This window comes from Pseudophryne corroboree, chromosome 1 (assembly GCF_028390025.1).
Source record: "Pseudophryne corroboree isolate aPseCor3 chromosome 1, aPseCor3.hap2, whole genome shotgun sequence".
Classification (NCBI taxonomy): Eukaryota; Metazoa; Chordata; class Amphibia; order Anura; family Myobatrachidae; genus Pseudophryne; species Pseudophryne corroboree.
The window spans coordinates 115,506,610-115,578,698 of record NC_086444.1 but is presented as its reverse complement, the minus strand read 5'-3'; the positions used below and the strand labels follow the sequence as shown (position 1 = coordinate 115,578,698).

General features: G+C 46.2%; 1 long non-coding RNA gene across 1 annotated transcript; it reads right to left on the bottom strand.

Moving 5' to 3' along the window:
- Positions 1 to 24,700: 24,700 nt before the first annotated feature.
- LOC134978961 (uncharacterized) lies at positions 24,701 to 53,787 on the bottom strand. The gene is made up of 3 exons (XR_010190288.1): positions 53,481 to 53,787; positions 41,438 to 41,574; positions 24,701 to 28,419 (listed from the first exon to the last, which is right to left on the bottom strand). It is a non-coding gene; the product is annotated as an uncharacterized LOC134978961 (long non-coding RNA).
- Positions 53,788 to 72,089: the final 18,302 nt, after the last annotated feature.

The window sequence follows — 72,089 nt, the reverse complement described above, 5'->3', positions numbered from 1 at the left end:
GGGGGGAATATCTGGCACTGGGGGGAATATCTGGCACTGGGGGGAATATCTGGCACTGGGGCATATATGGCACTGGGGGGGAATATCTGGCACTGGGGGGAATATCTGGCACTGGGGCATATGTGGCACTGGGGGGGAATATCTGGCACTGGGGGCATATATGGCACTGGGGGCATATATGGCACAGGGGGGGGAATATCTGGCACTGGGGGCATATATGGCACTGGGGGGGAATATATGGCACTGGGGGCATATCTGGCACTGGGGGCATATGTGGCACTGGGGGGGAATATCTGTCACTGGGGGCATATGTGGCACTGGGGGGGTATATGTGTACCTGGCACATGGGGGGGGGGGCTATATTTGGCACTGGGGCATGTGAGTACCTGGCACCGTGGGGGAATATCTGGCACTGGGGACATATGTGGCACTGGGAGCACAGCCCTAGCAACAAGGACTACCTCCTAGCAACGAGCATGACACCCAGTGCATGAAACACCTGGCAACGAGCATGACACCCAGTGCATGAAACACCTGGCAACGAGCATGACACCCAGTGCATGAAACCCCTGGCAACGAGCATGACACCCTGAGCATGAAAACCCCTGGCACCGTGCATGGAACCAAGAGCATGAAACCCCTGGCAACGAGCATGACACCCAGTGCATGAAACCCCTGACAACGAGCAGGTAATTGAAAAGTAATTAGAAGCCTTACTGTAGGACTTAATGTGTAATGGGTATTACGGTGTGTGGCATAACGTATCACGGACATTGCGGTGTGTGTCATAATGTGTCACAGGCATTACGGTGTATGGTATACTATATCGCGGGCATTGTGATATGTGGTATAATGTCTCAGGGTCATTGCAGTGTGTGGCATAATGTATCACGGACATTGCAGTGTGTGGCATAATGTGTCACAGGCATTGTATGTGCTATAATGTATCGGGCATTGCAGTGTGTGGCATAATGTATCACGGACATTGCGGTGTGTGTCATAATGTGTCACAGACATTGTATGTGCTATAATGTATCAGGGGCATTGCAGTGTGTAGCATAATGTATAACGGGCATTGCGATTCCTGTCATAATGTGTCACAGGCATTACGGTGTGTGGCATAATGTGTCACAGGCATTACGTTGTGTGGCATAATGTGTCGGGGGCATTACAGTGTGTGCATATTGTGTCATGTGCATTATTGTGTGCGGCATAATGTCTAAGGGCCATTGCAGTATGTGGCATAATGTATACTGGGCATTACTATAAGGAGGAAAAATGACAAATACAGGTTGAGTATCCCATATCCAAATATTCCGAAATACGGAATATTCCGAAATACAGACTTTTTTGAGTGAGAGTGAGATAGTGAAACCTCTGATTTTTGATGGCTCAATGTACACAAACTTTGTTTAATACACAAAGTTATTAAAAATATTGTATTAAATGACCTTAAGGCTGTGTGTATAAGGTGTATATGAAACATAAATGAATTGTGTGAATGTACACACACTTTGTTTAATGCACAAAGTTATAAAAAAATATTGGCTAAAATTACCTTCAGGCTGTGTGTATAAGGTGTATATGTAACATAAATGCATTCTGTGCTTAGCTTTAGGTCCCATCACCATGATATCTCATTGTGGTATGCAATTATTCCAAAATACGGAAAAATCCCATATCCAAAAAATACCTCTGGTCCCAAGCATTTTGGATAAGGGAGACTCAACCTGTAATGTAAGGGGCATGAATCAGGATTATTTTTCTTTCCTGTGGTGGCCAACGTATGGGCGTGCAGGTTGCAAAACTGGGGTATAAGGTAGTCTTTTCCTGAAATGCCACGCCCCTTTATGCGAAACCACGCCCATTCCAATGAAACCACGCCCCCTTTTTTTTGCCGCGCGCATATTTATCCCTTTCTAGCTCCCAATTATGGAGCATGAAGGGGGGGGGGGGGGGGCGAAGAATTTTTTGGCTTGGGGGAGAAAAATTTCTAGTTACACCACTGGGTTTAACACCTGGCTGAGTATCATTGAATATCGGATACAAAGGAGATCAGAGTACCCATTTCAAGTTGGAATTACAATCGAGTCCAATTAGAATAACGTTTGAAAATAATCTGACATTTACATCCATAAACTCATATGGACTCATTCATGGACAATTGTTTTTGACGTTTGAGCGCCCCCCCGACTATATATATATAATGTGAATGGGTATATACAGAGTTGCACATTTTTTAAAGAAAGTTAATAGTAACAGTTACAGTATTTGGACTTTAACAACTGTCATCTTAACTAGCCGTCTGCATGTAAATCTGCTAATGTCCCTCCCAAAATGGCCGCCGTCTTGGAGAAGACAAATGCTAGAGTTTTGACATCTGACTTCCCTGTTCCTGAATGGAAGTGCCGGGAGCGCTCAGCAACCTGGAAATGAACATATACCCCCAGAGCATTACACTCCTGGAAATTAGCATACACCCCCCAGAGCATTACACCCCTGGAAATAAGATTTTACTCACCGGTAAATCTATTTCTCGTAGTCCGTAGTGGAAGCTGGGAACTCCGTAAGGACCATGAGGAATAGCGGCTCCGCAGGAGACTGGGCACAACTAAAGAAAGCTTTAGGACTACCTGGTGTGCACTGGCTCCTCCCACTATGACCCTCCTCCAGACCTCAGTTAGGATACTGTGCCCGGAAGAGCTGACACAATAAGGAAGGATTTTGAATCCCGGGTAAGACTCATACCAGCCACACCAATCACACCGTATAACTCGTGATACTATACCCAGTTAACAGTATGAAACATAACTGTGCCTCTCAACAGATGGCTCATAACAATAATCCGTTAGTTAGGCAATAACTATATACAAGTATTGCAGACAATCCGCACTTGGGATGGGCGCCCAGCATCCACTACGGACTACGAGAAATAGATTTACCGGTGAGTAAAATCTTATTTTCTCTGACGTCCTAGTGGATGCTGGGAACTCCGTAAGGACCATGGGGATTATACCAAAGCTCCTTAAACGGGCGGGAGAGTGCGGATGACTCTGCAGCACCGAATGAGAGAACTCAAGGTCCTCCTCAGCCAGGGTATAAAATTTGTGGAATTTTGCAAACGTGTTTGCCCCTGACCAAGTAGCAGCTCGGCAAAGTTGTAAAGCCGAGACCCCTCGGGCAGCCGCCCAAGATGAGCCCACCTTCCTCGTGGAGTGGGCTTTTACTGATTTAGGATGCGGCAGTCCAGCCGCAGAATGCGCCAGCTGAATTGTGCTACAAATCCAGCGAGCAATAGTCTGCTTAGAAGCAGGAGCACCCAGTTTGTTGGGTGCATACAGGATAAATAGCGAGTCAGTTTTCCTGACTCCAGCCGTCCTGGAAACATATATTTTCAGGGCCCGGACTACGTCCAGTAACTTGGAATCCTCCAAGTCCCTAGTAGCCGCAGGCACTACAATAGGTTGGTTCAAGTGAAAAGCTGATACCACCTTAGGGAGAAACTGAGGACGAGTCCTCAATTCTGCCCTATCCATATGGAAAATCAGATAAGGGCTTTTACATGACAAAGCCGCCAATTCTGATACACGCCTGGCCGAAGCCAAGGCCAATAACATGACCACTTTCCACGTGAGATATTTCAGATCCACGGTTTTTAGTGGCTCAAACCAATGTGATTTTAGGAAACTCAACACCACGTTGAGATCCCAAGGTGCCACTGGAGGCACAAAAGGGGGCTGAATATGCAGCACTCCCTTTACAAATGTCTGAACTTCAGGTAGTGAAGCCAGTTCTTTCTGGAAGAAAATGGACAGAGCCGAAATCTGGACCTTAATGGAATCCAATTTTAGGCCCATAGTCACTCCTGACTGTAGGAAGTGCAGAAATCGACCCAGCTGAAATTCTTCTGTTGGGGCCTTCCTGGCCTCACACCCCGCAACATATTTTCGCCAAATACGGTGATAATGGTTTGCGGTTACTTCTTTCCTGGCTTTTATCAGCGTAGGAACGACTTCCTCCGGAATGCCCTTTTCCTTTAGGATCCGGTATTCAACCGCCATGCCGTCAAACGCAGCCGCGGTAAGTCTTGGAACAGACAGGGCCCCTGCTGTAGCAGATGCTGTCTGAGCGGTAGAGGCCATGGGTCCTCTGATATCATTTCTTGCAGTTCTGGGTACCAAGCTCTTCTTGGCCAATCCGGAACCACGAGTATCGTTCTTACTCCTCGTTTTCTTATTATTCTCAGTACCTTTGGTATGAGAGGCAGAGGAGGGAACACATAAACCGATTGGTACACCCACAGTGTCACTAGAGCGTCCACAGCTATCGCCTGAGGGTCCCTTGACCTGGCGCAATATCTCTCTAGTTTTTTGTTTAGGCGGGACGCCATCATGTCCACCTGTGGCCTTTCCCAACGGTTTACCATCAGTTGGAAGACTTCTGGATGAAGTCCCCACTCTCCCGGGTGTAGGTCGTGTCTGCTGAGGAAGTCTGCTTCCCAGTTGTCCACTCCCGGAATGAACACTGCTGACAGTGCTAAGACGTGATTTTCCGCCCATTGGAGAATCCTTGTGGCTTCTGCCATCGCCATCCTGCTTCTCGTGCCGCCCTGTCGGTTTACATGGGCGACTGGCGTGATGTTGTCTGATTGGATCAGTACCGGCTGGTTTTGAAGCAGGGGCCTTGCCTGACTTAGGGCATTGTAAATGGCCCTCAGTTCCAGAATATTTATGTGTAGGGATGACTCCTGACTTGACCAAAGTCCTTGGAAGTTTCTTCCCTGTGTGACTGCTCCCCAGCCTCGAAGACTGGCATCCGTTGTCACCAGGACCCAGTCCTGTATGCCGAATCTGCGGCCCTCTTGAAGATGAGCACTCTGCAGCCACCACAGTAGAGATACCCTGGTCCTTGGAGACAGGGTTATCAGCCGATGCATCTGAAGATGCGATCCTGACCACTTGTCCAAGAGGTCCCACTGAAAGGTTCTTGCATGGAACCTGCCGAATGGAATTGCTTCATAGGAAGCTACCATTTTCCCCAGGACTCGTGTGCAGTGATGCACTGATACCTGTTTTGGTTTCAGGAGGCCTCTGACTAGAGATGACAGCTCCTTGGCTTTCTCCAGTGGGAGAAACACTTTTTTCTGTACTGTGTCCAGAACCATCCCCAGGAACAGTAGGCGTGTGGTAGGAACCAGCTGTGACTTTGGAATGTTTAGAATCCATCCGTGCTGTTGTAGCACTTCCCGAGATAGTGCTACCCCGACCAACAACTGCTCCCTGGACCTCGCCTTTATAAGGAGATCGCCCAATTACAGGATAATTAAAACTCCCTTTTTTCGAAGGAGTATCATCATTTCTGCCATTACCTTGGTAAACACCCTCGGTGCTGTGGACAGCCCAAACGGCAGTGTCTGGAATTGGTAATGGCAATCCTGTACCACAAATCTGAGGTACTCCTGGTGAGGATGGTAAATGGGGACATGCAGGTAAGCATCCTTGATGTCCAGGGTTACCATGTAATCCCCCTCGTCCAGGCTCGCAATAACCGCCCTGAGCGATTCCATCTTGAACTTGAATCTTTTGATATATGTGTTCAAGGATTTAAAATTTAAGATGGGTCTCACCGAACCGTCCAGTTTCGGTACCACAAACATTGTGGAATAGTAACCCTTTCCTTGTTGAAGGAGGGGTACCTTGACAATCACTTGCTGTGAATACAGTTTTTGGATAGCCACCAACACTGCCTCCCTGGCAGAGGGAGTTGCTGGTAAGGCAGATTTTAGGAAACGGCGGGGGGGAGACGCCTCGAATTCCAGCCTGTACCCCTGAGATACTACTTGAAGGATCCAGGAATCCACCTGTGAGAGAGCCCACTGTGCGCTGAAATTTCTGAGACGGGCCCCCACCGTACCCGGGTCCGCCTGTGAAGCCCCAGCGTCATGCTGTGGACTTACCGGACGCTGTGCCTTTTTGAATCGGCATCACCTGACCACTGCCGAGTCCATAACCCTCTTCTGGCGGCAATGGACATTGCGCTTATTTTTTATGCCAGCCGGCAAATATCCCTCTGTGCATCACGCATGTATAAGACAGCGTCTTTTATATGCTCTATTGTCAGCAAAATATTGTCCCTATCCAGAGTATCAATATTATCCGACAGGGAATCTGACCACACAGCAGCAGCACTGCACATCCATGCCGATGCAATCGCTGGTCGCAATATAATGCCCGTATGTGTATATATAGCTTTTAGGGTAGCCTCCTGCTTTTTCTCAGCAGGTTCCTTTTGGGGCGGCCGTATCCGGAGACGGTAGTGCCACCTTTTTTGATAAACGTGTAAGCGCTTTATCTACCAGGGGGTGTTTCCCAACGTGACCTATCCTCTGGCGGGAAAGGGTACGCTGCCAATAACCGTTTAGAAATTATCAATTTCTTATCGGGGGAAGTCCACGCTTCCTCACACACCTCATTTAATTCCTCAGATGCAGGAAAAACTACTGGTAGTTTTTTCTCACCAAACATAATACCCTTTTTTGTGGTACCTGGGGTACTATCAGAAATGTGTAATACATTTTTCATTGCCTCAATCATGTAATGGGTGGCCCTATTGGAAGGTACACTAGTCTCATTGTCGTCGACACTGGAGTCGGTATCCGTGTCAACATCTGTGTCTGCCATCTGAGGTAGCGGGCGTTTTAAAGCCCCTGATGACATTTGAGACGCTTGGACAGGCACAAGCTGAGTAGCCGGCTGTCCTATGTCGTCAAACCTTTTATGTAAGGAGCTGACACTGTCACGTAATTCCTTCCATAAGTCCATCCACACAGGTGTCGACCCCGCAGGGGATGACATCACATTCACAGGCATTTGCTCTGCCTCCACATCATTATCCTCATCATACATGTCGACACAGCAGTACCGACACACAGCACACACACAGGGAATGCTCTGACAGAGGACAGGACCCCACAAAGCCCTTTGGGGAGACAGAGGGAGAGTATGCCAGCACACACCAGAGCGCTATATATCACAGGGATATCACTATACAGAGTGTTTTCCCCTATAGCTGCTTGTATTATATATATTGCGCCTAAATTTATTGCCCCCCCTCTCTTTTTTACCCTTTCTGTAGTGCAGGACTGCAGGGGAGAGCCAGGGAGCGATCCTTCCAGCGGAGCTGTGAGGGAAAATGGCGCCAGTGTGCTGAGGAAGATGTCTCCGCCCCTTTTTCGGCTGGCTTTCTCCCGCTGTTTGTGTAAATCTGGCAGGGGTAATTTACACCTATATAACCTCTAGGGCTATATATGGTGTCAGTTTTGCCAGCCAAGGTGTTAATATTGCTGCTCAGGGCGCCTCCCCCCCCCCAGCGCCCTGCACCCATCAGTGACCGGAGTGTGTGGTGTGCATGAGGAGCAATGGCGCACAGCTGCAGTGCTGTGCGCTACCTTGGAGAAGACAGAAGTCTTCAGCCGCCGATTTTCCGGACACTTCTTGCTTCTGGCTCTGTAAGGGGGACGGCGGCGCGGCTCCGGGACAGGACGACGAGGTCGGGTCCTGTGTGCGATCCCTCTGGAGCTAATGGTGTCCAGTAGCCTAAGAAGCCCAAGCTACCACCAGTTAGGTAGGTTCGCTTCTTCTCCCCTTAGTCCCTCGTTGCAGTGAGCCTGTTGCCAGCAGGTCTCACTGTAAAATAAAAAACCTAAAATATACTTTCTTTCTAGGAGCTCAGGAGAGCCTCCTAGTGTGCATCCAGCTCGGCCGGGCACAGAAATCTAACTGAGGTCTGGAGGAGGGTCATAGTGGGAGGAGCCAGTGCACACCAGGTAGTCCTAAAGCTTTCTTTAGTTGTGCCCAGTCTCCTGCGAAGCCGCTATTCCCCATGGTCCTTACGGAGTTCCCAGCATCCACTAGGACGTCAGAGAAAACAAGCATACACCCCCAGAGCATTACACCCCTGGAAACAAGCATACACCCACAGAGCACAACACCCCAGAAAAGAGCATTACACCCTTGGCAATGAACATTGCACTCTCATAACATTACGCCACTGAAAATGAGCATACACCCGCAGAGCATTACACGCATGGAAATGAGCATTACACCCCCAGAGTATTACACCCCTGGCAACAAGCATTACTCCCAGAGCATTACATCCCTGGCAACGAGCATGATACCCAGAGCATTACATCCCTGGCAATGAGCATTACACTCAGAGCATGAAATCCCTGGCAACGAGCATTGCACTCAGAGCTTGAAACCCCTGGCAACAAGCATGACACCCAGAACATAAAACCCCTGGCAACAAGCATTACACCCAGAGCATGAAAACCCTGGCAACGAGCATTACACCCAGAGCATGAAACCCCTGGCAACGAGCAATACACCCAGAGCATAAAACCCTGGCAATGAACAGGTAATTTAAAAGTAATTAGAAGCCTTACTGTGGGGCATAATGTGTCAGGGGCACTGTGGTGTGTGGTATAATGTATCAAAGGCATTGCAGTATGTGGTATAATGTGTCAGGGGCATTGTGGTGTGCGACATAATATGTCACAGGCATTATGGTGTGTGGCATAATGTGTAATGGGCATTATGGTGTGTGGCATAATGTGTAATGGGCATTATGGTGTGTGGCATAATGTGTAATGGGAATTACAGTATGTGGCATAATGTGTTAGGGGCATTATGGTGTGTGGCATAATGTGTCACAGGCATTATGGTGTGTGGCATAATGTGTAAGGGGTATTAATATAAGGAGCAAAAATGACAAATAATGTAATCAGGATTTTTTCCCCCTGTGGTAGCAAATGTCTGGGCGTGCAGGTTGCAAAACTGGGGTATAAGGTAGTCTTGTCCTACAATGCCATGCCCCTTGTGGTGAAGCCACACCCCATTGCAGTGAGACTACACCTTTTGTAGTGAGGCTACATCCCCAATGGCGCACGCAAATTCTTTCCTTTTCAAATGTCAATGGGGGGTGGGGGGGGGGGGGGTCACCAGAAACTTTTTCGGCTTGCGGGGGGCAAAATTTCACCCCCGCAGAAGTGCAAAGCATCACACAGCAGCAGTGTTTTTGCATTTGAGGAGTAACTCCTGGCCAGCGCAGTTCCTGTGGCTGGCCGGGAGAACTTCTTTGCTGCCCGTGTCGCAGCGGCTGCGTGTGACATCACGCAGCCGCCACGGCCTGCCCCCCTAATGGCTGGCCACGCCCCTAAATGGCGGCTTAATGCCGCCGTCCAGCCCCCTCCCATCCATTGACCGCCTCTGCCTGTAAATCAAGCAGAGGCGATCACTAGGCAATGACGCACTGTACTGACCCGATCGCATTGCTGCGATAAACTGCAGCGTGCCATCGGGTCAGAATGACCCCCTCTGTTCCTTCTTTCAGAGTATGGTGACAGTCTTTTATGTTGTTTTTCTTTTCTTCTCAGTTTCTTGAGACTTCTTTAATCTCTCGTTTTGAGATATGGGGCTAGATGTATCATCGCTTGGAAAGTGATAAAATGGAGAGTGAAAAAGTACCAGCCAATCAGGTCCTAACTACCATGTCACAGGCTGTGTTTGAAAAATGGCAGTTAGGAGCTGATTGGCTGGAACTTTTTCACTCTCCATTTTATCACTTTCCAAGCGATGATGCATCTGGCCCATGGAAAGAAATAAAAAGGAAAAAAAACATGGGTGGTCATTCCGAGTTGTTCGCTCGTTGCCGATTTTCGCTATGCTGCGATTTGCTGCTAAATGCGCATGCGCATGGTACGCAGCGCACATATGCTTAGTTATTTAACTAAAAACTTAGCAATTTTGCTGGCGTTCCTGCGGCGCTTTTCAGTCGCACTGCTAATCGGTAAATGATTGACAGGAAAGGGGCGTTTCTGGGTGGTAACTGAGCGTTTTCCGGGAGTGTGCTAAAAAATGCAGGCGTGTCAGGGAAAAACGCGGGAGTGGCTAGAGAAACGGGGGAGTGGCTGGCCGAATGCAGGGTGTGTTTGTGACGTCAAATCAGGAACTAAACGGACTGAGCTGATCGCAATCTAGGAGTAGGTCTGGAGCTACTCAGAAACTGCGAAGAATTATTTAGTAGCAGTTTTGCTAATCTTTCGTTCGCTATTCTGCTAAGGTAAGATACACTCCCAGAGGGCGGCGGCCTAGCGTGTGCACTGCTGCTAAAAGCAACTAGCAAGCGAACAACTCAGAATGACCACCCATGTGTAGAATAGTCTTTATAAACACAAGGCACAAAATTCAACCCCCATGATATGAAAATGTTACTGAGGTGATAGAAAGGAGACCGTACAACTCACTCTATATTGTGGTATAAGGCATATCAAGATTTCTTTTAAGGTCAAGCACCAAAGAATCAAGAACAATTCTCCCCTTATGTGTATAGACCAGAATGTTAAAAAAGCGTACCCCACTCACTGTTAGTGCAGAGTAAGGTCAAGCATATAAAGGTTTCTTTGAAATACAGGAAAATTTCCAAGTAGTGACAAGCATACCCCACTCACGATATTAAAGATGGTTGTACACATATAGCGGTTTCTTCCATGGTTTACCTCTGGAGAGTTATTGAATCAACCATCACCTCCACATGGTGGTAATAGGTTAGAAAGGTGACTTTATAAAAAAAAAAAAAAAAAAAAGTCCATACACAGGGAACATGAAAAAATGCACAATATCCCAAAACATAGAAAAATATAAAAACAATACATAAAAATAAAATTCAGTCCATAGTCCACATGTATGAAACTTGATATATCCACGGCAATACAAAATATGTCCAAATATGTAAATGAAAAAGGTATAGCTTGTAAGTGAAACAAATTCCAGTAGAGCAAACCGTTAGAATATAAATGGTATAGATGGCTGTTCACATTCCTCCTGGTCTAAGGATAGTCTATATCAGTGGTTCCCAAACTTGGTCCTCAGGACCCCACACAGTGCACGTTTTCCAGCTCATAGAACAGGTGCACAGGTGTATTCATTACTCACTGATGCATTTTAAAAGATCGACAGGTGGAGCTAATTATTTCACTTGCAATTCTGTGAGGAGACCTGGAAAACGTGAACTGTTTGGGATACTGAAGGCCGAGTTTGAGAAGCTGTGGTCTATATAATAAAATCAAGTGCTGATAACAGAAAATTGCATGAGGGGGTAAAAAAAAATAGAATAAGAGGGGGTGGAAGAGGAGTAAAAACCAGGGGATCGGTTCAATTTACCGGCTGTCGGATCCCGGTGGTCAGGATACTGACGCCGGAATCCGGACAGCCGACAATGCCGCCAGCTGGAATCCCGGGTGCTGAAGAAAAAGGAGAAAAGAAAGAAAGAAAGAAAGAAAGAAATATTCTCCCCTGATCAGACTCTCTGCCTCTCTACAAAACTTCAAACTGGCTCTCGAAATCTACTTCTTTATCAAACCTTGCCATCCTAACCCTCTGTTCGGTGCTCAATGTCTATCCCATCTGTGTAACCCAACTGTCTGCTCTTACCCTTTAGAATGTACGCTCTCGCGAGCAGGTTCTTCTTCCCTCGTGTGCTTTGCGTTTCCTTACTTATACTATCATCTTATCCATACTCCCTATAACAGCACCTTACATTGGTTTCTGCCACTCTGATGGATATTTGAGTGCTATGACCACTGAGGCAGCAATGTTTATATACCATGTGCTTGTCTTGTATTCTTTTGTACTGTAAGTCACTGTTTTCTTGTTTGCTCAATTGTTTATGTCCTTTGTTAGTCACTGTGGATCCTTATGACGCCATATTAATGAAGAATACAAATAATAATAATAATAATAATAATAATATAATAAAGAGACAGACATAGAGAGAGAGCTAAGACCAGGCAGTAGTGGGGACAACAGCCAGTATCCTATAGGCAGTGTTCTCACTACCCTTTTATTTCATATCTACATTTGATTTTTATACTTTGTATGTCCTTATTTTATATGAGCTGTATTTTCCCTGCTGTGGCGGAATGGATACTCTGGCGTCAGCTTTGTCTGAATCACAATGCGGCTTATTTTGTTCTGTTTTTGTTTTTTTAATCTTGGGACTCACACGCAAAGCAGTTTTGTATTATTATTATTATTCTGTTAGCATTATATAATATTACTTATCCTACAAGACTAAACCCTTATATCCTCCATCCACCTAGTAGCAAAACTGCTACAATAAGGAAACGAGTGACAGCAACTGATCTTATACAATGCAACGTGCTTTATTTTTCTGAATAATGCTCATGTTTGCACAATATATCTGACCTTAAACTTGCAGTTATCACAAGGAGGTCTCAGTGTTTGCCTAGCTCTGTAATTAGCTTGGTACTTACAGTGTGTTTCTCTGTCTTATCTGCAGGGCATGTCAGCGGGAGATTATTTTATTATTGTTTTATTTGACATAATTCAAGGTAATCACTGAAGGGTATTCACATGTTAATCATTGAAATGGGGTCTTGTAGTAATTATGTGACATATAACATCATCTGTGCCTGCGCTCTAAAGCAAAGGATCTTAGAACCATCAACTTCAGTTATTGACTTCTGTAAGGCATATTTGAGAAATGTGTGATCTACTAATAAGCTTTAGCATAAATTGAAGGGGATTCTGAAGGCGGGTACACACTAGAAGATGCAGGAATGCCGGTGATGAGCGACTATATCATTGAATGATATAGCGCATAGGTTCTCAAACTCGGTCCTCAGGACCCTGCACAGTGCATGTTTTGCAGGTCTCCTTACAGAATCACAAGTGAAATAATTAGCTCCACCTGTAGATATTTTACAATGTGTCAGTGAGTAATGAATACACCTGTGCACCTGCTGGGTTACCTACAAAACATGCACCGTGTGGGGTAGAGGACCGAGTTTGAGAACCTGTGATATAGCGCATGCACACTGAACGTTATCATTCAATGATAACGATCAGTGATGTTACCGCCAGTATTTCTGGACATGCAGCTCAGCCCGACATTGTTTATTTTCTTAGCCTGAAATCGCCTAGTGTGTATCCCACTTTATCCTGTGGGTTAAGCCATAAATCAAATATTTTCAGGGGTAAAGGGGTGAAAAATTATATTTTCCTTTTAATTAAATTATTTTTATAACCATGGGCATCATTCAAAGATGAGTTTGCGTAATCTCTGTTACTTAAAGGAAAGGGGTGAGTTTCTGTACATTGCCTTTGCTATGACCCTTGTGACCCCTTTCCTCCCTCTTATGATTATACTGTTGTGGGTAGAACCCTCTTTCAGCTGCTGAGCCCCTTAGTAGTTATAGGGCCTAATTCAGACCTGATCGCACGCTAGGTTTTTTTGCTAGGTTTTTTTACATGCATATGCACCGCAATGCGCAGGCGTGACGTACGGGTACAAAGCGGATCGTTGCTGAGCGATGGATTTAACAAAGAATCCATTCGCACAGCCGATCACAAGGAGAGTGATAGGAAGAAGGCGTTTGTGGTTGGCAACTGACCATTTTCTGGGAGTGTTTGGAAAAACGCAGGCGTGTCCAAGCGTTTGCAGGGCGGGTGTCTGACGTCAATTCCGGCCCCGGACAGGCTGAAGTGATCGCAGCGGCTGAGTAAGTTCTGGGCAACTCAGAAACTGCACAAAACTTTTTTGTAGCATTCGGCTGCACAAGCGTTCGCACACTTGCAAAGCGAAAATACACTCCTTTATAGGCGGCGACTATCTGATCGCAGCGCTGCAAAAAATAGCTAGCGAGCGATCAGGTCTGAATTAGGCCCATTGGTGGTCATTCCGAGTTGATCGCTCGTTATTTTTTTTTCGCAACGGAGCGATTAGTCGCTAATGCGCATGCGCAATGTCCGCAGTGCGACTGCGCCAAGTAAATTTGCTATGCAGTTAGGTATTTTACTCATGGCATTACAAGGTTTTTTCTTCGTTCTGGTGATCGTAATGTGATTGACAGGAAGTGGGTGTTTCTGGGCGGAAACTGGACGTTTTATGGGTGTGTGTGAAAAAACGCTGCCGTTTCTGGGAAAAACGCGGGAGTGTCTGAAGAAACGGGGGAGTGTCTGGGCGAACGCTGGGAGTGTTTGTGACGTCAAACCAGGAACGAAACTGACTGAACTGATCGCAGTTGCCGAGTAAGTCTGTAGCTACTCAGAAACTGCTAAGAAGTGTCTATTCGCAATTCTGCTAATCTTTCGATCGCAATTTTACTATGCTAAGATTCACTCCCAGTAGGCGGCGGCTTAGCGTGTGCAAAGCTGCTAAAAGCAGCTTGCGAGCGAACAACTCAGAATGAGGGCCATTGTCTGGTAGTTACCTAATAAGAACACTCTGTTACTACAGAAAGTTTTAAGAAATCAGAGATTGGAGGATCTAATGCCCCGATCACCCAACTCCTGGCTTCAATAACCTCAGTAGTGCCCTCATTTTATTTGGTAGTTGTCTAATTTTCAGCATGGTATTCTTTGAGCTACCATATCATTTTTACACATTTTGGGCAGATTCTGCGCTGAGTGCAAGACATAAAAACAAATTAACTTTACACCTGAGAAAAAAACCATGGGGGGGTAATTCCAAGTTGATCGCAGCAGGAAATTTTTTAGCAGTTGGCCAAAACCATGTGCACTGCAGGGGGGGGCAGATATAACATTTGCAGAGAAAGTTAGATTTGGGTGGGTTATTTTGTTTCTGTGCAGGGTAAATACTGGCTGCTTTATTTTTACACTGCAATTTAGATTGCAGATTGAACACACCACACCCAAATCTAAAAAGCTCTAAACATTTGACGATGCGCCGCCGAGGTGGCCGACGGCCGAAACGGCCGACGAGCGACCCGGCGGCGGGGGAACAGTGACGGGGGGAGTGAAGTTTCTTCACTCCCCCCGTCACGCGGCTGCATTGAAGTGCAGGCAAATATGGACGAGATCGTCCATATTGGCCTGCATGCACAGCCGACGGGAGACCAGCGATGAACGAGCGCGGGGCCGCGCATCGTTCATCGCTGGAGTCTCCACACTGAAAGATATGAACGAGTTCTCGTTCATTTATGAACGAGATCGTTCATATCTTTCAGAAAATCGGCCAGTGTGTAGGGCCTATAACTCTCTCTGCACATGTTATATCTGCCTCCCCTGCAGTGCACATGGTTTTGCCCAACTGCTAACAAAAATCCTGCTGCGATCAACTCAGAATTACCCCCCATGTTGCAACTTTTAATATTTTTGCATGCAGGATAAATACTAGCTGCTTTTGCATGTTACCCCCCCTTTATTTATCTTACACTGTAATTTGAGTTTGGACAGGCCTCTCTGATGTGTAAAGCTGGCTACATACGGGGACTAATTCAGATGTGGTTGGATGGCTCTGTATGTAAATGCTTTCAGTCACCAGATTGGAAATCGCTAGGCGGAGGTGTTGCCACCATGCCCTGCCCACACCCATCATGTACGTATTGGAACCCCTGTGTGTTTGACTCTGGGAAGTCCAGCAGAGAACAATATTAGACAATGCAAAACCACTTATCCAGACAAAGGAGCATGGCTACCATGGTATGTGGGCATCTACAGCCGGCCGTATACCCTCCAACATGAGGACTGTTTTTGTGTTTTAACATACCATCCAAAATTACACATTCTGCTAGGTGCAACATGCTCTGCTCCTGGACTTCCTTACCAGTGGTAGTTGCAGAGGTGAGGCTGCTGCACAGTCCAAAATTCAGATAGGGGAGCCACACCAACTGCCACCCCAAACACTGCCAAACATCACCAGCCAGGACTCACTGGCACTGGGGGAGGAATCACAGTTTGCTACCTTTGCAGAGTTGGCTGCAAATGTGAGATGTTTCCAACTATGAAATAAAAAATATGTGGCCAGCGGCTGTCATCAGGTGTCGATTACCGTCACTCCTCTTAACACTGTACTTCGGCCATATCTTTACGCTGCATCTTTCCACCCCTGTCACCGCAGCAGACAGCTTTATATGCACCTTATGTTTACATACAACTCTGCATGTATTTCAAAATATATCGCTAACACAACCTTTTCTAATGGATTAAGACCATAATTGAAACATTTATAAAAGTTTTTTCAAACAAAAAGTTGTGTTGCCCATAGTAACCAATCAGATTCTACCTGTCATTTTTTGTTAATACATTTTAGAAAATGAAAGCAAACTTCTGATTGGCTGCTATAGGCTACATGACTTTTCTACAGAGTTACCCGTGGCACAGTTTTCATCAAAGATCCATTGTGACAAAAGGACAAAACAGTCCTAATATAAGCTGTTTGTCATTCTTTTAACCAGTGACACCTGAGTAATAATGTACGGAAGCTGTGTAAAAAAAAAAAAGCTTTTCAGACAGCTAGAATAAACAGACTGAAATGAAAAATGATCTGTTCAATAATAAGTCACTTTTAGATGATGAAATTAGCAGCGTTATACAGTCATCAGTCATTCATGACACTATGCCAGAGCAATGTATCACTGCCTTCAGTCATTCCTTTCCAGTGCCACATTAATGGTTTGGAGCTGAAATTTATGAAGGGCCTATTGTGTGCCGCCACAGAGAAGTTCTCTTGGGTGGGCTGCAGGGTGTGCTGGCACACTACATCACTACGCTACCTCCCCACACGAAATCACTACACTATCTCCTCCCACTACATCACTATGCTACCTCCCCACACTACATCACTACACTACCTCCTCCCACTACATCACTATGCTACCTCCACACACTACATCACTACACTACCTCCTCCCACTACATCACTGTGCTACCTCCCTACACTACATCACTACACTACCTCCTCCCACTACATCACTATGCTACCTCCCCACACTACATCACTACATTACCTCCTCCCACTACATCACTGTGCTACCTCCCTACACTACCTCCTCCCACTACATCACTATGCTACCTCCACACACTACATCACTACACTACCTCCTCCCACTACATCACTTTGCTACCTCCCTACACTACATCAATACACTACCTCCTCCCACTACATCACTATGCTACCTCCCCACAATACATCACTACATTACCTCCCCACACTACATCACTACGCTACCTCCCCACAATACTTCACTATGCTACCTCCACACACTACATCACTACACTACCTCCTCCCACTACATCACTATGCTACCTCCCCATACTACATCACTATGCTACCTCCCCACACTACATCACTACGCTACCTCCCCACACTACATCACTATCTACCTCCCCACACTACATCACTACACTACCTCATCCCACTACATCACTATGCTACCTCCCCACACTACATCACTATGCTACCTCCCCACACTACATCACTATGCTACCTCCCCACACTACATCACTACATTAATTCCCCACACTACATCTCTACACTACCTCCTCCCACTACATCACTATGTACCTCACCACATTACACTACTTCCTCCCACTACATCAATATGCTACCTCCCTACACTACATCACTACGCTACCTCCACACACTACATCACTATGCTACCTCCCCACACTACATCACTAAACTACTTCCTCCCACTACATCACTATACTACCTCCCCACACTACATCACTACAGTACCTCCTCCCACTACATAACTATGCTACCTCCCCACACTACATCACTACACTACCTCCCCACACTACATCACTACACTACCTCCTACCACTACATCACTATGTTACCTCCTCACACTACACTACCTCCTCCCACTACATCGCTATACTACCTCCCCACACTATTTCACTATGCTACCTCCCCACGCTACATCACTACACTATCTCCTCCCACTACATCACTACGCTACCTCCCCACACAACATCACTATACTACCTCCTCCCACTACATCACTACACTACCTCCTCCAACTACATGACTATGCTACCTCCGCACACTACTTCACTATGCTACCTCCCCACACTACATCACTACACTACCTCCTCCCACTACATCACTATGCTACCTCCTCACACTACATCACTACACTACCACATCCCACTACATCACTATGCTGCCTCCCCACACTACATCATTTTGCTACCTCCCCACACTACTTCACTATTCTACCTCCCCACACTACATCACTATGCTGCCTCCCAACCCTTCATCACTATGCTACCTCCCCAGAGCCGGCCATAGGCATAGGCAAACTAGGCAATTGCCTAGGGCATTTGATATGCCTAGGGGCATCAGCAGCTTCTGCTGATTAAAATGATATGCGGCATGCCTATATTCTGTGTGTAGCATTTCATATGCAGATACAGCCACTGTCTCACACAGTATATAGGCATGCTGCATATCATTTTAATCAGTCGAAGGTGCTTGTGCATTCTAGCCACATAGCAATGCAAATAAGATGCATTTTCATTAAAAAAATGTGCCAGACTTTAGCATTGAGGCAAGATTTATGAGGACACAACAGTATCCAAGCAGAGGCAGAGGTCACAGTGTTAGTGGCAGTGTGAGTGCTGTGTGCATGTGAGTGGGTTGGTTGTGCAGTAGTGTTCGGAATATGTGTAAGGAGCATTATGTGTGTCATGCAAAAATGCATTAATAATGTGCAACATATGTGTATGGGGCACTATGTGTGTCATTATGTGTATAAGGGCATTAATAATGTGTGGCATATGTGTAACAGGGTACTACTGTACGTGTCATTATGTGTATAGGGGCACTAATAATGTACAGCAAATGTGTAGGGGGCACTATGTATGTCATTATGTGTATAAGGGCATTAATAATGTGCAACATATGTGTAAGGGACATTATGTGTAAAAGGGCATTAATAAAGGTTGTCATAATGTGTAAGACGCATTATGTTTATAAGGACATTATTAATGTGTCTTATATGTGTAAGCGGCATTACTGTGTGGAATTATGTGTATAAGGGGCTTTACTATGTGGCATTGCGTATAGAAAGGGCACTACTGTGTCGTCTAATGTGAATAAAGAGCAATAGGGTGTGGTGTAATGTGAATAAGGAGCAATTCAGTGTGATGTAATGTGACTAAGGGGTTCTACTGTGAGGAGTAACGTTTATAAGGTAAAGTGATACTACTGTGGGATGTAATATGAATTATGGACACTTTCGCATGATCAAATGTGAATAAAGTTGCAGTACTGTGTGGCGTAATTGGAATTGGGGTTACTATTGTGTAGCCATGCCCCTTGCCAGCAAAAACACACCCCTTTTTGGGCTGTGCGCCAAATGTGCGAACTGTTCCTATTTAAAATATAGGGGGTACAAACACCAAAATAAGGACTGCTATGGATGAGGGGCGATGGTGCTGGGAAAGAGGTGCAAGGTCAGAGGCGGAACCAGCGGTGGTGCTAGGGGGCACCTGTCAAAATCTTGCCTAGGGCATCATATTGGCTAGGGCCGGCTCTGTACCTCCCCACACTACATCACTACACTACCTCCCCACACTACATCACTACGCTACCTCCCCACAATATATCACTACACTACCTCCGCACACTACTTCTCTATGCTACCTCCCCACACTACATCACTACACGACCTCCCCACACTACTTCACTATGCTACCTCCCCACACTACATCACTATGCTGCCTCCCCACACTACATCACTACTCTACTTCCCCATACTTCATCACTATGCTACCTCCCAACTCTTCTTCACTATGATACCTCCCCACACTACATCACTACACTACCTCCTCCCACTACATCACTACACTACCTCCTCCAACTACATGACTATGCTACCTCCGCACACTACTTCACTATGCTACCTCCCCACACTACATCACTACACTACCTCCTCCCACTACATCACTATGCTACCTCCTCACACTACATCACTACACTACCACATCCCACTACATCACTATGCTGCCTCCCCACACTACATCATTTTGCTACCTCCCCACACTACTTCACTATTCTACCTCCCCACACTACATCACTATGCTGCCTCCCAACCCTTCATCACTATGCTACCTCCCCACACTACATCACTACACTACCTCCCCACACTACATCACTACGCTACCTCCCCACAATATATCACTACACTACCTCCGCACACTACTTCTCTATGCTACCTCCCCACACTACATCACTACACGACCTCCCCACACTACTTCACTATGCTACCTCCCCACACTACATCACTATGCTGCCTCCCCACACTACATCACTACTCTACTTCCCCACACTTCATCACTATGCTACCTCCCAACTCTTCTTCACTATGATACCTCCCCACACTACATCACTACACTGCCTCCTCACACTACATCACTATGCTACCTCCCCACACTACATCACTACGCTACCTGCTCACATTACATCAATTTGCTACCTCCCCACACTACATCGCTATGCTACCTTCCAACCCTTCATCACTATGTTAGCTCCCCACACTACGTCACTACACTACCTCCCCACACTATGGGGTATATGTACTATAGCGGCACATATTGTGCCACTACAGCACTTCCTGCTTCGCCTCATTACTGAAGCATTTCATTTGCCGGAGCAGGGGAGGGAAAACTCCCCACTCCGTGGATCCCCGTGAGAGCGCATGCACATTGCGATCTCAGAACACATGCATTTCTCCGATAATCGCTCCATTGCGTGATAATTGCCCATTGTGTACAAACATGAAACAGGCCCTATACTGTTAGAAGTGGAGTGCGCTACTGCGCAGTCTCCAACAATATGGCTCCTCAAAGAATGCTTCAATTCAATTCCATTACTACAAATAAACCAAGGGAGGAAAAGGTTGTCATTTCGTGATGCACATTTTTTAAAATATTTACTTTTTTTAGTAAGTTTATTCTAAAATATTATTAATAGTGAACAAAAAATAAATCAGCAAAATATAAAAAAAATTGATGTAAGAAAGTTTTAAAAGACTTGAAATAGTGTTTAATTAAAAAAGAAAGAAAGCAACAAGCAGGCTGCACATGGCTTATATACCGACAATAGATGTATTTGTTGTTATTCTGTATTTATGTGCTAGTTCCAGCCAGTGTCTTTGTTATGTATGCTTTAATAAATACATGTTCATAAAAACACAAACGGGTATATTTACTAAAAGTCAATTTTAATCGATGTTTAGTCGATTTTTTATCGATTTTGTGTTTCAGGGTATAAATCACACATTTTTTTTAAAAGGATGTCAAAAAACATATTAGTAGTGTGATTTAGACCTTGAAATACAAATTTGATTATAAAAAAAAATCAACATCGTCCAAAAATCGATCAACATCGACCCAAATCGACTTTTAGTAAATATACTCCAGTGTGTGAATCAATGGGGCTAATTCAGTAAGAATCGCTGATGCGATTCTTACTGCATTTCTCCGATGCTTGTGTCCTGCGCATGTGCAGGACTCGTTCAACACATGTGCAGAACTGGTCCTGTGGTCATGGTGCAGATATGCGAGTGACTCTGGCTGACTGACAAGCAGAGGCGTTCGTGAGGAGGGACGTGTGTGGCCGGCGTTCGGGAATACGGGGGGGGGGGGGGGGGGGGGCGCGTCGCTGGAGAGTCTGTGGAAAGTAACAGTAGATCCTGGTGATAGCCCAAGACCAGATGAAGTAGAAAGAGACATAGGTACCATAGGCTTGAGAGTGGAGCGACATGTTAATACATAATTCATGGGAAAATGCCAGCTAGAGACATGTGGACAACATTGCAAGAGGTATATCAGGATAGAGGTCTCATAAGGAGAATAAATTGAAGATGCACATTACATAATATGAAGTTACATATACCACTGCCCACAGTAGTAATGCCACACATAATGCCCAGAGTAGTAGTACCCCTTACACATAATGCCCACACTAGTAGTGCCCCTTACACATAATGCCCACAGTAGTAGTGCCATACATTATGCCAACAGTAGTAGTGCCACACATAATGGCCACAGTAGTAGTGCCCCTTACACATATGTCCACAATCGGGGAGGGGACAGAGGGACAAGTGCAGTACTTAAACAGGACAATAGTGGGTGGATTGGAGACTGAAGATCTGCCACTTCAAGCTGCCGGTGCCGCTACCTGTCATACAATTGACAGGTGCAGCAGCAGCCAGCAGCAACAGCAGCAGGGTAACAGAGTGGGGAAAGTGTCTCTCCAGTGCCTCGCTGCTTTGAATGATCTGCTGCTCATGTTGCACCGGCCCTGATCACAACTGCTAATTTATGCACACCCAGAAAACACTGTCTGAATAGCCATGACACACCTGCATTTGGCGGACCACTCCCTGTTACCACCACCAAACGCTGACTACCTGTCCCTCACTTTGGAACTAATCCCACGTTATGACTACCATTGCAGTTCAATCGCTGCATGTATGCAGTGCGGCTCAGATGCATGTGCAAAAACATTGACAGATTTGAGATACTTCTGCCACTTTCAGACCACATCTGAATGAGACTCGGATAGAGCAAAGCAAAAAAAGCACAAAAAGTGAGAAATTCTGAAAATTTAAATTCAAGTTTTATACTTGTCAGAAGATGGATCATACAGCAATCAATTGTAAGCAGAGGAAGTGAATCCTGTGCAGAGCCAGACATGTGATGACAGTCAGCCCTGACTGTCACAGATAACCACATAAAAGACTCTTGGTATATTGATTTAGATGCAACAAGACAATTCAGCTGCTATGAGGAGTGGTTTGTCAAAATAAGTAGGTGAAACCCTACCACAAACAAATGAAATGGCAATCAAACATTGACAGCAACAAAAGTTGGGACAATCAAAGCTCCCTTGAGCATCTGATCAAGAATAAAAGTCACAGAAATCTGAGATGTATTTTATGGTCATCTTGGATATAATATTGTTCAAAAGCTGCAGACTGTGATAGTCACAGGAATGTCAATGACTGACATAGATAAACCCATGTGTGAAAGCTGTATATTTTGGAAAACAGTCAAATGTTTCATAGTCAACCAGTAGATCTTAAGCACCACTTGAAATAGTAATTTCAGACGTGTGGCCCAATGGAAGTAAAGTGGATTGAATTGCTATACTAAGAGATGTATAAACTTTCTTTTACATTCCAATTTCCATAAATTTCATTCTCATCAGGTGGTGGATATTTCACAAAATGAATGAACTGAACATTTTTACATTGTCCTAATGTACTGTAGCTTACCAATTGGACGCAGTTATCATTAGCAACTTTCCAGTCATCACAATCAGCTTACACAAGTTCCAGAGCTGGCTAAAGTAAGACCCCTTCAGAAGGCTGCATTTGAGAACGTTCTGCTTCTGCGGAGATGTTTGTCTCAATTTGCAATGCATGCTCACACCACACCCTTACTGTAGAGGGGCCAGCCCATGGAAACAAGCCACTCACCACTGTCAAACCTTCCTGGACCGCTGCGGCTCTGCTGCATGTCTTCTGTCTAGGTCCCGGGAGCTGGTGACTGGAGGAGCTCTGTCTTGTGAGACAGCCTATACTCACCGTTTCAGAATCTCCTCCAAGCGGCGGGCCTCTGACCGCCAGCGTCAGGCTGTCAGTGCCTGTCAGAAAGAATGGTGAGTGACATGTGTACTGGGGGTGTGGCTATATGCGACATTTACCCACACAGCCCGTCGGCCTCCTGGGAAACTTCCCAGTGACTTCAACGGACAATCCGCTCTTAGCTGCCTAAAGTTCCGTATATGGACATATATAAGCATTTGTTCCATGTAGGCAGGCCAGGAGCAACATATAGGCCAATTTATGTTTTATTTTGCATTAGGCTTTAATGTTTTTCAGAAGCATAATTATACAGTTCTTCAATTGTCTCCATTATCCCATTATTTTTCAGATGATAAGTAATTTTACCACAGACGGTGGAGTCTCAAAGGCAAAAGCCCTTTGAGTATAAGTACTGCAAAGACATGACCTCACATGCGCAAACAGGAACCAACCATGGTTTCACCATTAAAGGTTACCCTTGTTGCTTAAAAAATATTGACCATCGATGGTGAACCTGTCGATGGCCATACTTAAGTCATCGCTGTTTGCCAACTAAAACACATATAGATTTTGGCTTATGTCTGTTTGCTATTTACATCCAAAGCAAATAAAACCAAACTCTGCAAGAAAGTGTAGGTAAATATTACATTTTTCTAAATCTTTGATTTTTGACATCAATTTTGCAACTGACACTTTCCAGGTGTGCGAGTCAATTTCCTTCAAGTTTCAGTGTACCCTTTTAATTATCATTATTAAAATGTATATAGCGCCACTGGGGCTGGACATTAGCGGTTTACCACCAATGGCAGATGGTTTTGACACCAATGGTGAGAATCCGATGGTTCTCCGACATCGATGGCAGAGAGACCGGCGATATAGTCGTTTCTCTTCCCTGGGGCTGGGGGCATGGAGCTTAGCTCCATCACCGATATATACCCATGCAGCCCTGTCCCCTTGCCTGATTGGCCAGCCCTCTGCCTCCAGCTGTCTGCACTGATTCCCGTTGATTGTGTAAATCATCAATGGACTCAAACCCTTGACCAAGTGCTGTGCCAGTGTGCAAATGTCTTCAAGGCATTCATTTGTTGTTAACAGCCTGTAATACTACTTTAAATAGCATGAGATATTTCTAGCTACTTAAATGTGCCACTAGCATATATTTTCATTATTCTGAGATAAACAAAATGATAAAATAAAAATAAATATTTCTATAAAAATAACTTTTCTCTAGAACTAAAAGCATTTCTATTTTTAACAAAGTTTTTTATTAAGGTATTTAGTAATAGGGTCAATAATAAGATGGGAATATATAGTACTGTAATCAGAGAACATTATAAACAGACACTATAATAGCAGGGTACTAAGAAGGCAAATAAAACAACAGTTTACAAACATACGTATAATCATAGCCAGTTGTGCAAGTAGAAATATTTTCTTAGTGGTACTGAGTGCCAAAAAATGGGCGTGGTCATGTGTTGTGAGGGAGCGTGGCCACATGCTGCTAGTGGGAGTGGCTACATGACACTAGTGGCGTGGCCACACGACAGCCCCCTTTTTGGGAGGAATCTGGAGGCAAGGCTAAAAATATATAGTAATGCCTCCAGTATAACAGAAATCTATAGTGATACCTTCAGTATAATAGAAATATACAGTAATGCCCCCAATTTAATAACAATATATAGTAATGCCTCCATTATAACAGGAATATACAGCCACTGCTGTCGCACTCTTAGTAACCCTGACAAAGTGGGAGGAGCCGTCATGCTGCCAAGCACCATGGTCTTGTTGCTTTGTGGCATATTATAATTGTGGTAAAGGCAAAGTGTGTGGCAGGTGGTACTGCGTACCCGCTGCCAAATTCTTAAGGGTACTCCGTACCCGAGCGTACCCGCATGCTTGCACCGCTGCCCAAACAGTATATGCGTAATACCAGAAAGCCCTGCTCTTAAAAGCAGTTTTTAACCTACAAAAACTAAAGATTTATCTGCAATGATCAAAGTTATTGCTGTTTTCAATAAAGATGTGAATTACAGTCAGAGTATCAATGACTAATGGATTTCTAACTCAGCTCAGATAAAGTAATGTTGTGACTGTTGTGCACACATGATTGACAAGTAAGAAACATACAGGTGTGATACAGGAGCTATAATTCCCCAGTGTGAAAATATTGTTACTGTCATCGAAAAACGTGCTTTTCCTTTAGTTCATGCGTTAATGTATTGTCTCTGCTAATATTTTTCTAAGATTAAATGAGGGTGAAAACCTACACTTCAAACGAGATAACTTTTCCTAGCATATGACCTCCTTTGACTTGGCAGGCTGCCATAAGATAACACACACAGCAAATACTCTATAGTTTTCTACATAAAAATCCAAACACGGGGCCTCATTCAGGGATGTATGCTATGCCGATATTTACGCAGTTGATCGATTATCGGCCAACTGCTCATGCGTCACCATTGCACTGCGTGTGCGGCTAGGCACCTTAGTGATACCGCTCACAGTGGCAGTAGGGGTCCATTTTGGGGGAGGTAACGGGGAGTGGCAGCAAAAGTACCGGTGTGTTGCGACCAGGGGCGTCTTAAGCGAGATGGGGCCCATGTGCAGACTCCGGGTGGGCCCACTCCTCTCCACGGCGCTGTAGGCTCCGACACTGTGCCGGAGCCTACTGCGCTTGCGCGGGTCTCCGGAAACACGGTGCCCGCCATGTTCCGGAGACAAAATTCAAAGTACGAATGCACTGCGGCCATTTTGGAGTGGACTTTTTGTGCGATGGAGGCGGCTGCAGCGTCCGATGCTGGACTCCGGAGAGGTGAGTACTAAAATATGGGTGCAATGTGTGCGGTGTTGGGCCACCCTGGACTCAGGGGCCCGTGTGCCCCGCACACATTGCACCCATGATAGAAACGCCAATGGTCGCGACCATTTTCCGGGTCCTGTCTCAGCATACATCTGCGATCTTGTAAGCAGAAAACATGGCACCAGCGTCTCAGTTCCAGCATCTATTCTGCGTGACAATAGAGTGCGTGTTTGTACGCAGATGCTGGTATTTGCGAGGCCGCCAGTGGGCATCTCAATCCATTTTCAAACGGCTACAGTATTAGTATATTTCGCACATCCACTGCATACGGGATCGCGCCAGCAAATGCATTAGCAATATCTCTGAAATACAGTAGGCCCACATTGAGGGAGAATGAATATAGGGCTTTATGAACATAACTCTTTGAATGTGTTTCTACGAGGTTAGATCTATTTAGATTACAGCCTGATATCCCAATATTTTTCGTATTTTTCTTTATTCTTCAATGTTCTTAATGGACTTTGTGTGTTTTATATATTGGTGGTTCTTCTTCTGTTTCTTTGTGGACTATGTGTCTTTTGTATATTTTTGTGTGTAGAATGTTATATTATGGAGATGTTCCTGCACTGCCTGCGGCATACAGGATGGCTAATAAGTTGATCTGCGCTTTATAATAATGTATATTTGATAAGTACTTGTCTACATATATGTTATGTGATATGGCTATATGTAAATATATTGTTTTGTGGACCCTAAGGTCCTTATTATACATCTTGTTGTGATTATATAACTTGAGGCCGTAATTAGACGTGATAGTCACGCACTTCCGGCCGGCGGAGCGCATACTTCCTGGTATATGGAACGCAAGTACTTCCGGTGACGTCTGGAAGTGTGCTTACAGCGCAGTCTGCGGTCTGGCTATTTAGGGATGCCAAGGGCAGTGAGAGATATGCTGCTACTCCTGGACATTGTGCGTCTTGACAAAGGTCCTAATAGGACTGAAACGTCGACCTGTCTAATATGATGATGTGAATAAAGAAGATAGTACCTATGTTGTACTGGTGAGCGCCCCTTTATTCTGCTCTTATATTCTCCGGAACTGGATGGTGACCTGGCTGGGCTGCACCCCTGAAGTTGTCCCGCGGACGATGTGAGTGCTGATTAACTGTTTTATATATATATATATATATATATATATATATATAAATTCAAAAAGCCCTCACTGACTGACTGACTGACTGATTCACTCATCACTAATTCTCTTACTTTCCGATATGTCAGGAAGATAACATAGGTATTCTGCAAGTGGAAAACTATGTAATTAGAATATTAATAAACCTCCCCTAAGGGGATGAAAAGGGGTTGACATAATGACGCCATTACAGATGCGTGGCTTGTGTTGTGTGAACGATAACGCCCAAACAATCGGATCAAAATTTGGATTGCACCTCCAGTGTGTAGAATTTAATAAACCTCAAAACTGGTCCTGTCCCTTTTTACCGTATCTGCTACGGGTGCTCCTCGGGTAACACCAAGAACCATGGATTAATATTTACTTACAGTAAGACGTCTCAAATTTACAGCTCTATAGATTTACCAAATTTTTAACACTAATTTATATTTACAGACGTAGAAATCAGAAACTCCCGTGCGAAGAATGGGTAGAACACCTAGGGGTACATTTACTAAGATGGGAGTTCTATTTAAGATGGGATGTTGCCCATAGCAAACAGTCAGATTCTACTTCTCATTTATTTAGCACCTCCTAGAAGATAAAACCTGGAATCTGATTGGTTGCTATGGGCAACATCCCATGTTAAACAGAACTCCCATCTTAGTAAATTTACCCCCTAGTATGTGTGCGTGTGTGTGTGTGTGTATATACATATATATATATATAGATAGATAGATATAGATATATATTAAATTATTTAACTGTGTGTGTGTGCCATTTTTCTGCACTCAATTTGCTATATTCTTGTGCATACTTGAGTCGCTTGATCTGGTTTCCATGTCAAAGGTAAGGCTTCCATGAAGACCACTTCTGGCAAGACTTCTCCGTACAGCATATGGGTGTACCTGGCACTGCTGGACATCTTCTGATTTTAAAGGGAAGTAAGCATGATGTGTCTTTCATCCAGAGCTGGATTAAGGCTTCGGGGGGCCTAGGGTACTTAAGACAGGGGGGCCCTAAGAACTAAAATAAAAATAAAACAGATTGCAATGGCGGCGGGCACTCACGGTTATGCAAGAAATGTAATACTACATGCTACTTTTTTTATTAACGAAAATTAGAACCATTTAACATTGCGTTTGATAATGTTGATATTATCTTAGACCGCAATGCTATACCTCTAAATACACTTTTACCGTGGAGCCGTTATGGCCGCTAAACTAAAAGCACGTGCTACGCACTTTGTACGCTATTTGCGTACAGAGTCCTGCACGTGGTACGCACTTGGCGTACACACGCCGCGCTGAGTGTACGGAGTACACACAGCGAGCGCACACACAATTGATAACCTTTAAACCTTGTTAATGATACAATGTAATGATATGCTTATACTTTAAACCCTTAACAGCAAAGTACTGTAATGACGTAATACCTTTAAACCTAAAGTAGCGCTGGCGATACAAAGTACTCACAGTGCGTACACCTTATCAATGCTTATACACCTTATACAGATTAATCTACTTTAAAGCCCAGGCAGGAAAGTGAAAACACAACACTGATTTGTAGTTGCAACCACAGGGTTCTAAGGCCTCAGTGGATTAATTCCAAAAGGTAAAAACAATACAAATCACACACTACAGGCTAACAAGTAAATCTAAACAGAATAATGACTACAGAGAATGTACATACGTGAGAATGTTCGCAAGCGCAACCCGAGTCGGTCCTCCGCTGGTGATACAGATAGCGTTCAGAGTCTTCTGACCGGCCAGGCAACAACGGTCTTTTTATACACAACATGCATACACAATACAATGGTCACTGCAATCTCATTGTCCATTGGACACAGGGATATGTCTCCACATTACAGAAAAGGTCATAGATGGATTTGAATAGGTGGGCGATGTCTTTCCCCAACTGCTCTTGTGGGTGGTATCCTCTGGATTCCTGCCGCATACATAAAATACAGTAAATACAGTTAATGTTCATATTCTACTTTTGTACATAACTGTACGCAGGAACAAGCGATCTTTCTATAACTAACACCGGAATGTTACCCTCAAAATACCCTACAGCTGGATACTAGACATCACCTTCCAACCTTTATCAGACCCTTCCTATCATGTAAAGGCGAATCTCTCTGTCCAGGAACTGTTTAAACTATTAATACTCGCTGACATGGTCTAGGGGAACTATATCTACAATGTACACTATTTGGGTTAAATATGTAATGTTCTAATAACCCTCTATGCGCTCACAAACTCTACCGTAAATGCGCATACCACGCGCTAAGGCGCATGGCCGTGTAAAGCTCCGTTACGCAAATTGCAGATATGCGCACACACGGCAGAGCGAGTGCACGCGCAGTGGGCATGTGCATGGGGTTAGTACGTTAGGCATGCATTACAATATTTTTCGACTTTGACAGTCCACCCTTTGGCAGTCAACAATAACTGCCACTATCTAAACATTAAACAGAAAAATATACAATACAATATCTATAAAATAATTGGATGGTAGGAGGAGAGGAGTAGGCGGGAAATGTATGGCCTAGTGGGATAGTAAAAGCATGTATGTATGAAATCCATGTCTGAGGGGCATGTATCATCGTGCCGTACATGTTCTAGATAAGCTTCGAGGTATTGCGAAGTATACATTAAATCCTTCTCATCCCGTATTAAGGGTCTGTAAGTGGGCCAACAAACACTACCGAGCTCTTTTCGGCTTCTTGTTCCAACAAAATGGGGTGCACATTTAGTTGATGATACATGGAGGGGGAAACACATGTGAATGCTAATATATGTATCTATATCACCTGTCGACTATGTGTGTCACTACCTGAAGGTTGTAGAGATGAAGATAAGACACGTATCACAAATACAATCACATAACATTTGTGCAATCGTCCTTGGGTGTTGGTTGAAGTCTTGTCCGGATGGGTGTATCTTTGCCGTGAGTGTTAATCAAAGTCTTTTGAGTGTCCATAAAAAGTCTTTAGAATGTCCATAAAAGAGTCTTATAGTTCATCAAAGTTTCTTCCGAATGGATGTATTTTTGCTTGAGGGAAAACAAAGGAGAAACAGGTGAAAGAAACGGACCGTGGAATCACGTCTTATCACAACATTGTCTCTATTGATGGGTCATAAATTAAATCAGTTGTTGTAACAATGCCCCTAGTCCTCAAACTCATCACTTTGGTACTGCGCTTGCGCCGCGTTTAAAATCGAACACATCTAAATATCAAACCAATCATTACGACGACTCCCAGGATACAAAGGAGAAACTTTCCTACACTCACGATAAAATTTTGAGCCCATTTTCCTAAACCTGAGAACCAATTGCGTGGGTTCAACCAGGAGACAAAGCCGGTCAGTTCATTACTCACAGCAGTAAGGGTAAGGTTGTGTCTCCTCCGGAACTCCCACTTCAATTGCAAGATATCGTCCATCTTTTGATCGATGACCTCGGTTGGGTCATCAGTGCTGTTTGTGATGTACGTGCAGCACTTCACACCATACTGAGTTGCTAGGGTGACACAGTACCCGCCTGTCACCGCTGTGATATAATTTAGAACCATCCTGTGCTGGATAAGTTCCGTTTTGTAAGCTTGCAACTCCCTCCCTGTATACCTGAAGGTGTCATCATACATCTCGGTGATATTATCTATCAGGTTCGCTAGCGCATGAATATACCTAAAATTTATAATTCCTCTGGCGGTACGGGTGATATCTAACGCGAGTAGGAATTGAATCCCGGTGGATTCGTGGATCAAATCAGAGGCTGCGTGCTCTGTCCTATCTATAAGGTGTCTCTTAACGATGTGTTCATAGTGAGTGTGAGTGTAAGGAGCTTGAGCATTGCGGTGAATGTCTTTTATCTTATTATGGGTAATGGTCATAACTTCTGGCAACACTCTTCCAATGTAACACAATCCCTCTGAGCTTGGGGCAAGCCACTTATACGCCTTCCTCCCGCATATGAAATATGCATCATCGGGGAGAACATATGGGACAGAATATGACATTACCATATTGCAAACCTTCCAAGTGAAAAATCCTATCCCTAACTCTCTCATCTGTTCAGTACACGTATCTGGCTGTATGATATGCGCACAGTACCCTGGAGATACTTCTCCAACCCGCATGGTCCTACTTCCTAGGGTATACCTATACCGAAAATACCTCCCACCGTCGGCTATTTGGCGTATAAGTTCTGAGTCTACGGGCATTCTGTTGGCTCTGTGTGAAGATACCATGGTTTGGTTATTCCATGTCACTTCCCAATTTCCCGTCTTTCGGGGATTGGAAATGTTGAAACATACTAAGGATCTATCCACATGATATTGGTGGAGCTTCAAACTAGGGGGCCTAGAAATATTAAATTTCTTGTCCACCGGTCTCCCACCCCTTAATTCAAGTACCTCATCTATTGTTAAAGGATACGGTACTAGTCCTGACTTGCTCTGACCTTGAGGTACTTGTGAGCACACCCAGCATTCTGTTTGGTTTAAAACCTTACCCACTAATGAGTGATAGTCACTCAATGGATGACGGTCCATGTTGATATTAAGGCTGGACTGACATCTCTGGATGCACCCGTCCTCAACTATGTTTTCACAGTTTCTACAAATACAATTTTCCTCAGCCAATAACCCTTCACAGTGCCTCCTAGTTTCTTGACTACCAGATCGTTTTCTGATACTCGCCTTTGCTCGGTGAATGTATTGCTCTTGGAATTCTACAAATCCGTCCTTGCCATCAGAACCCATTCCAGATCCTTTCTCGACCTCTCTGGTACTCTCACCGAAACAGACTGCTCTGGTCAACAACAGGGTCAACAGGAAAACCTGGAATGCAGTCTCTCGGGGTAAGTCCATCTTGCTAAGGGGGGAGAAAAAGGAGCAAGGAAGGGGGGAAAGGAGGGTAATGGAAGATGGAGAAAATAATAAAAAGGAAAAATAAATTTTGTGCGACAACCGCCTCTGGTCTTGTAGTTCTCTGTACTCAGGTGCCGTGACAACAGTCCTGCCTCTCAACCTTCCCGGAATAGGCACTCCAGTGATACGATTTCCTCTACACTCTGCTCTTTGTCACGGGCTTTCTCTGGGTCAGCGACCTTCTTACAGTGGGACGAGTGGACCCAAGTCTCTCTCTAGGCAACCTTCAATGCTGTCGTGCTGGTCAGTAAGACTTGGTACGGTCCTTCCCACCGGTCAATAAGGCAACCTGAGCGTAGAAAATTTTGAATCATTACATAATCCCCAGGTTCAATGTCATGACAATTACTGTTTGGTAGGTCAGGAATCACCAGCTTTAGATTTCTATTTTGATTCCTCAACTGCTTGCTCATCTTAACCAAATATTTCACAGTCACTTCATTATTGCATTTCAAATCATCCTGGGGGTCAATCATTACATGGGGTTGTCGACCAAAAAGAATCTCAAAGGGTGATAGGTTAAGGGGGGACCTGGGAGTGGTTCTGATGCTGTACAATACAAGTGGCAAAGCTTCTGGCCACAACAATCCAGTTTCAGCCATCACTTTGCTCAGCTTGTTCTTAATAGTGCTGTTTACTCTTTCCACCTTCGCACTCGCCTGTGGGCGGTACGGAGTATGCAGCTTACTATTAATTCCCATTAGTTTGCACATAACCTGAAAGACTTCACCTGTAAAATGGGTACCCCTATCACTTTCAATTATCCTAGGGATACCATATCTGCACACAAATTCCTGCACGATCTTCTTTGCAGTAAACGTAGCAGTATTTGTGGCAGCGTGGAACGCTTCTACCCAATTTGAAAACACGTCAATACAAACTAACACATACTTTAAATTTCTGCAGGGTGGCAACTGTATGAAATCAATTTGTATTACCTGAAAAGGGATGTCTGTCGGCGGGATATGGGATGGTTCTGTTGGTATTGACTTTCCAATATTCTTCCTCAAGCAGCTAAGACATGTCATTGCTCTCTTACCCGCATGAGAAGAGAATCCTGGCGCACACCAGTAGGCTCTCACCAGCTTACACATACCCTCTTTGCCCAGATGAGTCAGACCATGTGCCGCCTCAGCTAAGCTTGGAAGATATGCTCTGGGGGCTACTGGCTTACCCTGTCCATCTGTCCAGAGTCCTGAGGACTCCTGGCCATATCCTTTTGACCTCCAGACTGCCTTTTCCTGTGGGGAACACAAATTTTGCATTTCACTTAATTTTTGTGTGTTGACGGTATTGAATACCATCAGTTGTGTGATGTCTGTCTGTATGGGGGTGCTGGCTGCTGATTTAGCAGCTTCGTCTGCCCGGCTGTTACCAAGTGACACTGGGTCTTGGCTGTAAGTGTGGGCTTTGCACTTGATAACAGCCACTCTGTCAGGTTCCTGTATCGCTGTTAGAAGCCTTTTTATATGGGATGCATGTGCTACAGGTGTGCCAGCTGCCGTCATGAAATTTCTGAGGCGCCATAGGGCCCCGAAATCATGCACTACTCCAAAGGCATACCTAGAATCTGTGTATATATATTGGCTGACTTACCCTTAGCCAATTCACACGCTCTGGTTAGGGCGACCAGCTCAGCAACTTGTGCTGAGTGCGGTGGGCCCAGGGGTTCAGCTTCTATGATACCTTTGTCATCTACGACTGCGTATCCAGTACACAAGTCTCCCGAGTCCGTCTGTCTATGGCAACTACCGTCAGTGTAAAAAGTAAAATCTACGCCTTCCAGTGGGTTGTCACTAATGTCAAGTCTTGCAGTGAAAGTTTGGTTCAGATATTCCATACAATCATGTGTGTCAGTGTCTGCACTAAATCCTCCTTCACCATCATTCTCATCCTCCACCCTTTGTGCCTGTCCAGGCACACCTGGGAGATACGTTGCAGGATTTAGTGCGCTGCATCTCTTTATGGTGATGTTTACAGGTGCCATTAGTGCTAATTCCCACCTTGTAAACCGTGCTGATGAGACATGTCTGGTTTGGGCAGAATTCAGTAAAGCTGACACTGCATGAGGTGTATGGATGGTCAGGTTGTGTCCTAACACTACATCTTCGCTTTTACTCACTAGCAAAGCCATCGCTGCAACACTTCGCAAGCATGTGGGGAGAGACCGTGCTACGGTGTCCAACTGTGCACTGTAGTAAGCTACTGGCCTGCTGGCATCACCATGTCTCTGGGTTAGAACACCTGCCGCACACCCAGCACTCTCTGTACCGTACAATTCAAAGGGTTTCCCATAATCTGACATACCTAATGCAGGTGCCTGTGATAGGCACTGTTTGAGTCTCTCAAATGCCAGTTCGGACTCATCTGTGTGCGAAATCCGATCTGGTTTGTTTGAAGAGACCATCTTTTGCAAAGGTAAAGCCAGTATGGAGAACCCTGGGATCCAGTTTCGGCAGTACCCACACATTCCTAGGAAAGTGCGGATCTGTTGCTGGGTTTGTGGCAGAGTCATGTCGCGAATCGCCTGTATTCTATCATCGGTGAGGTGTCTCAGTCCTTGTGTTAAGCAATGTCCCAAATATTTCACCTTGGTCTGGCACAACTGTAACTTATCCTTTGAAACCTTGTGTCCCGTATTAGAAAGGTGAAACAGAAGCTGTTTCGTGTCTTTCAAGGACGATTCGAGTGAATCAGAACACAGCAGTAAGTCATCTACATACTGTATTAATACTGATCCGCTCTCAGGTTGAAAAGATTGTAAACAGTCATGCAAAGCCTGGGAGTAAATACTTGGGCTGTCAATGAAACCTTGGGGTAAGCGAGTCCAGGTGTACTGTACTCCTCTGTATGTAAATGCAAACAAGTATTGGCTGTCAGGGTGCAGAGGGACCGAAAAGAAAGCGAAACAGAGGTCAATGACAGTGAAAAACTTTGCAGTAGGAGGAATTTGCATGAGGATGACAGCTGGATTTGGCACTACGGGGAATTGGCTCTGAACTATCTTGTTTATCCCCCTTAGATCCTGCACTAGCCTGTAACCCCTCCCCCCACTCTTTTTCACAGGGAAGATGGGACTATTGGCAGTGCTGGACGTCCTAACTAGGATGCCCTGTTGTATCAAGTGCTCTATGACTGGGTACACTCCTAATTCCACCTCTGGCTTCAGAGGATACTGTGGGATTTTTGAAACTATCCTACCATCTTTTACTTGCACTACTACAGGAGCTACATTTGCCATCAATCCAGTGTCTTGTCCATCTTTGGTCCAGAGGGATTCCGGTATCTGGGAGATCATTTCCTCTACCTTGGATGGACACCTGCCTATAACAGCAGAGTGTGACATTAACCTTTGTGGGGTGTCTAACATATCCTGCACTTCCTGAACGTGATTCTCGGGTATATCTAAGAAGACACCCTCAGGAGTACAATATATGACACACCTCATCTTGCACAATAAATCTCTCCCAAGTAGATTAGTCGGAGCCGATGCAGCTAGCAAAAAGGAGTGCTTGGTTTGCAAAGGCCCTATCGTAATCTCTGCTGGTTTACTTAAAGGGTAGTGTTGCACTACTCCTGTTACCCCCATTGCTTAAATTGTTTTACCTGTTGTTTTCATACCTACCTTTGAATTTAACACTGACCTGGCCGCCCCTGTATCTACAAGGAAAGGTAGTGATCTACCAGCTACGTCAACTGTAACCTCGGGTTCACTTCCAAGGCTAGCAATCAACTTTACTGGCTACAAACTACAGGTGTGGCCTAACCCCTATTGTATGTTGTGACCCTCCCGCAGCGCGCTGGCAGCTACAATATGTGAGGGGGGTAGCTCAGAATTTCCAGAGGTCTGCCAGTCCCTTCTAGGTGGGTACCTCCTAGTTTCCCCTGCATGTGGCTCATAACTCCTCCTATGCGGTCCCTGATCCCAATTACGTGTGTCATACTGTGGGTCATGTTCTGGTCTAGGGGGTCGATATACCTTATGTGGGTCTTTAAAATTACAGTTCCGTGCGTAATGTCCTTCCCTCTGACATTTATAACATTTTACCACATACGACTTACCATCAGGGGTCTGGGGTTTAGGCTGATGTGGCTTCGTTGTCAGGGCTTTTATACTTACTGTCATCAGCTTATCCCCCTGTGACTCCCTGTGCCTAATGATGTTCCGATCATGCTCAATAGCGGACTCTCTTAATGCAGCCACCGAGATACCTCTCCAATTTGGTTGAGTAGTTTGTACCCTTGTTCTCAACGTTTCTATTAAACCGTCCATTAATACGGACACAGCTACCTCTCTATGATGTACATTTTCCTTAATATCCTCGACCCCAGTGTATCTAGCCATTTCCTGCAGTGCTCGATGGAAATATTCAGAAGCAGTTTCACCTTCTTTTTGTCTAATGGAGAAGATTTTATTCCACCTGACAACAGTTGGGAAATATACTCCTAATTGCAGATTGATCTGTCGTACATTCTCCTGAGTGTATTCATCAGTGAGAGGTACCTCTGCGTCTAATTTACAGTCAGCAATGAATTTCACAGGGTCAATATTGGAGGGCAAACATGCCCGTAGCACTGTCCGCCAATCTTTGTTTGTGGGTTCGGTGGCGTTACCTAGTTCTCTAATAAACCTCTGACATGCGGCTAGATCTTTTCTGGGATCGGGAAATTCAGACATAATTGTCCTCAATTCTGTCCGGGACCAGGGACAATGCATAGCAATGTTCCTGACGGGAGTGATTCCCTGAGCGTCAGTCTTCCCATTGGGGACTGCGATCACCCTGACAGGATTTAGTTCAATTACATCATTCTGGGTTGCTTCTACAATGTGAGGTGCAATTGACTCTGCATAATGTACTGTACCGTACTTACCTGTGGACACGACCTCACCTGTCCCTCCGCTAGGGGCCTTTGCTACTGCTCTTACTGGTTGGGCCGTGCCCACTTGTGTGTCTTGTATGGTGGCTGCTAGAGAGAGTGCCGATATCGTGCTGGGCTCATCTTCTTGGTCGCATTCCTGAGGGAAGTTTAAGATGGGATACAACTTGCACGGGTTAGCATTAATACATTTATCAAGTTCACTCTTATCATATATTAGTATGCCATTCTCTGTAGCCACTTTCTCCCCTGTAATATATGGTGGTGGTGGTGCAGTTGCTATCAGTTTCCTGCTAGGGTTGGAACCAGCTGTTTGAGCTAATCCCCTTTGCATATCACCCTCCTGTTGCCATAAATGTAAACAATCTGTATGTCTAATCCTTTGTTTTCTGGATTTTATTAGACATATCCTTCTCCTTAAATTTTGCAACACCTCTGGATTAAAACTGCCTACCTTAGGGAATGGTTCCCTATCTTCCGCAGTCATACATTCCCATTCATTGCATAAAACCTCTGCGTGTGATCCATATTTCTCACACATTATGTACCTCGCCGACCCTTTGGGCCGCGGAATATCAACCTGAACCTTGGTTGATCGTCCCTTACTTGAGCAACTGCCCCCATTCTTTTGCAGGTATTGGCCCTCATTCCGAGTTGTTCGCTCGCAAGCTGCTTTTAGCAGCATTGCACACGCTAAGCCGCCGCCTACTGGGAGTGAATCTTAGCTTCTTAAAATTGCGAACGAAAGATTCGCAATATTGCGAAAAGACATCTCTGTGCAGTTTCTGAGTAGCTCGAGACTTACTCGGCATCTGCGATCAGTTCAGTGCTTGTCGTTCGTGGTTTGACGTCACAAACACACCCAGCGTTCGCCCAGACACTCCTCCGTTTCTCCAGCCACTCCCGTGTTTTTCCCAGAAACGGTAGCGTTTTTTCCCACACGCCCATAAAACGGCCAGTTTCCGCCCAGAAACACCCACTTCCTGTCAATCACACTCCGATCACCAGAACGAAGAAAAAGCCGTGAGTAAAATACCTAACTGCAAAGCAAATTTACTTGGCGCAGTCGCAGTGCGGACATTGCGCATGCGCGCTAAGCGGAAAATCGCTGCGATGCGAAGAAATTTACCGAGCGAACAACTCGGAATGACCACCTTTGCCTTCTCAGCTAATTCCTACAAAAAACCAAAATACTCAGTGGTAAGGCAACGGTGAAAGTTCTCAGAGCGCTCTCACCCACTCACGCCCACGTTGGCCAATACCACTAAACACTGTCGTCAGCGCCGGTCATACCCAACCTAGGGCCCTGTGTAACCTCTATTTACTGAGAGTGTGTGGGAGTGACTTACCCTTCCCAGTAAATATCGGTCGTTGGAGATTTCCTGAGTGACCAGCGAAACGCCCTTAAAATAAAAAAACTGTTACACAAATCACGTTGCGTGTGCTACAATTAGCGTCTATGATCCCGCGATTTTACGCAAATGCCGTAAAGGGTATCACGTAGAACTAAATATTGCACACACTAACGAGCGGTACAATCGCACAGCGTATAAGTAACTGTTACTTATCCGCTGTACGACCAATGGAATCGTTTTTCAGGCTGCGAAACCTCAGCCGGAGCTTTTCAGAACAGGCCTATATGGGTACTACGCCAACCCCCGGGGCTGCGCTCTCTATACAACTCACCGCTGACCTTTTAGGCCACGGTATTCAGAGCTTCGCGTGACTTTGTCAGCGGTTTTCTGACTTCGCTGACCTCTTGGTCTGCTGTTATACTAATTGCTCCTTTGTACTCTAATCAATGTTAACGTGAGCAAGCCACTCCCACGCCACCAAGTGTCCACTCACCTGATGTGGTCTCCTACGGGATCCCGAATTCCCTGGGTTCACAAAACCTTTATTGTTTGCACACTCACGCTCGTTCACTCATATACACTTTGGTTTTTCTGTACAGAAAATTTAACTTTTATTCAGATAAACAGCCTTAGTCCCAGAGGTGACACAGTAAGAGAAGGTTCTTTTAAACTAAATATTGGAAACTAAACAAATTTGTGCTATTATCGCGTGGCTACCGTATCGCTTAAACTGAAACAATGCTATTGTGTGATTTGTATTAAGTGGGCGTACCTGTACGCACGTTGCGTAAACACGCCACGTGTGTAGGCCTTTACGTTGCGTATGCAGTCCCGAACGTTGTCCGAGACAGGTGTACAAAGGCCGTACGTCCGCAGTACTACAAATCCCACACTTCTATAAATGTAAGCGATATTTAACTATAATCACTTACTTAACACACACACAGTTTCTACTGTATAAACCTTTACAACTAGGCCAGGCTGCGTGTGCGTCTTACACTTACTTCTTTAACTATTAACACTATATTTTAACTAAATAGCAACAAATTTTCTCAGTACAGGTCAAAATGAATCTAGTAATCAGTAATTATGGCAATAGTGCGAGCAGATATGCAAAGTACAAAATACCGGTGTGTGCGTGTGTTGCGTGCGCATTTGGCGCCAAAACAGAAATTGACATATTTTAAAAAGAAAAATAGCTTTTGCGTTCTTACCTTACGAATCCCTCCAGCATCCCTTCAAACCGTGCAGGGCAGACGCTTATCTAATCAGCACTTGTATCCCCCAACCAAGAGAAGGTTTACAGGGGATACCCTTCCGCCCTTTGCTGATAGATAAAGTCTGCGAAAACTCTGCTAGGCTGCGGGTATGAGAAGGAACCGGACGAGCTCCCAATTGATAATGTTGATATTATCTTAGACCGCAATGCCATACCTCTAAATACACTTTTACCGTGGAGCCGTTATGGCCGCTAAACTAAAAGCACGTGCTACGCACTTTGTACGCTATTTGCGTACAGAGTCCTGCACGTGGTACGCACCTTGTTAATGATACAATGTAATGATATGCTTATACTTTAAACCCTTAACAGCAAAGTACTGTAATGATGTAATACCTTTAAACCTAAAGTAGCGCTGGCGATACAAAGTACTCGCAGTGCGTACACCTTATCAATGCTTATACACCTTATACAGATTAATCTACTTTAAAGCCCAGGCAGGAAAGTGAAAACACAACACTGATTTGTAGTTGCAACCACAGGGTTCTAAGGCCTCAGTGGATTAATTCCAAAAGGTAAAAACAATACAAATCATACACTACAGGCTAACAAGTAAATCTAAACAGAATAATGGCTACAGAGAATGTACATACGTGAGAATGTTCGCAAGCGCAACCCGAGTCGGTCCTCCGCTGGTCATACAGATAGCGTTCAGAGTCTTCTGACCAGCCAGGCAACAACAGTCTTTTTATACACAACATGCATACACAATACAATGGTCACTGTAATCTCATTGTCCATTGGACACAGGGATATGTCTCTACATTACAGAAAAGGTCATAGGTGGATTTGAATAGGTGGGCGCTGTCTTTCCCCAACTGCTCTTGTGGGTGGTATCCTCTGGATTCCCGCCGCATACATAAAATACAGTAAATACAGTTAATGTTCATATTCTACTTTTGCACATAACTATACGCAGGAACAAGCGATCTTTCTATAACTAACACCGGAATGTTACCCTCAAAATACCCTACAGCTGGATACTAGACATCACCTTCCAACCTTTATCAGACCCTTCCTATCATGTAAAGGCGAATCTCTCTGTCCAGGAACTGTTTAAACTATTAATACTCGCTGACATGGTCTAGGGGAACTATATCTACAATGTACACTATTTGGGTTAAATATGTAATGTTCTAATAACCCTCTATGCGCTCACAAACTCTACCGTAAATGTGCATACCACGCGCTAAGGCGCATGGCCGTGTAAAGCTCCGTTACGCAAATTGCGGATATGCGCACGCACGGCAGAGCGAGTGCACGCGCAGCGGGCATGTGCATGGGGTTAGTACGTTAGGCATGCATTACAATATTTTTCAACTTTGACATGTTTCATGCATGACCATGAGTGCCACCGCCATTGCAATCTATGTATGTACAATATATATATATATAAAATATATATATATATATATGTAGAGAATGGTCGGCGGCACTCATGCAGACTGGTTCAAGAGTATGAAGAAAAGTGTTCCTTTATTGCCTACATGTTTCGGGGAAGCTCCCCGTCCTCAGGGCCAGACAACAGTGCTAACCAACATACAAGACATTTATACGATACATATACCAAGACATTAGTGCTCTAACTGTGCTCACCTGTCCACACGGCGCGGCCGCCCGCCAGCATGCACAGCTCGCATCCGCGTCGCCATGACGTCACGACGCACCGTGCGGCAGGGATGTTTCCATGGTGATCAAAACAACATCAACAGGCTCAGTCAAAACTACGGAGCCTGCGTGAGACCAAAATTACAAAAAAAACACACATTTAAAATACATATAAACCACCATAGTAGTGCATCTGTATGTAGAACAACTATAGTAAACACATACATAGCGGTTTTGCTCAATATAATAATCCCTATAATTAGCTATTTAATTTTTATTTTTAACTAATCCAGAGTAATGGAAGACTATATATAGATAAATCTAATCCCTGTCCTGAAGGATAGGTATATAATGAAGTCATACATGAATTGTAACAAAACTGGAATCAAGGTAAGTTAAAGAAAACACTGCAGTCCCAAATTTTCGTTAAGGCCACCAGGAGACAGTGTGCCCAAATTAAATATCCACCGAGACTCTTTCTGCAGGAGCAGTCGGTCCCTGTTACCACCCCTCAAAGTAGGAGGAGTGTGATCAATAAGGATGGCTCTGATACTTGCCACACCATGTTTTGCCACCAAACAGTGGTGGGCAAAGGGCTGATCACTAGACCCTTTTTCAAATACATTTTTGATTGCACTCCTATGAAGTGCCATCCTCTCCCTGAATTGTCGTATGGTCTTGCCTACATAAGCAAGACCACATGGACAAGTAAGTAAATATATCACATGTGTTGTCGTGCAGGTAAGGCGATGCTTGATGGGTAGTTTCCTACCAGTTTGCGGATGATTAAATGTTGAGCCTGTCATTCAGCTATTGCACGTGGAACATCCGAGACATCTAAAGCATCCTGCCTTAGGTCTAAGAAAGTGTGTTTGATTGGACCTAGTCATATTAGTAACATCAAGTTTCACTACATAATCACCTATGTTGTTACCACGAGTATGGCTAGGTAATAAACTGGTATCAGGTAAACACTTCAGGGCCATTTCAGTTTGAATTATTGGCCACAGTTGTTTTGCTTTTTTAACAGTACGTCTAGAATTGGTAGAATATTTGCTAACCCACGGTATCTTATTCACTCCCTTACTCGTGCTGCTTTTAGTTGACAAAATCTCTTCTCTAGACTTTTTTAGCACTGCTTCCTTAGACCGCTCTAACTCCCTAATTGGGTACCCTCTCTGTGCAAGTTTTTTAAGCATATCATCTAAGTCTATATTAGTCTCAATGGGATCTGAAGTGATGTGCCGTATGCGCATAAACTGGGAATACGGCAAGCCTTTGCGTAATTCGAAAGGCTGGAAGCTTTGATAGTTTAATAAGGCATTTCTATCCGTGGGCTTAACGAATAGAGACATACTACGTTGGTTATCCCTGCTTGTAATGCTGACGTCCAGATAATTAATTTGATTTTCATCAATAACAAAGGTAAACTTCACTACATGTGACGTCGCATTGTATTTGCTCCATAACTGTATTAAATCATCTTTGGAGCCCTTCCAAAGCACAATGAGATCGTCAATGTAGCATCTGTAATATATCACTTGAGGACTTACCCTAGGGTCTAGATAGAACATATTTTTTTCTAGTTGATACATAAATGCGTTGGCGTACGATGGGGCCACCGCGGACCCCATCGCACACCCCGCTATTTGTAAGAAAAAACTACCATTGAAGACAAAGTAGTTTCTTTGTAAAACCAAATCCAATAAATGTAAAAAGAAAATCAAATCAGGACCCTGGTAGATTGCATTCCTCAATGAGTTTTCTCACTGCCTCCACACCTGCATCATGTGGGATGCAGGTGTAGAGGCTGGTGACATCAGCACTGCACAACAATGTGTGATCGGGCAATGGGCCCAATTATTGTAATTGCAACAAAAGTGACGGTGTCTTTTAAAAAGGATGGTAATGCCTGTATACAGGGATTAAGATAGGCGTCCAAGTAGACTGATATTGGTTGATATAGGGAACCCCTGGCCGACACAATAGGGTGGTCAGGGGGATTCTCCAAGGTTTTATGCACCTTAGGTACGGTGTAAAAAAGAGGTGCTAGTGGAAATTCAACCATAAGGGCTGAACAAATTTCTTGTGTTATAATGCCCTGATCCCTCGAGCTTAACAAAAAGGAATCCAATTCATGTTTAAAATCCCTAGTGAGATCCTTACTAAGGCGTTTGTACCCTGCCGTATCATTCATCTGTCGTTCACATTCAGCTATATAGTCCCCTATATCTTGAACAACTATAGATCCCCCCTTATCCGCCTTGCGGATTATAATGTCCGTCCTACTGGATAGATCTCTAAGTGTTAACCTTTCTTCTTTATTCAAATTAAAGTGCACCGGATCAGTCATTGCCTGTTGTCCCTCCCTTTCCAGCATACGGACATAAGTCCTGATGGAAGAATTCTGGCTCGGGAGGGGGGTGTCAAAGTAAGATCTCGGGGCTATCTTCCATAGTTGTGGGGGTATCTCCACTGATGGCACCTCTGTAGATGCCAGTGCAGGGGACCTATTGCTGAAATATTCCTTGCATTTTAAAGTCCTATTAAAACGATAGACTTCAGTTTTCCATTCCAAGGATCAGGGATTGTTGTGGGGACAAATGAACGTCCTTTGGCTAAAAGTCCATATTCATGGTCGGTAAGGGGCGTTGATGAGAGATCAAAGACAAGCTCTTTCAAGGACGTGGTGGTCTTGGCACGTATGATCCTTTGATTCTGCCGTGACCTCCGCGTCCTCTGCCTCGTCCGCTTATTGGGGTGCGATTGGAGCGTGTTCGTACTCCAGCTTGGTGAGGCCCTAAAGGGACAACTCCTTCTGTTGATGTCGAGGGAGCCGATGTGGTGTCTGAATCACTGGCTGAAGAGGTAATTCCTGGCTGTTCTCTATGTCGCCATGTCTGCTGTTGACGTCTGTACGCATGCTGTGATTGGTTAGGCCTGGAGCTACCTAGCCAGGGGTAGACTTGTCTTTGATCGTAATCTCTTTTAACTTTATTTAGTTTGTCCTTTTTGAATCGGATTAGATCTTGTCGATATTGTTCTATTTGAACGTTCAGCTTGTTGATCCAATCATTCTGTGTGTCAGCACTCAACTCAGCTTTATGTTGCTGTTCAAAGGACTGTATCTGCTCCTTTACTAAATTCAGTTCTCTGGTAGACTCCTCTACCACCAATAAGATTAAGTCCATGGAGCATTTGTTTAGGATTGCTACCCACCGGCGACAAAATTGGGCGTTGTAGCGGCCAATTGTCGGTGAGTTAGCAATCCTAAAGCCCCTCGGGATCAAGTTACTGCGGTAATAGTCCGACAGCGCGATTCCATGATATGTGTAATCACATTCCCTTTGTTTCAATTTGGACCACATCCAATATAATTCCTCATTGGTGTTAGTAATGGGTTCACCAATCAATCTCCTTTCCACCAAGATGGCTTTAGCCTCTGCATCAGAAAAGCTCAAGCGTTCACATGCATCCCGGTGCACCAGTTCCAATGTCACATCCATATCTGAATTAGCTTCCATAGCTAAGAAGCAGCATAAAATTCAGTAGATTAAAACTGGAGTAGTCTCCTAATGCACTGCTTAAATGAGGTGAAAAAGGTTAAAAAGCAGCATGTAAACATAGCTGCACCCAGGGCCGGTGCAAGGTTTCTAAGCACCCTAGGCAAAATTTGAGCTTTCTGCCCCCCTGAAGGGATGGAGAAGCCCAGTGAAGCTGTGATACAGGACATGGGCACATGAGGGGCGCCATGGGGACATGAGGCGGGTAGAAGGGGATGGAGGGACACAGAACCTAAGGATATGAGGGGGGGTGACACAGGACCTGGGGGGTGACACAGGACCTGGGCACATGAGGGAGAGGGGGGACACAGAACCTTGGGACATGGTGGGAGGTGACACAGGACAAGTACAGTACACATGAGGTGGAGGAGATGACACAGGACCTGGGACATGAGGGTAGAGAGAGGGATAGGAGGGACACAGGACCTGGGGACATGGGAGGGGGGGGGGGGGGCACAGGATATGGGGGAGTGACACAAGCCCTGGACACTTTAGGGGGAAGGGGTGACAGTACCTGGGAATATGAGTGGGAGGGGGGTGACACAGGACATGGGCACAAGATGGGGGAAAGGGAAGGAGGGACATAGGACCTAGGGACATCGGGAGAGAGGTGGGACACAGGACCTGGGGACATGGGGAGGTGACACAGGACATTTACACATGAGGGGGAGAAGGTGACAGTACCTGGGCACATGAGGGTGGAGAGAGGGAGAGGAGGGACACAGGAACTGAGGACATGGGGGGAGGTGACACAAGACATGTACAGTACATGAGGGGGAAAGGGTGACACAGGACATTGGGCACAAGATGGGGGATGGGTGAGGAGGGACACGGGGCCTAGGGACATCAGGGGGGGGAGAGGTACATAGGACCTACAGACATCAGGGGGAGGGGGAAGAGGTACATCGGGGGGGGGGGGGGGGGGAGCTAAATAGAACCTAGGGACATCAGGGGGAGAGAGGTAAATCTAGGGACATCAGGGGGGGCGAGAGGTACATAGGACCTAGGGACATCAGGAGGGGGAGGTACATAGGACCTAGGGACATGGGGGGGAGAGGAACATAGGACCTAGAGACAGGGCCGGGGCTAGGGTGTTCGGCGCCCTCCTGCAAACTATAAAATTGCGCCCTTCCTCCCTTAACTCATAAAGGGTAAGTGTGCGTCACAGAAGAGGGGTGCGGACACACAATAGCACCTCACAATAGTACCTCCAATTCAAATTATGCCACACTGTAGCACAATCTTATTTAATATATACTGCACATAGTCCCCATGATTCATATTACAGAACATAGTAGTGTCCCATATACTTATGTCCAGCATTGCCTGGGTTTTTTAATTTTTAAGCTATTATTTTTTCTCTGACGTCCTAGTGGATGCTGGGACTCCGTAAGGACCATGGGGAATAGCGGCTCCGCAGGAGACAGGGCACAAAATAAAAGCTTAAGGATCAGGTGGTGTGCACTGGCTCCTCCCCCTATGACCCTCCTCCAAGCCTCAGTTAGATTTTTGTGCCCGGCCGAGAAGGGTGCAATCTAGGTGGCTCTCCTGAGCTGCTTAGAATAAAAGTTTAGTTTAGGTTTTTTTTTTATTTTCAGTGAGTCCTGCTGGCAACAGGCTCACTGCATCGTGGGACTAAGGGGAGAAGAAACGGACTCACCTGAGTGCAGAGTGGATCGGGTTTCTTAGGCTACTGGACATTAGCTCCAGAGGGACGATCACAGGTTCAGCCTGGATGGGTCACCGGAGCCGCGCCGCCGTCCCCCTTACAGAGCCAGAAGAGACGAAGAGGTCCGGTGAAATCGGCGGCAGAAGACATCCTGTCTTCAGACTAAGGTAGCGCACAGCACCGCAGCTGTGCGCCATTGCTCTCAGCACACTTCACACTCCGGTCACTGAGGGTGCAGGGCGCTGGGGGGGAGCGCCCTGAGACGCAATATAACAGTATATACCTTAGGTGGCAAAAAGAATACATCACATATAGCTCCTGGGCTATATGGATGTATTTTAACCCCTGCCATTTTTACACAAAAAAGCGGGAGATAAGGACGTCGTGAAGGGGCGGAGCCTATCTCCTCAGCACACAAGCGCCATTTTCCCTCACAGCTCCGCTGGAAGGACGGCTCCCTGACTCTCCCCTGCAGTCCTGCTTCAGAATCAGGGTAAAAAAGAGAAGGGGGGGCATTTTTGGCAGCAAATAACGATAATAACAGCAGCTATAAGGGAATAACACTTATATAAGGTTATCCCTGTATATATATATAGCGCTGGGTGTGTGCTGGCAGACTCTCCCTCTGTCTCTCCAAAGGGCTAAGTGGGGTCCTGTCCTCTATCAGAGCATTCCCGGTGTGTGTGCTGTGTGTCGGTACGCGTGTGTCGACATGTATGAGGAGGAAAATGATGTGGAGGCGGAGCAGTTGCCTGTGTTGGTGATGTCACCCCCTAGGGAGTCGACACCTGACTGGATGATTGTATTTAAACAATTAAGTGATAATGTCAGCAATTTGCAAAAAAACTGTTGACGACATGAGACAGCCGGCAAATCAATTAGTGCCTGTCCAGGCGTCTCAGACACCGTCAGGGGCGCTAAAACGCCCGTTACCTCAGTGGGTCGACACAGACCCTGACACAGATACTGAGTCTAGTGTCGACGGTGACGAGACAAACGTAATGTCCAGTAGGGCCACACGTTACATGATCACGGCAATGAAAGAGGCATTGAACCTTTCTGACACTACAAGTACCACAAAGAAGGGTATTATGTGGGGTGTGAAAAAACTACCAATAGTTTTTCCTGAGTCAGAGGAAATAAATGAGGTGTGTGATAAAGCGTGGGTTTCCCCCGATAAAAAACAGCTAATTTCTAAAAAATTATTAGCATTATATCCCTTCCCGCCAGAGGTTAGGGCGCGTTGGGAAACACCCCCTAGGGTAGATAAGGCGCTCACACGTTTATCTAAACAAGTAGCGTTACCGTCTCCTGATACGGCCACCCTCAAAGAACCAGCTGATAGAAGGCTGGAAAATATCCTAAAAAGTATATACACACATACTGGTGTTATACTGCGACCAGCAATCGCCTCAGCCTGGATGTGCAGTGCTGGAGTCGCATGGTCGGATTCCCTGACTGAGAATATTGATACCCTGGATAGGGACAATATTTTGTTAACTATAGAGCATTTAAAGGATGCATTACTATATATGCGTGATGCACAGAGGGATATTTGCACCCTGGCATCAAGAGTAAGTGCTATGTCCATCTCTGCCAGAAGAGCGTTATGGACGCGACAGTGGTCAGGGGATGCGGATTCCAAACGGCACATGGAAGTATTGCCGTATAAAGGGGAGGAGTTATTTGGGGCTGGTCTATCGGACCTGGTGGCCACGGCAACGGCTGGAAAATCCACCTTTTTACCCCAGGTCACTTCACATCAGCAGAAAAAGACACCGTCTTTTCAAACTCAGTCCTTTCGTTCCCATAAGTACAAGCGAGCAAAAGGCCACTCCTTTCTGCCCCGGGGCAGAGGAAGAGGAAAAAGACTGCACCATGCAGCCGCTTCCCAGGAGCAGAAGCCCTCCCCTGCTTCTGCCAAGTCTTCAGCATGACGCTGGGGCTTTACAAGCAGACTCAGATATGGTGGGGGCCCGTCTCAAGAATTTCAACGCGCAGTGGGCTCACTCGCAAGTGGATCCCTGGATTCTACAGGTAGTATCGCAGGGGTACAAACTGGAATTCGAGGCGTTTCCCCCTCGTCGGTTCCTGAAGTCTGCTTTACCAAAGTCTCCCTCCGACAGGGAGGCAGTTTTGGAAGCCATTCACAAGCTGTATTTCCAGCAGGTGATAATCAAGGTACCCCTCCTGCAACAAGGAAAGGGGTATTATTCCACGCTGTTTGTGGTACCGAAGCCGGACGGCTCGGTGAGACCAATTTTAAATCTGAAATCCTTGAACACTTACATAAAAAGGTTCAAATTCAAGATGGAGTCACTCAGAGCAGTGATAGCGAACCTGGAAGAAGGGGACTATATGGTGTCTCTGGACATCAAAGATGCTTATCTCCACGTCCCAATATACCCTTCTCACCAAGGGTACCTCAGGTTTGTAGTACAAAACTGTCATTATCAGTTTCAGACGCTGCCGTTTGGATTGTCCACGGCACCTCGGGTCTTTACCAAGGTAATGGCCGAAATGATGATTCTTCTACGAAGAAAAGGCATTTTAATTATCCCTTACTTGGACGATCTCCTGATAAGGGCAAGATCCAGGGAACAGTTAGAAGTCGGAGTAGCACTATCTCTAAATATTCCAAAATCGCAGCTGATTCCAACGACACGTCTACTGTTCCTAGGAATGATTCTGGACACAGTCCAGAAGAAGGTGTTTCTCCCGGAGGAGAAGGCCAGGGAGTTATCCGAGCTAGTCAGGAACCTCCTAAAACCAGGCCAGGTCTCAGTGCATCAGTGCACGAGGGTCCTGGGAAAAATGGTGGCTTCTTACGAAGCGATTCCATTCGGAAGATTCCATGCAAGAACGTTTCAGTGGGATCTACTGGACAAATGGTCCGGATCGCATCTGCAGATGCATCAGCGGATAACCCTGTCGCCAAGGACAAGGGTGTCTCTCCTGTGGTGGCTGCAGAGTGCTCATCTACTAGAGGGCCGCAGATTTGGCATTCAGGATTGGATCCTGGTAACCACGGATGCCAGCCTGAGAGGCTGGGGAGCAGTCACACAGGGAAGGAATTTCCAGGGCTTGTGGTCAAGCATGGAAACATCTCTTCATATAAACATTCTGGAACTAAGGGCCATTTACAATGCCCTAAGTCAAGCAAAACCTCTGCTTCAGGGTCAGGCGGTGTTGATCCAATCGGACAACATCACGTCAGTCGCCCACGTAAACAGACAGGGCGGCACGAGAAGCAGGAGGGCAATGGCAGAAGCTGCAAGGATTCTTCGCTGGGCGGAAAATCATGTGATAGCACTGTCAGCAGTGTTCATTCCGGGAGTGGACAACTGGGAAGCAGACTTCCTCAGCAGACACGACCTTCACCCGGGAGAGTGGGGACTTCACCCAGAAGTCTTCCACCTGATTGTAAACCGTTGGGAAAAACCAAAGGTGGACATGATGGCGTCACGTCTAAACAAAAAACTGGACAGATATTGCGCCAGGTCAAGGGACCCTCAGGCAATAGCAGTGGACGCTCTGGTAACGCCGTGGGTGTACCAGTCAGTGTATGTGTTCCCTCCTCTGCCTCTCATACCAAAAGTACTGAGAATCATAAGAAGGAGAGGAGTAAGAACTATACTCGTGGTTCCGGATTGGCCAAGAAGGACTTGGTACCCGGAACTTCAAGAGATGCTCACGGACGAACCGTGGCCTCTACCTCTAAGAAAGGACCTGCTACTGCAGGGGCCTTGTCTGTTCCAAGACTTACCGCGGCTGCGTTTGACGGCATGGCGGTTGAACGCCGGATCCTGAGGGAAAAAGGCATTCCAGAAGAAGTCATCCCTACTCTGGTCAAAGCCAGGAAGGACGTAACCGCAAAACATTATCACCGCATTTGGCGTAAATATGTTGCGTGGTGTGAGGCCAAGAAGGCCCCTACAGAGGAATTTCAACTGGGTCGTTTCCTTCATTTCCTGCAAACAGGACTGTCTATGGGCCTAAAATTAGGGTCCATTAAGGTTCAAATTTCGGCCCTGTCGATTTTCTTCCAGAAAGAACTGGCTTCAGTACCTGAAGTTCAGACATTTGTAAAAGGGGTGCTGCACATACAGCCTCCTTTTGTGCCTCCAGTGGCACCTTGGGATCTCAATGTGGTGTTGAGTTTTCTAAAGTCACATTGGTTTGAACCACTTTCCACTGTGGACTTAAAATATCTCACATGGAAGGTGTCGATGCTGTTAGCCTTGGCTTCAGCCAGGCGTGTGTCAGAATTGGCGGCTTTATCATATAAAAGCCCTTACTTAATTTTTCATTCTGACAGGGCGGAATTGAGGACTCGTCCTCAATTTCTACCTAAGGTGGTTTCTGCATTTCACATGAACAAACCTATTGTGGTACCTGCGGCTACCAGGGACTTAGAGGACTCTAAGTTGCTTGACGTTGTCAGGGCCTTGAAAATATATGTTTCCAGGACGGCTGGAGTCAGAAAATCTGACTCGCTGTTTATCCTGTATGCACCCAACAAGCTGGGTGCTCCTGCTTCTAAGCAGACGATTGCTCGTTGGATTTGTAGTACAATTCAGCTTGCACATTCTGTGGCAGGATTGCCACAGCCAAAATCAGTAAAAGCCCATTCCACAAGGAAAGTGGGCTCATCTTGGGCGGCTGCCCGAGGGGTCTCGGCTTTACAACTTTGCCGAGCAGCTACTTGGTCAGGGGCAAACACGTTTGCTAAATTCTACAAATTTGATACCCTGGCTGAGGAGGACCTGGAGTTCTCTCATTCGGTGCTGCAGAGTCATCCGCACTCTCCCGCCCGTTTGGGAGCTTTGGTATAATCCCCATGGTCCTTACGGAGTCCCAGCATCCACTAGGACGTCAGAGAAAATAAGATTTTACTTACCGATAAATCTATTTCTCGTAGTCCGTAGTGGATGCTGGGCGCCCATCCCTAGTGCGGATTGTCTGCAACACTTGTATATAGTTATTGTTACAAAAATTCGGGTTATTATTGTTGTGAGCCATCTTTTCAGAGGCTCCTTTGCGTTTATCATACTGTTAACTGGGTTCAGATCACAAGTTGTACGGTGTGATTGGTGTGGCTGGTATGAGTCTTACCCGGGATTCAATATCCTTCCTTATTATGTACGCTCGTCCGGGCACAGTATCCTAACTGAGGCTTGGAGGAGGGTCATAGGGGGAGGAGCCAGTGCACACCACCTGATCCTTAAGCTTTTATTTTGTGCCCTGTCTCCTGCGGAGCCGCTATTCCCCATGGTCCTTACGGAGTCCCAGCATCCACTACGGACTACGAGAAATAGATTTATCGGTAAGTAAAATCTTATTTTTCTTCTCTCGTTTTCCTCCCCTCTCTCAGCAACCCCTTTCCCCATCTATTTTCCATCCCTTCTTTCCCCTTCTTAATCCCACTAAATTGGGAGTTACAGGGAGGGTGAGGGCAGGGACACTGACAGGGAGTTGGAAGGAGTGTGAACTGTGAGGAGCACTGAGGGGGGAGTTACAGGGAGAGTAAGGGCAAGGACGCTGACAGGGAGCTACAAGAAGGGTGAGGGTAGGGACACTGATGGGGGAGTTAGAGTTGGGTAAGGGCTGGGACGCTGATGGGGTAGTTACAGGGAGGGTGAGGGTAGGGATGCTGAGGGGGGAGTTAGCGGAAGGGTGAGGGCACACTGAGGGGGGAGCTACATGGAGGGTGAAGGCAGGGGCAGTGAAGGGGGAGTTACAGGAAGGGTGAGCATAAGGACACTGAGGGGGGAGCTACGGGGAGGGTGAGGGCACACTGAGGGAGGAGCTACAGGGAGGGTGAGGGCAGGGGCACTGAGGGGGGAGTAACAGGGAGTGTGAGGACAGGGGCACTGAGGGGGGAGTAACAGGGAGGGTGAGGACAGGGGCACTGAGGGGGGAGTAACAGGGAGGGTGAGGACAGGGACACTGACAGGGGAGTTGACGCTGAGGGGGTAGTTACAGGAAGGATGAGGGTAGGGATCCCAAGGGGGGAGCTACAGGGAGGGTGAGGGTAAGGACACTGAGGGGGGAGTTAGAGGGAGGGTGAAGGCACACTGAGGGGGGAGCTATAGGGAGGGTGAGGGCAGCGGTCTAAAAAAATAGCTTTATTACAATAAATAAAATACTGTAAACATTTATGTACAGACTATAAGTTATGGAGCGAGCCCCCCCCCCCCCCCCCCCTTTTCGTCACTTACCAGATATGTGCAGAGTAAGCAGGGCCGGCAACAGAAATCTTGGGTCCTGGTACTCCGATATCTCCGGGGCCCTCCTTAACACACACACACACACACACACACACACACACACACACACACACACACACACACACACACACACACATAATTCTATATATATCATTCAAATGATTAATTAAAAAAAAAAAGGGAGACAGACCAGGGGCAGAGAGTGAGAGACAGTCCAGGGGCAGAAAGAGAGGGGAAGACCATTGGCTTAGAGAGGTAGAGAGAGAGACCAGAGGCAGTGAGTGAGGGAGACAGGGGGGGGGGGGGGGGGGGGGGACCAGCAGCAGGGAAAGACCTGGGGCACAGAGAGACACAGATCAGGGACAGAGAGAGAGGGAGACAATAGGGAGTAATAGAAAGACAGACCAGAGAGACACAGAGACCAGGGGTAGTGAGTGAGGGAGGGATACACCAGTGTTTATACACTTTCTGTTCACTAGTGAGGCTGCCCACCTCACACAGCTGCAGGGAAAATGCTATTCCTTTAAGCACCTGACCCAGATCCCTTTTAATACTAGCTGGAGTCATACCTCTGGCTGCTACTGTTAGGGATGGAGGTCCTCCTCCTGCTGAAGCCATGCTTTTCAGTTTTCCCCTCTATGAAATGAACTTCGGAGAGCACAGTCTCCGATTGGTCCAATCTCCTGTGCTGCAGTCGCTGGGTCCTAGCTCCTGCCGCGTTTAGAGGCTGGCTGTGGATGCTGGACTCACTCTGCCAGCACATTGCAGCTGCACTGTGTGATGGGAGAAGAGGGTGATCTCTGCCTCAGCGTCCAGGAAACGAGCCCTGTTCACTCTTTTGCCCTGCCCTCTTTATTCCATCTGCTCCTCGGCGGCAGAAAGGTAGGGGGAAGGACAGGCGCAGTGCACATAAATTAATGACAGAGACGTCGGAAAAGGAGGCGGGGCCAACAGACTGGACCATGTGACAAGGGGGGGGGGTCGCGACCTGTTCATTTTTTCTTTTATTACAGGAATTGTGGCCCTGATTGGTCTTTCTGGGCGGCCAGGCGCATGCTAACTAAGTTCTCTTTTCTTCATGCTGCTGGTGCCGCTGCTGCCTGTGGTAAGTGTGATAGACGCTGGCAGCAGTGGCAGCCGGCAGTAACAGGCAGGATAGAGACGCTCTGTCAGTGAGGAGGAAGGGAGGGGGAGCCGCTTTTCCTCCGTCACTTTGACAGGCAGTAGCGGCGCTGGTTGCCGACAGCAATAACTCACATCAGTAAGGTCGCAGAGCGGGGAGAGCGCCTCTCCGACCCAGCGCCTCCCTGCTTTGCAGGACCTTGCTGAGCGGTCAGCGCCGGGCCTGCCTAGAGACATCAGTGGGGGGAAGAGGTACATTGGGCCTAGGGACATCAGGTGGGGGGGGGGAGCTGGGACACAGGACCTCACCTGGGAACATCGTGGAGGAAGAGAGCATCGGGGGGATACAAGATCCCGCACTTCATTGGCAGTACAGTGTTGTGTGTGAGATTCTTACCCTCACCTCAGATTCATTTCTCCTCCTCTGCCTGGCGACTATACTGTGCTGTGGGGGAGGCTCAGGTCAAGCGCTGTTTGTCCGGCGGTCCTTGCTGCCAAGAATTCAGGACATGCAGCTGAAAGCGCTGGCCGGGTACAGCTGCAGCTTCTGCGCAAGCGCAATGCCACTTAGACGCCTGCAGGGAACCTGGAAGTTCCGGCAGGTAACGCGCTGTCCTCCTCTGTCCCTGGCGTCTGCCTGTGCGCTGTGCATCCGCTCTTGCTGGCAGTGGCGCCGATTTCTATGGCTGGGAGTCACATGTGCCTGACTCCCTGAGCTGATGACACATGCGCTGCTCCTATGCCCGCCGACCCCTAATCTAAAAACAAGGGTGTCTCTATTTCAGAGACATCCTTCATTTTTCTACTAGGCAGTCTCAGCGGGCCGCCCCCTCAGGTCCCGGCGCCCATAGGCAGCTGCCTAAAGCTGCCTAATGGAAGCGCCGGCTCTGGCTGCACCAAATGTATCGGTCCTAAGTACTGTGAGTAACTGGGTGCCTTGAAGAGGATTGACACTCCCTTGTGCCCTTCCTAATACAATGTGAGGAATTTTCCAGCACTCCAAGATAACAGGTGCAATTAGTGATGAGCTGGTTCGGTTTCTCGGAATCCGAACCCCCCCGAACTTCACCCATTTTACACGGTTCTGAGGCAGACTCGGATCCTCCCGCCTTGCTCAGTTAACCCGAGCGTGCCCGAACGTCATCATCCCGCTGTCGGATTCTCGCGAGATTCGTATTCTATATAAGGAGCCGCGCGTCGCCGCCATTTTCACTCGTGCATTGGAGATGATAGGGAGAGGACGTGCAGAGTTCTCTCAGTTTCTGTGTTCAGTGTGCTGCAAATATCTGTGCTCAGTGTGCTTGCAAATATCTGTGCTCAGTGTGCTGAAAATATCTACGTTCTCTGCCTGAAAAATGCTCCATATCTGTGCTGCATTGTAGTATAGGAGGACAGTGCAGAATTTTGCAGACCAGTGACCACCAGTATTATATAGCAGTACGGTACAGTAGTCCACTGCTCTACCTACCTCTGTGTCATCAAGTATACTATCCATCCATACCTGTGGTGCATTTTAGTTGTGCGCAGTATATATAGTAGGAGGACAGTGCAGAATTTTGCTGACCACCAGTATATAATATATAGCAGTACGGTACAGTAGGCCACTGCTCTACCTACCTCTGTGTCGTCAAGTATACTATCCATCCATACCTGTGGTGCATTTTAGTTGTGCGCAGTATTACATAGTAGGAGGACAGTGCAGAATTTTGCTGACCACCAGTATATAATATATAGCAGTACTGTACAGTAGTCCACTGCTCTACCTACCTCTGTGTCGTCAAGTATACTATCCATCCATACCTGTGGTGCATTTTAGTTGTGCGCAGTATTATATAATAGGAGGACAGTGCAGAATTTTGCTGACCATCAGTATATAATATATAGCAGTACGGTACAGTAGTCCACTGCTCTACCTACCTCTGTGTCGTCAAGTATACTATCCATCCATACCTGTGGTGCATTTTAGTTGTGCGCAGTATTATATAGTAGGAGGACAGTGCAGAATTTTGCTGACCACCAGTATATAATATATAGCAGTACGGTACAGTAGTCCACTGCTCTACCTACCTCTGTGTCGTCAAGTATACTATCCATCCATACTTGTGGTGCATTTTAGTTGTGCACAGTATTATATAGTAGGAGGACAGTGCAGAATTTTGCTGACCACCAGTATATAATATATAGCAGTACGGTACAGTAGTCCACTGCTCTACCTACTTCTGTGTCGTCAAGTATACTATCTATCCATACCTGTGGTGCATTTTAGTTGTGCGCAGTATTATATAGTAGGAGGACAGTGCATAATTTTGCTGACCACCAGTATATAATATATAGCAGTACGGTACAGTAGTCCACTGCTCTACCTACCTCTGTGTCGTCAAGTATACTATCCATCTATACCTGTGGTGCATTTTAGTTGTGCGCAGTATTATATAGTAGGAGGACAGTGCAGAATTTTGCTGACCACCAGTATATATATAACAGTACGGTACAGTAGTCCATTGCTCTACCTCTGTGTCGTCAAGTATACTACAAAAGTTCAGTAAAATGACCCAAAAATCAAAATTAAAAGCATCTGATGAGAAGCGTAAACTTGCCAATATGCCATTTACGACACGGAGTGGCAAGGAACGGCTGAGGCCCTGGCCTATGTTCATGGCTAGTGGTTCAGATTCACATGAGGATGGAAGCACTCATCCTCTCGCTAGAAAACTGCAGTGCCACTCCTAAGTGGGCCAGGTGTTTGTGTCGGCCACATGGGTCGCTTAGCTTAGCCATCCAGCGACCTTGGTGCACCTCTTTTTTTCTTTGCATCATGTGCTGTTTGGGGACTATTTTTTAAATTGGCCATCCTGTCTGACACTGCAGTGCCACTCCTAGATGGGCCAGGTGTTTGTGTCGGCCACTTGGGTCGCTTAGCTTAGCCATCCAGCGACCTTGGTGCACCTCTTTTTTTCTTTGCATCATGTGCTGTTTGGGGACCATTTTTTAAATTGGCCATCCTGTCTGACACTGCAGTGCCACTCCTAGATGGGCCAGGTGTTTGTGTCGGCCACTTGGGTCGCTTAGCTTAGCAATCCAGCGACTTTGGTGCACCTCTTTTTTCTTTGCAACATGTGCTGTTTGGGGACTATTTTTTAAATCAGCCATCCTGTCTGACACTGCAGTGCCACTCCTAGATGGGCCAGGTGTTTGTGTTGGCCACTTGGGTCGCTTAGCTTAGCCATCCAGCGACCTTGGTGCACCTCTTTTTTTCTTTGCATCATGTGCTGTTTGGGGACTATTTTTTAAATCGGCCATCCTGTCTGACACTGCAGTGCCACTCCTAGATGGGCCAGGTGTTTGTGTCGGCCACTTGGGTCGCTTAGCTTAGTCATCCAGCGACCTCTATACAAATTTTAGGACTAAAAATAATATTGTGAGGTGTGAGGTGTTCAGAATAGACTGGAAATGAGTGGAAATTATGGTTATTGAGGTTAATAATACTATGGGATCAAAATGACCCCCAAATTCTATGATTTAAGCTGTTTTTGAGGTTTTTTTGTAAAAAAACACCCAAATCCAAAACACACCCGAAGCCGACAAAAAATTTTCAGGGAGGTTTTGCCAAAACGCGTCCGAATCCAAAACACGGCCGCGGAACCGAATCCAAAACCAAAACACAAAACACAAAAAATTTCCGGTGCACATCACTAGGTGCAATGTGCTGCGGTGCCCTCCTAGTCAGCTTAGCGTAAGGTGACAATGCAGGTAGAGAATGATCGGCAGCACTCATGCAGAGTCAGACTGGTTCAAGAGTATGAAGAAAAGTGTCCCTTTATTGCCTACATGTTTCGGGGAAGCTCCCCGTCCTCTGGGCCAGACAACAGTGCTAACCAACATACAAGACATTTATACAATACATATACCAAGACATTAGTGCACTAACTGTGCTCACCTGTCCACACGGCGCGGCCGCCCGCCAGCATGCACAGCTCGCATCCGCGTCGCAGGGCTATGACATCACGATGCACCGTGCGGCAGGGAGGTTTCCATGGTGATCAAAACAACATCAACAGGCTCAGTCAAAACTACGGAGCCTGCGTGAGACCAAAATGACAAAAAAACAACACACTTAAAATACATATAAACCACCATAGTAGTGCATCTGTATGTAGAACAACTATAATAAACACATACATAGCAGTTTTGATCAATAAATAATTTTCTCTAACGTCCTAGTGGATGCTGGGGACTCCGTAAGGACCATGGGGAATAGACGGGCTCCGCAGGTGACATGGGCACTTTAAGAAAGAATTTAGATTCTGGTGTGCTCTGGCTCCTCCCTCTATGTCCCTCCTCCAGACCTCAGTTTGAATCTGTGCCCGGACGAGCTGGGTGCTGTTCAGTGAGCTCTCCTGAGCTTGCTGTAAGAAAGTATTTTGTTAGGTTTTTTATTTTCAGGGAGCTCTGCTGGCAACAGACTCCCTGCATCGTGGGACAGAGGGGAGAGAAGCAGCCCTACTCTCTGAAGATAGGTCCTGCTTCTTAGGCTACTGGACACCATTAGCTCCAGAGGGATCGTACACAGGATCTCACCCTCGTCGTCCGATCCCAGAGCCGCGCACCGTCCCCCTCGCAGAGCCGGAAGACAGAAGCCGGGTGAGCATAAGAAGCAAGAAGACTTCGAAAACGGCGGCAGAAGACTCCAGTCTTCACTGAGGTAGCGCACAGCACTGCAGCTGTGCGCCATTGCTCCCACACACACCTCACATACTCCGGTCACTGTAGAGGGTGCAGGGCGCAGGGGGTGGGGCGCCCTGGGCAGCAATTGGGACCTCTTTGGCAAAAGTACACATATATACAGTTGTGCACTGTATATATGTATGAGCCCCGCCAAGAAAATGTATATTTAAGCGGGATAGAAGCCCGCCGTCAAGGGGGCGGGGCTTCTTCCTCAGCACTCACCAGCGCCATGTTTTTTCTCCACAGCACCGCTGAGAGGAAGCTCCCCAGCCTCTCCCCTGCAGATACACGGTAGAAGAGGGTAAAAAGAGAGGGGGGGGGGGGGGCACATAATTAGGCGCAAAAATCATTATAAACAGCAGCTACTGGGTTAACATTAAGTTACTGTGTTATTCCTGGGTTAATAGCGCTGGGGTGTGTGCTGGCATACTCTCTCTCTCTGTCTCTCCAAAGGGCCTTGTGGGGGAATTGTCTTCAGATGAGCATTCCCTGAGTGTGTGGTGTCGGTACGTGTGTGTCGACATGTCTGAGGTAAAAGGCTCCCCTAAGGAGGAGATGGAGCAAATATGTGTGTGAGGGGTGTCTCCGTCGACAACGCCGACACCTGTTTGGATATGTGTAATTAAGTGCTAAGGTGAATTTATTGCACAAAAGATTAGAGAACAGACAGTGAATCTACACAGGTCTGTCCCTATGTCGCAGAGACCTTCAGAGTCTCACAATGCTCACTATCCAAAATAATAGACACTGATATCGACACGGAGTCTGACTCCAATGTCGACTACGATAATGCAAAGTTACAGCCAAAATGGCAGGAAAGTATTCAATATATGATTATTGTAATAAAGGATGATTTGCATATCACTGATGACTCATCTGTCCCTGACACAAGGGTACACATGTTAAGGGGAAGAAAGCTGAGGTAAATTTCCCTCCTCTCATGAAGAAAAAGAGCGGGAATCTCCAGACATGAAGCTGCAGCTTCCCACACAGAATTCTCAGGGAGTATCCTTCCCCTACTAGGGCCAGGATACGATGGGAATCTTCCCCTAGGGTGTCACGTTTGCCCAAAAGGTAGCCCTGACTTAACAGCTATCCTCAGGGATCCTGCAGATAGCGTGCACATTCTGGTACACTACTCAGACCGGCGATTGTGTCGGCATGGGTTTATAGCGCTGTAGCAGCGTGGACAGGTACCTTATCAGCAGAGATTGAGACCCTAGTATGTATATACATATATATATATATATATATATATATATGTATAGATATATATATTAAAGATGCTGTCTTAAGATATATATATATAAAATATGCCCAAAAAGGCATTAGTCTACTGAGTTCTAGAGTCAACGCTATGTCGATTTCTGCTTGACGTGTCCTGTAGATATGCAATGGACAGGTGATGCCGACTTAAGAGGCATATGAAAGGCTGAGGATTGTGTGGAGAAGGGATCTCGGACCTGATCTCCAAAGCTATGGCTGGTGATTCTGATCTTTTGCCTTATATTCCTGCACAGCCTAGGAAAGCACGACATTATCAAATGCAGCCTTTCGATCACAAAGAAACAAGAAAGTCCGAGGTGCGTCCTTTCTTGCCAGAGGCAGGGGCAGAGGAAAGAAGCTGCACAACACAGCTAGTTCCCAGGAACAGAAGTCCTCCCCGGCCTCTACAAAATCCACCGCATGTCGCTGGGGCTCCACAGGCGGAGCTAGGCCCGGTGGGGGCACGTCTTCGTAATTTCAGCCACAAGTGGGTTCACTCCCTGTTGGATCCCTGGGCAATGAATATTGTGTCTCAGGGATACAAGCTGGACTTTGAGGAGATGCCCCCTCACCGACGGCCCTGCCGGCTTCCCTCCACGAGAGGGAAATAGTGTTAACTGCAATTCACAAATTGTATCTTCAACAGGTGGTGGTCAAGGGTTCCCTCCTTCAACAAGGAGGGGGTTATTATTCGACCATGTTGTAGTCCCGAAACCGGACGGTTCGGTCAGACCCATATTGAATTTAAAATCCCTGAACATATACCTAAAAGGGTTCAAGTTCAAGATGGAATCGCTAAGAGCGGTCATAGCAAGCCTGAAAGGGGGAGATTTTATGGTGTCTCTGGACATAAAGGATGCATACCTTCATGTCCCCGTTTATCCACCTCATCAGTAGAGATGAGCGGGTTCGGTTCCTCGGAATCCGAACCCCCCCGAACTTCAGCCTTTTTACACGGGTCCGAGGCAGACTCGGATTTTCCCGCCATGCTCGGTTAACCCGAGCGCGCCCGAACGTCATCATCCCGCTGTCGGATTCTCGCGAGGCTCGTATTCTATCGCGAGACTCGGATTCTATATAAGGAGCCGCGCGTCGCCGCCATTTTCACACGTGCATTGAGATTGATAGGGAGAGGACGTGGCTGGCGTCCTCTCCGTTAGAATAGATAGAGACACTTGAGTTGATTTACTACTAACTTAGTAATTTTGGGGAGCATTAGGAGTACTCAGAGTGCAGAGTTTTGCTGATAGTTACTAGTGACCACCACCAGTTTTATTTATTATTTAATATAATCCGTTCTCTGCCTGAAAAAAAACGATACACAGTCACATACCATATCTGTGCTCAGCCTCAGTGTGCTGCATGATAATATCATCTATGTATATCTGACTGTGCTGAGTGCTCACTGCTCACACAGCTGAATTGTGGGGGAGACTGGGGTGCAGTTATAGCAGGAGTACAGTGCACACTTTTGCTGCCAGTGTGACTGACCAGTGACCACCAGTATATTGTCTGCCTGAAAAAGTTAAACACTCCTGTGGTGTTTTTTTTTTTTATTCTATAAACGCATTCTGCTGACAGTGTCCAGCAGGTCCGTCATTCATTATATTATATAAATATTTACCTGCAGTAGTGTAATATTTTTTTTGTTCATCTCTATCATCTCTATATTAGCAGATGCAGTATGGTAGTCCACGGCTGTGGCTACCTCTGTGTCGTCAGTGCTCGTCCATAATTGTATACCTACCTGTGGTGGGGTTTATTTTTCTATCTTCTTCATACTAGTAGTTTAGGAGTCTGCTGACAGTGTCCAGCAGGTCCGTCATTATATTATATATACCTGCAGTAGTGATATATATATATTTTTTATATCATTATCATCTCTATACTAGCAGACGCAGTACGGTAGTCCACGGCTGTAGCTACCTCTGTGTCGTCAGTGCTCGTCCATAATTGTATACCTACCTGTGGTGGGTTTTTTTTTTCTATCTTCTTCATACTAGTAGTTTAGGAGTCTGCTGACAGTGTCCAGCAGGTCCGTCATTATATTATATATACCTGCAGTAGTGATATATATATATATTTTTTTATATCATTATCATCTCTATACTAGCAGATGCAGTACGGTAGTCCACGGCTGTAGCTACCTCTGTGTCGTCAGTGCTCGTCCATAATTGTATACCTACCTGTGGTGGGTTTTTTTTTTCTATCTTCTTCATACTAGTAGTTTAGGAGTCTGCTGACAGTGTCCAGCAGGTCCGTCATTATATTATATATACCTGCAGTAGTGATATATATATATATATATATATTTTATATCATTATCATCTCTATACTAGCAGACGCAGTACGGTAGTCCACGGCTGTAGCTACCTCTGTGTCGTCAGTGCTCGTCCATAATTGTATACCTACCTGTGGTGGTTTTTTTTTTCTATCTTCTTCATACTAGTAGTTTAGGAGTCTGCTGACAGTGTCCAGCAGGTCCGTCATTATATTATATATACCTGCAGTAGTGATATATATATATTTTTTATATCATTATCATCTCTATACTAGCAGACGCAGTACGGTAGTCCATGGCTGTAGCTACCTCTGTGTCGTCAGTGCTCGTCCATAATTGTATACCTACCTGTGGTGGGTTTTTTTTTTCTATCTTCTTCATACTAGTAGTTTAGGAGTCTGCTGACAGTGTCCAGCAGGTCCGTCATTATATTATATATACCTGCAGTAGTGATATATATATATATTTTTTATATCATTATCATCTCTATACTAGCAGACGCAGTACGGTAGTCCACGGCTGTAGCTACCTCTGTGTCGTCAGTGCTCGTCCATAATTGTATACCTACCTGTGGTGGGGTTTTTTTTTCTATCTTCTTCATACTAGTAGTTTAGGAGTCTGCTGACAGTGTCCAGCAGGTCCGTCATTATATTATATATACCTGCAGTAGTGATATATATATATATTTTTTATATCATTATCATCTCTATACTAGCAGACGCAGTACGGTAGTCCACGGCTGTAGCTACCTCTGTGTCGTCAGTGCTCGTCCATAATTGTATACCTACCTGTGGTGGGGTTTTTTTTTCTATCTTCTTCATACTAGTAGTTTAGGAGTCTGCTGACAGTGTCCAGCAGGTCCGTCATTATATTATATATACCTGCAGTAGTGATATATATATATATATATATATTTTATATCATTATCATCTCTATACTAGCAGACGCAGTACGGTAGTCCACGGCTGTAGCTACCTCTGTGTCGTCAGTGCTCGTCCATAATTGTATACCTACCTGTGGTGGGGTTTTTTTTTCTATCTTCTTCATACTAGTAGTTTAGGAGTCTGCTGACAGTGTCCAGCAGGTCCGTCATTATATTATATATACCTGCAGTAGTGATATAGATATATATTTTTTATATCCTTATCATCTCTATACTAGCAGACGCAGTACGGTAGTCCACGGCTGTAGCTACCTCTGTGTCGTCAGTGCTCGTCCATAATTGTATACCTACCTGTGGTGGGGTTTTTTTTTCTATCTTCTTCATACTAGTAGTTTAGGAGTCTGCTGACAGTGTCCAGCAGGTCCGTCATTATATTATATATACCTGCAGTAGTGATATATATATATATATATTTTATATCATTATCATCTCTATACTAGCAGACGCAGTACGGTAGTCCACGGCTGTAGCTACCTCTGTGTCGTCAGTCACTCATCATCCATAAGTATACTAGTATCCATCCATCTCCATTGTTTACCTGAGGTGCCTTTTAGTTGTGCCTATTAAAATATGGAGAACAAAAATGTTGAGGTTCCAAAAATAGGGAAAGATCAAGATCCACTTCCACCTCGTGCTGAAGCTGCTGCCACTAGTCATGGCCGAGACGATGAAATTCCATCAACGTCGTCTGCCAAGGCCGATGCCCAATGTCATAGTACAGAGCATGTAAAATCCAAAACACCAAATATCAGTAAAAAAAGGACTCCAAAATCTAAAATAAAATTGTCGGAGGAGAAGCGTAAACTTGCCAATATGCCATTTACCACACGGAGTGGCAAGGAACGGCTGAGGCCCTGGCCTATGTTCATGGCTAGTGGTTCAGCTTCACATGAGGATGGAAGCACTCAGCCTCTCGCTAGAAAAATGAAAAGACTTAAGCTGGCAAAAGCACAGCAAAGAACTGTGCGTTCTTCGAAATCACAAATCCACAAGGAGAGTCCAATTGTGTCGGTTGCGATGCCTGACCTTCCCAACACTGGACGTGAAGAGCATGCGCCTTCCACCATTTGCACGCCCCCTGCAAGTGCTGGAAGGAGCACCCGCAGTCCAGTTCCTGATAGTCAGATTGAAGATGTCAGTGTTGAAGTACACCAGGATGAGGAGGATATGGGTGTTGCTGGCGCTGGGGAGGAAATTGACAAGGAGGATTCTGATGGTGAGGTGGTTTGTTTAAGTCAGGCACCCGGGGAGACACCTGTTGTCCGTGGGAGGAATATGGCCATTGACATGCCTGGTGAAAATACCAAAAAAAATCAGCTCTTCGGTGTGGAAGTATTTCAACAGAAATGCGGACAACAGGTGTCAAGCCGTGTGTTGCCTTTGTCAAGCTGTAATAAGTAGGGGTAAGGACGTTAACCACCTCGGAACATCCTCCCTTATACGTCACCTGCAGCGCATTCATCATAAGTCAGTGACAAGTTCAAAAACTTTGGGCGACAGCGGAAGCAGTCCACTGACCAGTAAATCCCTTCCTCTTGTAACCAAGCTCACGCAAACCACCCCACCAACTCCCTCAGTGTCAATTTCCTCCTTCCCCAGGAATGCCAATAGTCCTGCAGGCCATGTCACTGGCAATTCTGACGAGTCCTCTCCTGCCTGGGATTCCTCCGATGCATCCTTGCATGTAACGCCTACTGCTGCTGGCGCTGCTGTTGTTGCTGCTGGGAGTCGATGGTCATCCCAGAGGGGAAGTCGTAAGATGACTTTTACTACTTCCACCAAGCAATTGACTGTCCAACAGTCCTTTGCGAGGAAGATGAAATATCACAGCAGTCATCCTGCTGCAAAGCGGATAACTGAGGCCTTGGCATCCTGGGCGGTGAGAAACGTGGTTCCGGTATCCATCATTACTGCAGAGCCAACTATAGACTTGTTTGAGGTACTGTGTCCTCGGTACCAAATACCATCTAGGTTCCATTTCTCTAGGCAGGCGATACCGAAAATGTACACAGACCTCAGAAAAAGACTCACCAGTGTCCTAAAAAATGCAGTTGTACCCAATGTCCACTTAACCACGGACATGTGGACAAGTGGAGCAGGGCAGACTCAGGACTATATGACTGTGACAGCCCACTGGGTAGATGTATTGACTCCCGCCGCAAGAACAGCAGCGGCGGCACCAGTAGCAGCATCTCGCAAACGCCAACTCTTTCCTAGGCAGGCTACGCTTTGTATCACCGCTTTCCAGAATACGCACACAGCTGAAAACCTCTTACGGCAACTGAGGAAGATCATCGCAGAATGGCTTACCCCAATTGGACTCTCCTGTGGATTTGTGGCATCGGACAACGCCAGCAATATTGTGTGTGCATTAAATCTGGGCAAATTCCAGCACGTCCCATGTTTTGCACATACCTTGAATTTGGTGGTGCAGAATTATTTAAAAAACGACAGGGGCGTGCAAGAGATGCTGTCGGTGGCCAGAAGAATTGCGGGACACTTTCGGCGTACAGGCACCACGTACAGAAGACTGGAGCAACACCAAAAACGCCTGAACCTGCCCTGCCATCATCTGAAGCAAGAAGTGGTAACGAGGTGGAATTCAACCCTCTATATGCTTCAGAGGTTGGAGGAGCAGCAAAAGGCCATTCAAGCCTTTACAACTGACCACGATATAGGAGGTGGAATGCACCTGTCTCAAGCGCAGTGGAGAATGATTTCAACGTTGTGCAAGGTTCTGCAACCTTTTGAACTTGCCACACGTGAAGTCAGTTCAGACACTGCCAGCCTGAGTCAGGTCATTCCCCTCATCAGGCTTTTGCAGAAGAAGCTGGAGACATTGAAGGAGGAGCTAACACTGAGCGATTCCGCTAGGCATGTGGGACTTGTGGATGGAGCCCTTAATTTGCTTAACAAGGATTCACGGGTGGTCAATCTGTTGAAATCAGAGCACTACATTTTGGCCACCGTGCTCGATCCTAGATTTAAAACCTACCTTGGATCTCTCTTTCCGGCAGACACAAGTCTGCAGGGGTTCAAAGAACTGCTGGTGAGAAAATTGTCAAGTCAAGCGGAACGCGACCTGTCAACATCTCCTCCTTCACATTCTCCCGCAACTGGGGGTGCGAGGAAAAGGCTCAGAATTCCGAGCCCACCCGCTGGCGGTGATGCAGGGCAGTCTGGAGCGACTGCTGATGCTGACATCTGGTCCGGACTGAAGTACCTGCCAACGATTACGGACATGTCGTCTACTGGCACTGCATATGATTCTCTCTCCATTGAAAGAATGGTGGAGGATTATATGAGTGACCGCATCCAAGTAGGCACGTCAGACAGTCCGTACGTATACTGGCAGGAAAAAGAGGCAATTTGGAGGCCCTTGCACAAACTGGCTTTATTCTACCTAAGTTGCCCTCCCACAAGTGTGTACTCCGAAAGAGTGTTTAGTGCCGCCGCTCACCTTGTCAGCAATCGGCGTACGAGGTTACTTCCAGAAAATGTGGAGAAGATGATGTTCATTAAAATGAATTATAGTCAATTCCTCCGTGGAGACATTCACCAGCAGCAATTGCCTCCACAAAGTACACAGGGAGCTGTGATGGTGGATTCCAGTGGGGACGAATTGATAATCTGTGAGGAGGGGGATGTACACGGTGATGAATCGGAGGATGATGATGAGGTGGACATCTTGCCTCTGTAGAGCCAGTTTGTGCAAGGAGAGATTAATTGCTTCTTTTTTAGTGGGGGTCCAAACCAACCCGTCATTTCAGTCACAGTCCTCTGTGGCAGACCCTGTCACTGAAATGATGGGTTGGTTAAAGTGTGCATGTCCTGTTTATACAACATAAGGGTGGGTGGGAGGGCCCAAGGACAATTCCATCTTGCACCTCTTTTTTCTTTCATTTTTCTTTGCGTCATGTGCTGTTTGGGGAGTGTTTTTTGGAAGGGCCATCCTGCGTGACACTGCAGTGCCACTCCTAGATGGGCCAGGTGTTTGTGTCGGCCACTTGGGTCGCTGAGCTTAGTCATCCAGCGACCTCGGTGCAAATTTTAGGACTAAAAATAATATTGTGAGGTGTGAGGTGTTCAGAATAGACTGAAAATGAGTGGAAATTATGGTTATTGAGGTTAATAATACTTTGGGATCAAAATGACCTCCAAATTCTATGATTTAAGCTGTTTTTTAGGGTTTTTTGAAAAAAAACACCCGAATCCAAAACACACCCGAATCCGACAAAAAAAATTCGGTGAGGTTTTGCCAAAACGCGTTCGAACCCAAAACACGGCCACGGAACCGAACCCAAAACCAAAACACAAAACCCGAAAAATTTCCGGTGCACATCTCTACTCATCAGGCGTACCTCAGATTTGCGGTACAGGATTGTCATTACCAATTTCAGACGTTGCCGTTTGGTCTCTCCACGGCCCCGAGAATCTTCACCAAGGTAATGGCGGAAATGATGGTGCTCCTGCGGAAGCAAGGTGTCACAATTATCCCGTACTGGGACGATCTCCTCATAAAAGCGAGATCAAGAGAGCAGTTGCTGAACAGCGTATCACTTTCTCTGGAAGTGTAATGGCAACACGGCTGGATTCTAAATATTCCAAAATCGCAGTTGGTTCCTACGGCTCATCTGCCTTTCCTTGGCATGATTCTAGACAAAAGGGTTTATCTCCCGATAGAGAGAGCTCAGGAGCTCATGACACTGGTCAGGAACCTATTAAAACCAAAACAGGTGTCAGTGCATCACTGCACTCGAGTCCTGGGAAGGAAGGTGGCATCATACGAGGCCATTCCCTTCGGCAGGTTCCATGCAAGGACCTTTCAATGGGACTTACTGGACAAGTGGTCCGGATCACATCTTCAGATGCATCGGTTAATCACCCTATCCCCCAGGGCCAGGGTGTCTCTCCTGTGGTGGCTGCAGAGTGCTCATCTTCTCGAGGGACGCAGATTCGGCATTCAGGACTGGATCCTGGTGACCACGGATGCAAGCCTCCGAGGGTGGGGAGCAGTCACACAGGGAAAAAAGTTCCAAGCTCTGTGGGTAAGTCAGGAGACTTGCCTTCACATCAACATCCTGGAACTAAGGGCCGTATACAACGCCCTACGTCAAGCGGAGACCCTGCTTCGCGACCAACCGGTTCTGATTCAGTCAGAAGCCACCAGAATTCTTCGCTGGGCGGAGAATCATGTAAGCGCACTGTCAGCAGTGTTCATCCCGGGAGTGGACAACTGGGAAGCAGACTTCCTCAGCAGGCACAACCTCCACCCGGGAGAGTGGGGACTTCATCAAGAAGTCTGCACGCAGTTTGCAAGTCGGTGGGAACTGCCACAGGTGGATATGATGGCATCCCGCCTCAACAAAAAGCTACAGAGGTATTGCGCCAGGTCATTAGACCCTCAGGCGATAGCTGTGGACGCACTGGTGACACCGTGGGTGTTCCAGTCGGTCTATTTATTTCCTCCTCTTCCTCTCATACCCAAGGTGCTGAGGATAATAAGAAAAAGAAAAGTGAGAACAATCCTCATTGTTCCAGATTGGCCATGAAGGACCTGGTATCCAGATCTGCAAGAAATGCTCACAGAGGACCCGTGGCCTCTTCCTCTAAGACAGGACCTGTTGCAACAGGGGCCCTGTCTGTTCCAAGACTTACCGCGGCTGTGTTTGACAACATGGCGGTTGAACGCCGGATCCTAGCAGAAAAGGGCATTCCGGACGAGGTCATTCCTACGCGGATAAAGGCTAGGAAGGACGTGACAGCTAAACATTATCACCGTATATGGCGAAAATATGTTTCTTGGTGTGAGGCCAGGAATGCTCCTACAGAGGAATTCCAGCTGGGCCGTTTCCTTCCCTTCCTACAGTCAGGAGTGAATTGGGGCCTGAAATTGGGTTCCATTAGGGTCCAGATTTCGGCCCTATCCATTTTCTTTCAAAAAGAGTTGGCTTCTCTACCAGAAGTTCAGACGTTTGTAAGGGAGTGCTGCATATTCAGCCTCCTTTTGTGCCTCCAGTGGCACCTTGGGATCTTAACGTGGTGTTAAGTTTCCTGATATCACACAGTTTGAACCACTTAAAATGGTGGAGTTAAAATATCTCACGTGGAAAGTGGTCATGCTATTAGCCTTGGCTTCGGCTAGGCGTGTGTCAGAATTAGCGGTTTTGTCACATAAAAGCCCCTATCTGGTTTTCCATATGGATAGAGCAGAATTGCGGGCCCGTCTACAATTTCTGTCAAAAGTGGTGTCATCTTTTCATATGAACCAACCTATTGTGATGCCTGTGGCTACTCGTGACTTGGAGGATTCCGAGTTACTGGATGTGGTCAGGGCTTTGAAGGTTTATGTAGCCAGAACGGCTAGAGTCAGGAAAACGGGGTCACTGTTTCTCCTGTATGCATCCAACAAGCTTGGTGCTCCTGCTTCAAAGCAAACTATCGCTCGCTGGATCTGTAACACGATTCAGCAGGCTCATTCTGCGGCTGGATTGCCGCTGCCAAAATCAGTTAAGGCCCATTCCACTAGGAAGGTGGGCTCTTCTTGGGCGGCTGCCCAAGGGGTCTCGGCATTACAGCTGTGCCGAGCGGCTACTTGGTCAGGTTCAAACACTTTTGCAAAGTTCTACAAGTTTGATACCCTGGCTGAGGAGGACCTTGTGTTTGCTCATTGGTGCTGCAGAGTCATCCGCACTCTCCCGCCCGTTTGGGAGCTTTGGTATAATCCCCATGGTCCTTACGGAGTCCCCAGCATCCACTAGGACGTTAGAGAAAATAAGATTTTACTTACCGGTAAATCTATTTCTCGTAGTCCGTAGTGGATGCTGGGCGCCCGTCCCAAGTGCGGACTTTATCTGCAATACTTGTATATAGTTATTGCTGCAATAAGGGCTATGTTATTGTTGCATCAGGGTTGAACTGATGCTCTGTTGTTGTTCATACTGTTGACTGGGTAAGTTTATCACAAGTTATACGTGTGATTGGTGTGGCTGGTATGAGTCTTGCCCTGGATTTCCAAAATCCTTTCCTTGTACTGTCAGCTCTTCCGGGCACAGTTTCTCTAACTGAGGTCTGGAGGAGGGACATAGAGGGAGGAGCCAGAGCACACCAGAATCTAAATTCTTTCTTAAAGTGCCCATGTCTCCTGCGGAGCCCGTCTATTCCCCATGGTCCTTACGGAGTCCCCAGCATCCACTACGGACTACGAGAAATAGATTTACCGGTAAGTAAAATCTTATTATATTGATCAAAACCTCTATGTATGTACGCTAAGCCGAATAGGAGGGCACCGCAGCACATTGCACCTGTTATCTTGGAGTGCCGGAAAATTCCTCACATTATATATATATATATATATATATATATATGTATGTGCAATAGGTGCGGTACTCCAATACCACGGCAGTAGACAATGGCGGTTAGTACGTTTCAAAGCCTTTTTATTATCACGCTTTTATTATCACGGCATTTTCATCAGGATACAATAAAAAAAGAGAACACATCTTACCGTATAAAGGGAAGAACACCAAGTGAGGCGCCAAGAACGCACACCTGGGCGGCAGCACAAAAAGAGTGAAGTCATTCAGGTGAGCCAACTTCGGGACACCAGCTGACGTGTACCGTCACCATAACAACCACTAAACAGGTGGAAACATGTTTAGGGCTAAATACAACGCCCACCATATCAAAAATATATAATACAATACAGAATCAAAGCTTTACATAGAAATGCAATACAGTAATATACGATAAAGACACATATCAAAAAAGATGCAAACATCAAAAACTTGTTAGGACGAAGCAGACAACACATTAATTCCAGATTGTTCATTTACCCCCTTAGGGGCCAATGTACCTAGATGGAATATCCATCTAGCTTCACACTGTAATAGACGCAACCCACGGTTCCCACCCCTTCCATACATACACATATATATAAATAACCAGAACCTAAACTTTAAGTATAGCCATCTTTACTATTTTTCACTTTGCTGGCAGGCTGCTGTCACACATAGGAGAGCAAGAGTTCCTCTCTCTTTGTCTCTCCTCCAAGCAGCAAAACTCTCCGCTGGGCGCTGGCTCCACACACAACCCCTCACTCGTCCTCGGACCAGGGCTGTTTCTAGCCAATTTGGCTCCCAGTGCGAGATTTAAAAATGCGCCCCCCCATGACATAAAAAAATGTGCCCCCCCCCCCACACCTAGATTAAAAAAAAAAAACTTGTGCGCGCACCCGACAAGGGGCGTGGCCTCATCTAAATGGGTGTGGCCTCATTTAAATGGGCATGGCCTCGTCTGAAAAGACTACCTCACAATCCAGTTCTTGACCCTGCTCCAACAGATCATGCCCACCACAGGAAAAAAAAATTCTACCATATTAAGCCCCACACAGTAATGCCCCCTGCACCATATTATGCCACACACCGCAATGCCCTTGATACATTAAATCCCCACACTACGGTAGGCAAGAGTCCCCATTTCACACATTACGGCAGGTGTCTCCATTTTACACATTGAGAGAGAGAGGGAGAGAGAGAGAGAATACTTACAGAGGTGATTACCGCTCTTCGGCCCGCCTCACCAGTCGCTCCTCGCGCCGGCCTTTCCCTCTTCCTAACTTGGATCCCCCTCTGTACTCCAATCGGGGGGGGGGGGTTTCGCGGAGTGACGGGGTTGCGTCGTGACGTAACGACGCAACCGCGTCATTCCGTGAAACTCCGCCCCCGAGCGGGTTACTCGGGGAGAAATAGGAGGGGGAAGCAGGGAGCCACAGTTAGTGCCGCGGCGGGCGCCCAGTGCGGTTGCACTGCTCGCCTGCCCCAAGAAACGGCCTTGCGTCCT